The 68,913-nt window shown below is 43.6% G+C and overlaps 5 protein-coding genes and 2 non-coding genes across 8 annotated transcripts; 3 read left to right on the top strand and 4 right to left on the bottom strand.

Moving 5' to 3' along the window:
• The first annotated feature begins 1,391 nt into the window (after positions 1–1,391).
• Positions 1,392–13,002, top strand: ACAT2 (acetyl-CoA acetyltransferase 2). The gene is made up of 9 exons (XM_066611340.1): positions 1,392–1,486; positions 4,241–4,375; positions 6,525–6,706; positions 7,951–8,068; positions 8,895–9,038; positions 9,551–9,673; positions 10,232–10,386; positions 11,596–11,706; positions 12,784–13,002. Exons 1-9 carry the CDS (start codon positions 1,432–1,434, stop codon positions 12,949–12,951), a joined length of 1,191 nt encoding a protein of 396 aa, XP_066467437.1. The 5' UTR covers positions 1,392–1,431; the 3' UTR covers positions 12,952–13,002.
• A 1,031-nt stretch (positions 13,003–14,033) lies between these two features.
• Positions 14,034–26,663, bottom strand: TCP1 (t-complex 1). The gene is made up of 12 exons (XM_066611341.1): positions 26,520–26,663; positions 22,501–22,586; positions 21,465–21,593; positions 20,578–20,675; positions 20,261–20,371; positions 19,196–19,377; positions 17,616–17,742; positions 16,030–16,205; positions 15,721–15,844; positions 15,189–15,381; positions 14,714–14,877; positions 14,034–14,383 (listed from the first exon to the last, which is right to left on the bottom strand). The coding sequence occupies exons 1-12, from the start codon at positions 26,587–26,589 to the stop codon at positions 14,167–14,169; spliced, it is 1,677 nt and encodes a 558-aa protein (XP_066467438.1). The 5' UTR covers positions 26,590–26,663; the 3' UTR covers positions 14,034–14,166.
• LOC136638408 (small nucleolar RNA SNORA29) lies at positions 20,835–20,969 on the bottom strand. Its single transcript, XR_010793627.1, has one exon. It is a non-coding gene; the product is annotated as a small nucleolar RNA SNORA29 (small nucleolar RNA).
• On the bottom strand, positions 23,447–23,576 carry LOC136638409 (small nucleolar RNA SNORA29). The gene has a single exon (XR_010793628.1). It is a non-coding gene; the product is annotated as a small nucleolar RNA SNORA29 (small nucleolar RNA).
• A 921-nt stretch (positions 26,664–27,584) lies between the features above and the next one.
• MRPL18 (mitochondrial ribosomal protein L18) lies at positions 27,585–31,379 on the top strand. Its single transcript, XM_066611342.1, has 4 exons — positions 27,585–27,758; positions 28,051–28,237; positions 29,737–29,971; positions 31,164–31,379. The coding sequence occupies exons 1-4, from the start codon at positions 27,641–27,643 to the stop codon at positions 31,248–31,250; spliced, it is 627 nt and encodes a 208-aa protein (XP_066467439.1). The 5' UTR covers positions 27,585–27,640; the 3' UTR covers positions 31,251–31,379.
• Positions 31,380–34,265: 2,886 nt separating this feature from the next.
• On the top strand, positions 34,266–60,663 carry PNLDC1 (PARN like ribonuclease domain containing exonuclease 1). 2 transcript variants are annotated; one of them, XM_066611347.1, is made up of 19 exons: positions 34,266–34,386; positions 37,563–37,620; positions 37,723–37,796; positions 38,729–38,762; positions 38,900–39,023; positions 40,144–40,232; positions 41,261–41,361; positions 41,686–41,765; positions 42,284–42,421; positions 42,539–42,608; positions 43,404–43,489; positions 44,415–44,470; positions 44,793–44,857; positions 46,118–46,171; positions 47,706–47,748; positions 48,318–48,417; positions 49,854–50,029; positions 52,558–52,656; positions 60,524–60,663. In XM_066611347.1, exons 1-19 carry the CDS (start codon positions 34,311–34,313, stop codon positions 60,603–60,605), a joined length of 1,605 nt encoding a protein of 534 aa, XP_066467444.1. In that variant the 5' UTR covers positions 34,266–34,310; the 3' UTR covers positions 60,606–60,663. The 2 variants fall into 2 exon arrangements, with proteins under 2 accessions (XP_066467444.1, XP_066467445.1); XM_066611348.1 differs by lacking the exon at positions 60,524–60,663 and adding an exon at positions 53,059–53,932.
• Positions 60,664–61,942: 1,279 nt separating this feature from the next.
• LOC136647327 (proto-oncogene Mas-like) lies at positions 61,943–62,875 on the bottom strand. Its single transcript, XM_066622795.1, has one exon. It carries the CDS (start codon positions 62,873–62,875, stop codon positions 61,943–61,945), a length of 933 nt encoding a protein of 310 aa, XP_066478892.1.
• Positions 62,876–68,913: the final 6,038 nt, after the last annotated feature.

A 68,913-nucleotide genomic window follows, 5' to 3' on the forward strand; every position in this document is an offset into this window, starting at 1 on the left:
CCAGCCACTCTCTCTCAGTCTAACATACCATTTTGGACAGATTGAAATAAACAGTTCTGATAACTGATTGGTGCCTAGGGATGCAGATTTGGGTCAGATCTGGAGCACAGAGCAAGTCCAGGCAAAACCCAATCTTTTTTTTTGGGGGGGGGGAGCAAGCCTAGCCTTACAGCTTGGCATAAATCTGTCTATAGTCATCACAGGTATTATGCAAGGAAACTGTTTTTAAAAGGCTGAGGACAAAGAAAAAAAATGTCCTTTTTGTCCATGGGATGTCCTTATCCTTTGTTTTTCTGCAAACTAGCGCAAAAGCAAGCAAGCAAAGAAAAAGTCATATTCCTCCTGGTTGGTTGAGGAAATAAGGTAGGCCGGTGGTTCCTAAACATTTTCAACTGGTGGCTCCCTTGATGTACTGTGCCATTGGCCATGGCTCCCCATTAGGGCTGGGCTACAATCCTACATACAGCATAGGGTGGTGGGTTTTTTTACAAGGATTCCACCTGGAAACCAGCTAACCTGGCTGGTTTTGGCAGCACCCTGGGAAACCAAGGCTCACAGTTTGGGAACCACTGAGCTAGGCCAACACCTTGTTTGCCTCTCTTTGGGCTCCTTGATGGAACAGTGAGATCCACAGATAATGAATAACTATAATTATGCATATACTGCCGTGTTTCTCAATGTTTGTCCTCCGCTTTACACGGTCCACCCATTTGAAGTAGCACTGGAACAAACTGGTGATGACATCATCGCCAACACAGGAAGCAGTGCATCCCCTATTGGCACAGCAGCACCGAGACTGGAAAATTGGGTGGGGGGGGGTAGTTTGAGTGTAGAAAAGGATGCTGCGGAGCTGGAGCTCTGCCCACCAAGCGGAGCCTCCTCTTGCTGTTTGTTGCGTCAGGTTGCTGGTCTCGCTGCTGGGTGGCAGGGGTCCCACAAGCACCACCAGGCACCACCTCAAGTCCCACTGGAGGTAGCCGTACCATGGGTTGGGAAACACTGTACAGCAGGGAGGAGGGTCTTTGAAGCTGCCTGTAACCACATCTACTGCGCTGCTAATGCTCCTTGGGCTGGAGTGGCAGCTCTGCAGGGACTGTGCCAGGCACCACCTCTCTCTCCCCAGGCCAGCTCTGCAGGGACTGTGCCAGGCACCACCACTCCCTCCCCAGGCCAGCTCTGCAAGGACTGTGCCAGGCACCACCTCTCCCTCCCCACGCCACAGACCGGAGCTCTCCCTCTGCAGCCTCCGCAAGCCCGGCGAGCTACGCGTCCTGCGCTCCCCTGACGAAAGGGCCGGGGGAGGGAAGGCGTCGCCTGGCGCAGCCAATGAGGACGCGGGCCCCGGGCTGCCAGTGTGGGAGGCGCGAGGCGGCGGCCAGGGCTGAAGAAGGGATCGCGGCTGCAGCGTCAGGAGCGGCAGCTGGGGGCACCATGAGCGCTGGGAAGGACGGCGTCGTGTTCGTGGCCGCCGCGCGGACCCCGGTTGGTGAGTGGCAGATCGCGCACCGCTCTCCTCTCCCTGCTGCCCCGCGCGAAAGGATCGCGATCCCCAGTAATCCGTTTACCCTCCTGCTGCCTGATCCCTCTGGGGAGCTTGCCTGCCCTGCTTCCCTGCTGGAGCCTCGCCCTGCAGAGCCACCAGTGCTCAGAGGAGTTGGGATGCTCCAGGCTGTGCACACTTACCTGGGAGCAAGCCTCATCGGCTGCAGTAGGACTTCCTTCTGAGTAGATGTGCAGAGGATTGGGCTGTCAGAAGCTCCAGGCCAGTGCACGTCTACTTAGAAGTAAGTGCCATTGTAGTCAGTGGTGCTTACTTCCAGGTAAGTGTGGCTAGGCTTGCAGCCTTCGCTCCTTTCTCGGCGATGCTGAGCTGCGAGCTCCTGGCGGTGGAGAGCGGGCGGCAGAGCAAACCGAAAGAAGACATCTTCGGTGAAAGGAAGAACTGCGGAAGGCGGCGGGAGGATAGCTTTGTTGGAGCCCAATCCCATGAATGCCTACTCAGAAGCAAGTCCCATTGAATTCAGTGGGGCTTATTCCCAGGAAGGTGTGCATTGGACTGCACCGTCAAGCCATATTCTTGTGTCTGCGAGGACTGGAAGCTTCAAATGCAGCCTGAGAACGCCGCGATCTCTGTCCTTGTTCTGCAGCCAGAGTGGGGATCCCCAGCGAGGTCTTGAAAGTGCGCACCCCAGAACGATCCCACTGGTTGCAGAGAGATCGCTGCAAAATCAACGCTGTGAAGCATTTCATTCATTCATTCCACCTTTATTGGCATAAAACGCTGTGAAGCCTGTGCTTCCTCTGGGTTGTTTACTTGCTTGCACCCGAAGGCTCCTCCCTCGCCTGTGTCTTGCTGGCAGAGATTGGCTCGCTGGCGGTAGAGCCACTGTGTCGACCGGGGTTGTGATTGCCTGCAAGCGAATCTCCCTGGCGGGTCACTCTTGCTCCGATTGGACTGCGGCAGGTAGAACCATGCAAGCCCGGCCCCCTCTCTTCTTTCAGTCCGTGAACTAAACCCCTAAGAGGAGGTGGGACTGAGCAGCCAGAAGGGTGTGTGGTCTAGACCCTATTGGATGCAGCAGTTGGGTGTCACAAGTCCTATGCTTGTCTACTCAGAAGGAAAATCCCATTGTCTTCAGTGGGGCTTACTCTCAGGAAAGGGTGCATGGGCTTGCAGCCCTAGAGGGGTGCTGTGAAACCCTGCTTGTGGGAGGGTGGGTGGTTGCACCTTCTGATCTGCAAAAATTCTGCCAGCCACACACTGAGTGCCTTTGAGTTACTTGAGCCCAAAGGGAATACAGCAATGCTTCCCAGAGTTTAGCACTGGGATCCACTTTTTAAAATGTCACTGCATTGCGGCCCGAATAGCTTTACTAAACAAAAAAAGGGATCTAGGAAGAAATATTATTATTTTAACAGCATTTATATACTGCTTTTCAACAAAAAGTTCACAAAGCAGTTTACAGAGAAAAATCAAATATCTAATGGCTCACAATAACTAATTGTGGCTCCCAAAAAGGCTCACAATCTAAAAAGATGCAGAACACCAGTGGACAGCCACTAGACAATACTATTAAAAATAGTAACTTAATAATCAGTACCCTGTGCTTGCCAGGCTGCTAGAGGCCTTACATTTAGTACATGTATGTAGACATTTGCTAGACTCTACCTAGAAATGGAACTCCCCAGGGACTGTTCCCCCAAACCTTCGCAGTCATTCCAGCATACCCTGAAAGCCAAACTGGGTTGCAAGATGTGCAGTTAAGGACTTTCAGGTCAGACAGAAGGCTGACACTAGGTTCACGCTTGATGATCTGTGGCATGCCAATTACTACAGAAAATTGGAAGATGGGACATTTTAATTTGGGGATATGAAATGACCTCATACCACAGGTCAGCAGTCGCAAGAGCAGTCTCTCCATCCGGATTGCCCGAGGCTGCAATTTTCTTTAACAAACTGGGCAAGGGTACTTGCAAAGATCTTTTTTTTAATATTTCAGAAACGTTTTGCAACCCACCAAAAATGAGCTTGCAATCCTTGATGGGTCCCGACCTACAGTTTGGGAAACCCTGGAATTGAGGATTTTTTTTTTTTAGTAAGGGCAGAGTGCCTTGATTACTGCACTGTTTCTCAGCAGGATATATAGTACAGAACCAGGTGGATTATTAATTTGACTTGTTGTGTAAGGCATGTCCTTGTAAGAAGTCTGCAGGGCCAGGCGTTTTCTTTGACGTCTTCCCATAAATCATTAAAACCTCATTTTCTTTACTCATGTTTCCCTTCTGATTAGCTGTTGTTTGATTTTGTTTTCCCCAAATAGTTTTTCTAGAATATTTTTAACTTTACCAAGGAAGCATGGTAAAATTTTCCTCCCACTCTCCCTTGCCTTTTGCTTCAGGTTTTTATTTAGGGCTCTACCTGCCGGCTCACAATTTAATCTTTGGCCAGCTCCTTTCATCTGTTTTTAAATTGCAACCTGATGCTGCTTATTTGGGAGTAAGTCTCAGGTCTGCATGCACAGGATCACACTGCAAGTGACACTGTCACCACCTATATGCAAAGATTTACTGTGGAATATAACTTCAGCTGTGCTGACATTACACTATCCCATCCCATACCTTGCTTATGGGTGTCTTGCTAGGATTGGGGTTCATGTGCGTTCACTGAGGATGCATCTTTGAAAAAGAGCAGATTGATAATATGCCTGTCTTAAAAAATGTAACATTGTATTTTACCCAGGATCCTTCAATGGAGCTTTGTCTGCCTTGCATGCCCATGAACTGGCCTCTGTGGCCATTAAGGAGGTGTTGAAGAGGACCAAAATCAGTCCAGAAGAAGTGTCTGAGGTTATATTTGGACAAGTCTTAACAGCAGGTCTGTCTTCAATTAATAATTGATCTCAAATTTTGGTCTGGATCCTGTCTATGACGTCTTCTTGAGACCATGTTTGTATTGTGATGGCAAAGAATGCATTTATATGATAATTATAGTTGTTGATCTTCCATATTTGTACAGCTTATCTTCTCATCCCACATAATTAGGATTGACAGGCTGCAACCTGGAGTTCTGTGATGTAACATTTACTGTCCCTGTTGCAGGGAAAGATGAGGCAACTGTGGCTTCTCCCTCTTTTTCGTTCCCTAGCCTAGTCATCTGTTCCTTCCCCTTACCTGGTGTGGCTTGGATCCTTGGATTCTGTAATCAACAGAACTTGGATTCCCGTTGATTATAGGAGATAGTAGCTGGAGTGGAAGATAGATTAAAGAAGCAAGCAGGAGTTGCCACAGTTATCTCATTTTCAGATGCAGTGAGGATATTCAGTGTACAATATAGTTTGCTGGCAATCCTACCAAGAGGTTTAATTCATTCCAGCCGTAATATGTCCTATTTCCTGAGAACAAATCCTTGCATTTTATTTAGAAACAATTGCTAGAGATACCCATATGGCAACCTTGTTTAAGGAAGAAATGACTGTATTGTAATTCATTCAATTCTAAGCAAGGAATTCCGTAATTCAGGTGCCACCATCCCCAATAGATGACAGTATCAACTGAAATAGCATCAACTTATCTGAGGGCAGGAGGGAGGGATGAGGTGTGTACTGGCATGCACACAGGTTCCAGTGGAAGCCCTATTCTGCTGCCATGATTGGTTTGTGGTAATTTTGAGGACTGTTTACTTCTGCAACATTTAAGAACCAACACCAGCAGCTAGACCACCTGGACAGGAGTAAGGACTTCTCATCTTCCCTAGCCCTTTCTATTGCTTGGAGGTGCTGCAGAGAAGAAATGGCAGCTAGGGATGGTTATTTTAGCTGGTCCTGCTGCAGCTTTTAAAACCAGCAGCAGCCAAAAGACATTGTTATTTTCTGATGCTAATTGTGTGTGATCCACTTTGAGGACTTTGACCTGAAAGACAATTCGTACATAACTCAAAGAATTCATCCATGGGAGAAGGCACTCTCCTAAAGTATCATGGCTTAGTATCCTGAAAGTTCAAAGTCTGGACTACAAAAACCCTCAGTTTCTACCCACTTCTTACTTCTGTCCCAGCAGAACAGACACAGACCTTTCTGTGTCACAGCCATCTCCACAGGTCAGACTCGGTTGCAAGAATGCCTTTTTGTCAGTACAGCTTGTGAAAACGTCCTCAATCACCTTCATCTTTCAAGTATCCATCCTGTTCTAACCCCAACAATTGTCTATGTTGTCCTTCATACCCTGCTGTTTCCAAATACATTCAGTTCTCCTTTTCTTAATCCATAGTTCAACCTCCCTTTCACAACCTTGCCCTACCGGTTGTAACTTCAGATGTGCCTCCCTCATTTGGCATCCTTCAGTAGACAGTTTAACAGAAAGTATTTTGAAAAGGGTGAGGTGACACACTGTAGTTATGATCTTTTATAATAAGTATAATATATGCTTATAATAATTACTTATAATAATTATTGTTATAATTATAGTGGAAGTTACCTTCAGGCCCAAGTTGGGAACTTTTCTTACTTCATTGAATTATAAAACTTCATAAGAGAAAATGCACCTTCCAGCTAATCATGGGTGTTCATGCAGGGGTGGAGGTTAATGGTCAGAAAGTCCACTAACTGGTGTGACTGTGACTAATGGAACGATTCCTTAGGAATTTGCTGAAAAAAGTATCCCAAAGATATAGGTGAAATGGAGAGTACATGCCAGCATATTCTGAACATTTTTTAAAAAGGTGTTTGAAATTTATTCTAAAGGAAAGGCAGATGTAACTGAAGGCTTTCAGAGTAAAAGTGACTACTTAAATCCAAGTGCTGAAATGCAGGGTTAAGCTATGCGTAAACATTAACTTTGGAAAGTGATGTTTGACTTGGAAGGCAAAAGCTTGTTCTTCACTTTAAAAGAAATGTGGGTGTTTCAGAATGTTGCCACCATATTATGTTTCCTGTCTTTCTGTTTCTCAGGGGTGGATGGGTGATGGTAACTAGGAGGAATTTGCCCGGCATTTTTCCGCACTCCCTGAGTTTAGTATATTTCTGCAGGTACTGGCCAGAATCCTGCTCGACAAGCTAGTGTTGCTGCAGGGATTCCATATGAGGTACCGGCTTGGAGCTGCCAAATGATTTGTGGTTCAGGCCTGAAAGCAGTGTGCCTAGGGGCTCAGTCCATCCTGACTGGAGACGCCAATATTGTGGTAGCTGGTGGCATGGAAAGCATGAGCAAGGTGAGACAACTGTGTCCTTTGTTATCCAGTGAATGCCAACTGCTCCGACATACTGTCTTTTATGGACTCATGGTGACAAATAAATAAATAGCACCACAGAATTTCAAGAATGTAAGGAAATTCTTGTAATACAAAGCCTTGTTTCTTTGAGGTGGATATTCAGAGGCCAAAGGTTATTTTGTAAGATGAGAGTTAGCAGGAGCTCAGTTTCCCTAGAAGTCATGCACTCTGACCTAGAAGTGCTGCACTGTCATCTTAGGCCTGTATCCTAACCAACTTTCCAGCATTGGCATAGCTATGCCAGTGGAGCATGTGCTGCATCCTGCAGTTGGGGGGCAGTCACGGAGGCCTCCTCAGGGTAAGGGAACGTTTGTTCCTTGACCTCAGAGCTGCATTGCCCTTATGTCAGTGCTAGAAAATAGGTTAGGATTGCGCCCTTGGATGACTGGGGAATGCTGCCATTCTGCAGTGCTGAGTGATACCATAGCCTCATTCTTTTTGAAGCATATGTTCCAGGAAGAATTTCCGGGACCTTGCTCAGAGATTATCTCAGAATACTTCAGCGTATTTTGATCTGTTAAAACAAGCAACTTAATTGTATAAACTATAACCTAGCCTCCAATCTTCCTCCATGGAGGATGAGAATTTCCCATAACCTGAATTTGTTCATGGCAAACCTGATAGATAAGTAACACAATGAAGAATGGCTGGTCAGGTGAGGCCTCTTGCTGCTCCCACCCTCAATTCAGGGTCTGGCTGAATTCACGGCAGGAGGTCTGGCTCAGCTGGTAGAGCTGCCGCCTTGTATGCCTGAAGATCTGAGGCTGCCAGTTCGAAACAACCGAAGTACCCAAGAACTGATGACACGCTGATATACTGATGAGCTGACCCTCTGTGGCAGAGAGGAGTTGCCGTCAAGTGGAGCATGGGAGGCGGAGGGCCAGAGAGAGGCCAGACCGGGAAGGAATCCAGCTGGAAGGAGGAGTTCTATGAAAGACTAGAACTATTCAATTGTAAAAATCCTTACGGGGGTTTAGAACAGCCTGCCTGTGTAAACCGCCTTGGATTAAAGTCTGAGGAGAAATCTGACGACCAAAGAAAGGCAGTATATAAATACCTGTATGTATGTATGTATGTATGTATGTATGTATGTATGTATGTATAAATAAATAAATAAATAAATAAATAAATTCAAAGCAATTTCATTTTAGAATCCTAAATATGTCAAAATACTTTGCTTCCAGGTGCCACATATCATTCATATGCGCAATGGAGTAAGACTAGGGGAAACCTCATTGCAGGACAGTATACTTGTAGATGGTCTCACAGATGCTTTTTATCATTACCATATGGGCATAACTGGTAAGTCACATGAGTCTTGAAAATGGCATTGGTCAAGCAAGAAAAAATGAGCTGGGAAAGAGTATGCGTAAATGTTAGGAATTGTGGTCAATTGTCTATTATTTTCTATTAAAACAACAAAAATATTTACAGTAAAATGATTTTATGTAAACAGAAACCTATGTGATAGAATCACATGAATGTGTCAGTGCCGAATGTTGGAGGAGACACATTCCCTATAATCCCGTGGTTCTCAAGCCTTTTAGCATCAGGACCCACTTTTTAGAATGACAGTCTGTTAGGACCCACCGGAGGTGGTGTCATTAACCTGGGAGTGACGCCATGGCCAGAAGTGAAATCATCAAGCAAGGAAATTTTTAACACCCCTTATGATCAAATCAAATTAATTAAGTAAATTGACAGTTTACAATATGTGTACGTTAAAAAATTTATTTAACATAAAGAAGAACCCACCGAACCCTTCCAAAGCTGTTGCTGATCTGTTTAAAAAAAAAAAATTAATTCTCACACATCCCAAAGGCTGAATTCCTATCCACACTTACCTGGAAGTAATTTAACAATTATTGTTAAAAGCAGCGAAAAGTACAGATCTGTAACATGTCCCCAAATGCAGTCACATACCATGGTAGCATCAAGTGGAATATATTAAAAAATAAATTACACTTTAAAATGAATGGTGACCTACCTGAAATTGGCTCGCGACCCACCCACAGTTTTAGAAACACTGAAACAAGCTATTCCTTTTTCAATACCTGTTTACACATGTAATGTAACTCTTGCAACACCTTGATAGGAGTGTATAGCTGTTGCTTTTTTCCTGTTTCAGCTGAAAATGTGGCCAAACAATGGAAGGTTAGCAGAGAAGAACAGGACCAACTGGCTGTAAAATCACAACATAAGGCTGAAAATGCTCAGAATGCTGGCTATTTTGCCAAGGAGATTGTGCCTGTTGTTGTGCCTTCTCGGAAAGGTACATGTGTATAATTGTACTGTATTTGGAACTGGTGATGAATTATTATGGGTTGTATGATTCCATTTCTCTATGATCCACTCTGTGATCAGGCAGGATCAGAAAATATAGTAATTATTATATTGTAACTGCCTTGGAGACTTTGAAACAAATGTGCTTTAGAAATGCTAATGCATAAATAATCCAAAGGGAGGAGTCTACCCCCTCCCAGGCTTACATATTAGTAATTTGTGCATTAGATAAAGATCAAATGAGGGATAAAATAACCGTGTCATATGCTGAGGTCTGCTATGGAGGAGTTCCTAAACCATGTTGCTTCCTATTTCCGTGATATTTGGAAATGTCTTCTCATTATAAACATTTTGATGAACTCCGCAGTAACTAAAATGAGGACTGGAAAGAGAGACTTATACTTCAGAAGAACACATTCTATGAAGAGCCCTATTGGACCAGATTAAAGTCTCATCATGTCCAGGTTCCTGTTTCCAATGCAATTCCTCACTTTCTTGCAGGTCCTATTGAAGTTATAGCTGATGAGCATCCTCGCCCTGGTAGCAACTTAGAAACAATGGCAAAGCTAAAGCCTTTCTTTGTGACTGATGGAACGGGAACCGTGACTGCAGGAAATGCCTCAGGTTTGTTAATGGGCTGCTTAATTTGTGAAGTAAAGATACTTTGTTTCTAGTAAGATCTGAGTAGCCCCATAGGGCTGTCTGTGGCGTTGTTCGGGGTAAGGGGACTAAAATTCCCTTACTCCAAGTTACGTCCCAGGCTGCATCAAACCTGCACTGAATACAGGTCACTGAATGCAGGTCATTTAGCCTGACTTTTCCAGAACAGGATAGGATTGCACCCTAAGTGATATATATACTGTAGGAGATGAAGGTAAGGACCTTCATAAGGGATTGTCAGCTGTGGGGTAGGTAAACTGGCATCAGGCAGAGCAGAATTGTGCAAGGAATACTTTTCCCATTTCTGTTCCAGGATTCTTCTCAAGTCTTATGCTTTCCACAAAGTTTACTGTGAACCACTGTGAATCTGTTTTCTGTTTTTTGAATAGCTTTCTTCTGCAAGATTTGTACAATACTTCAGTATTTTCATAAACTTTAATATTCTGCTTTACTAGATGGTGTTTTCCACTGCTGCGTTAAATTATTTTTATAAGTCTAGAACAGGTGTTCTTGCTTATTCAGGTATAAATGATGGTGCTGCAGCTGTAGTTCTCATGACGAAAGCGGAAGCTGTGAAACGAGGTCTTACTCCTTTGGCCCAAATTGTGTCTTGGGCTCAAGCTGGTGTAGACCCTTCTGTAATGGGCATTGCACCTGTTCCAGCGATAAAGAAAGCTGTAAGTAATTTTATTAGGAACTGGCTCAGTCCCTTTTGGGGTGAAAAGTTCACCCTGAACACAAATCTTATATTATGCATGGTCATTGTATGTTGCATGGTCTCCTTGTAGAAAAAGGCTGGTTCCATTACGTGACCATGTCTTGCTGGGTAGCCAACAAGAAACTGATCAGTAGAAAACTTGGTCAGCTTTCAACAGTGTGTTTAAGCATGAAGGGCCTTTTCATGGATTCAAAGTTAAAAAGTCTTAAAGCAGTTCTTGTGTCAGTTGGCTTTGTAATGTGAACATAACACCTACATTGGCCAGGATGGAAAAGAGCAATGTATTACATTGCTGTTGCATTACAAATTAGGTTGCTCTTGTTTAACAAATGCCTCTCCTCCACATTCTCTTTTATGTGAGTAAAGTTCGAGAGAGAGGGTAGCACCAAAAAGGTAGAGGGGCAGGAAGTGGGAAGGCAATGCCTCAGACTCAGTTCCTTCAGCTGCAATGCCAAGGTTTGGTGCTCTGAATGAGCTTCCCCTCCCCTCATAATGAGCTGTGATGTGTTCTCCCTCCCTTTCTAGTTTGTGGCAAACCAGTTTACCATTGTATCCACACTGGCAAACTATGGTCTGCATTTGCTCTATGCAAACCAGGGCTTGATGGTACTTGGCAAGACAAGCACAAACCGTAGTTTGATTATTTGGATACAATGGCAAACTACAATGTAAGAAACTAGTGTAATTCCTTCCAGGGGAAGAAATTTGCAATGCATGAGAAAGAGGAAGCATGCGAGTCAAAGTTCATGCCAGGCTCATTCATATTGTGCCAAACTATAATTTGACATGCCTGAACAAAACCACAAACTGGTGCTTGTTACTATTTGACGAATACCTGTTAGGTTTATAAAATGATTTTCCTTGGGTTGGGGTGGCATTTAACTGTTACATCAGTTAAAGCAACTAAGGGTGCAGTCCTAACCAACTTTCCAGCAGCAAGGTAAGGGAACATTTTCTTACCTTGAGAAGGCCTCAGTGATTGTCATCGAACTGCAGGATGCAGCACACGCCCCATTGGCTCAGCTGTGTCAGTGCTGGAAGGTTGGTTAGGATTTGGGCCTAATTCAGGCAACTGATGCAGCAGAGTTGTCTCCAGGGCAGATCATTTTTGTAGTATCGCTCCAAGTGTAGCTTTTTACTATTTTAAATCAATTACCTTCTTTTCTAGATTGAAAAAGCAGGTTGGACAGTGGACCAAGTGGACTTGTATGAAATTAATGAAGCCTTTGCTTCACTAAGTGTAGCGATAACGAAAGAGCTAAAACTGAATCCAGACAAGGTATGTCCTGGAAACCCAGGAGCACAGCTAGTAACAACCGCATTTAGTGTGTGTGTGGGGGGGACATAATTTATAAGCATGTGTCTTGTTTCTCAGACAGTGGATGAGTATAGAAAAGTTTTGCTACATTGTAGTAACAGATCTAAAAAGCAGTCAGTTCTGAGAAGAATACATCACAATTCCTTCACAGTTGCTTGCCAAGTTGGGACGTGGGATGGGAGGATTTCAGCAAATACACCTGATTGCCTGCTGTGTGTTGTGTCAAGTGAGGATGGTGAGCAAGCAAAATATCACAGATCTGTGGAGCACTTCCTGAAAAGCTGGAAGCAGAATCTGTTGCTGCATGTGCTTCAAAATCCTCAAGGGGAGAAGCACACCTAAAATGCAAAGAGCATGCCTTTAGTAAGGCACAGCACCATACACATCCTGTGCTACCTGTATCAGCTGTGGAGTGGATTTGAATTAAGGCACCTGCATCCGTGGTATCTCCTAATTACTGGCCCTTCAAAAACCAAATCTGTAGTAGTTAAACTTCAGTCTTCAACCAGTATTACAGGGATGCTTTCATACAAAAATTCATGTTCCCCCCCCCCCAAAGAATTCAAACATTGCTAAACTATTGCATACCAATGTTTTGTGATATTCTCTTCTTTTTAGATGTGATTTACATCAAATTTTTTCCTTTAAGCCTAACTGTAGTGTCAGCCTACCTGCTATTGTAAATTAGCCTTTCTCTGCTGGGTGGGGAGTATTTTAGTGACTCAAAATAAATGAGCCAAGTGCTCAGGCTGCAAGGAGTAAGTGAATGATTAAATATCTCAGCAGTGCTAAAGGGTCCTGCTGTGCAAGCAAGCTAGGATTGTGTTCGAAAACTTGCCTTGACTTACACACTGCATCCAGAACAAAGTTGAAGAGCCACTGCAAGGTACCCTTAGAGAACTCCTGAATTAGCTTGCAAGTGATCATTGGAGCAAAGAATGTTTTAAGCTTCATCACACATCCCATATATAACCTTTCAAACATGGGAAAGTAGACTGCTAGATTTGGCATTTAAACAAGGCTTTGTTTTTGTGGCAGATTAACGTTGAAGGTGGAGCAGTTGCCCTTGGACATCCTCTGGGAGCATCTGGTTGCCGCATTCTTGTCACTCTTCTGTATGCACTAGAACGAACAGGCGGAAAACGAGGAGTTGCTGCTTTATGCATAGGAGGGGGAATGGGCATTGCTATGTGTATAGAAAGATAAGAACCTCTCCTTATTTCTGTATTAACTTGTAACATCATTTCTCTAATAAATTCAGGTTTCCTTAAGTGTTGACAGCTGTGTCTACTGTACCATCAGTCACTATATAACTATTTTAATAGTCAATTGAACAGGATCAGATTGGGTTTTTAAACAGATTCTGGCATAAGACTAAGGATGTTTGCACTTTCTCTAAATAGGACAAACATGCACACTAGACTGTTTCACTTAGGAGCTTACTTTTGGTACCAGGGAGCCTCCATTTGCTTTGCAGTGGTCAGCTAGTACTCTTACGTTATCTGCTTTGGGCCAGAACCTCTCACATATAGAAAACTCATGAAAGTGTCACAATCGGTCTCATTTCTCAATGAAGAGAAAGGTGAAGTAAAAATGCTATAAATAAATTTCACACTAGGCTTATGTTTAGCAAAAAGCAAAAGCAGCAAAGGCAGGCTATGGCAGCAACACAATGGCCAGAATCATTAGTGCTGCTGCAGGGAAGGGGGGTTTTCACCTTAGTGACTGCTGATGCCTCTTGCAGGGCTCCCCAAGCCCATGCAATAGTTAAGAACTCCACTGAAAGCCACTTCCTGTTCTTGAACAAAAACCAGATGTGGCTTTCAATCAAGTGGTTTTTTTTTTTTTTACTGTTTTGGAGGCTTGGGGAGCCCTTCAGAAATGTTTGCAGTGCTCCCTGTACCCACCAGCGCCCAGCAGTAGCTAAGATAAAGTGGGAAAACCCCCTTCCCCCCCCCCCCGCATCAGTGCAATCCTGGGGATCATGTTGCTGCCTTCCCCCCTGCCCACCCCCTTAAGGGCCAGAGCCAAGTGCTTCCCAAGCTGGTGGGTTGCAATCCACCAGTTTGGGAACCACTGTTCTAGTGCTTTTGCCCTTTTCTCATACATGGCAAAGAGACCTACCCTAAGCCTGTGAGAGTGGGGTCCTTAGCTAGCATGCACAGGGACTCAATGGGTTGTGGTGTGGAGAACTCAAGCCAAGGTGCTTATGGTTATGCCCAGCTTCATACACCTGCTGCAACTTCACCTCTGCACTTTAAAAAAATCAGAAAATTGAATACAAAATATGGCCTTCTAATCTCTTATTTTATTAATGAGTTTAGGTAGATAGGAAGGAATCCAACATCTTATTTTATTAACATACACTTGTAAATGCAGGACTAGAAATAATTTTACAGGAACAATTAAATAAAAATCCATTTAGTCCTCAAGAGCTCCAGACTGAACTGCATCTTCATAACACCCGCCTTTATCATTCTTACTTTCAGGGTGCAGCTTAATAAGGTCGTCAATTCGAAGAATAGTAATTGCAGCTTCTGTTGCAAACTTTAAGCTCTTTGTTTTGACCAAGGTAGGCTCAAATACACCAGCCTGCTTGTTGTCACGTGGCTTCCCATTGATTAAATCAAGACCAATCCTTGAAAATAGAAAGCAACATTAGACTAAACATGATTCATAATGGTCATCGAACATAAGACCAACCTTGAATCCCAACCTGCACAATACCCACCTTTCAACTATTTCATGCAAGATTTCTTACTTTGTCTTCCAATACTGTCTATGGCCATAACATGGATACCTAGTCATGGCGCAATACTGGCATTATCCACCTTAGTTACAATTAAGTAAGTAGAAGAAATTATAACTAGTACACTTCACTACACAAAGTTTCTACTTTTATGCTAGAAGAACTAAGATGTTTGATAGCAATCTGCCACCCACTCTTCTTTCTTGCATTTGCACCTACCATTTCAGATATTTGCGTTCTGGATTCACTTGAGCCTCATTGTGAAATGCCCTGAGTTTTGCAACAAGATCTATGGCATCTTGAGCAGCATTGACAGCTAGAGTATTTGGAATAACTAGGAGAGATCTTGCAAATTCTGCAATAGCAAGCTGTTCACGTGATCCCTAATTTGAAGGAAAAAAGAGATTAGATTCTATTCATGTTTCAGGTCTTTATAGCTAGTGCTGAATGACAAAAGTAGTGCATATGCAATATAAACAATGAACAGTTTGCTCAGAAACGTTATCCTACCCCAAGTGCAAGTCTGACTCCATATGAAGTATTATTCACAGCTAATTGAGAAGATTTTAAAAAATTGTATCCTACATTGTAATTATTTGGCTTCTCCCCATAACTGGCAAAGCCAAAGTAATATTAAAACCAGGCTCACGCAAAGTCTGCATTTGTCAAACACTTGTTAAAACTAGACACTTACCATGCTGGTTGCATAATTTTCTAGATAAATGGAAAGTGCTGCTTCAACTGCACCACCCCCTGGTACCACAGACTTTGACTCTAGTACTCTTCTGACAACACAAAGAGCATCATGCAAAGATCGCTCCATTTCATCACACATGAAGTCGTTTGCTCCTCGCAATATAATGGAGGCTGAAGTCCGTGCCTTGGTACTGTTTCAGAAAAAAACCACAAAAAGTGAAAGCTGATTCCCTCTGACATAATTAAATATTTTCAAAGCCAATGCTCTTTAGCCCCAATTAGGTACGTTTTTCTTGGGTGAATAGCTACTACACAGCTAGAAACAACTAGATTGTCCAGATCCACCAATAAAGAGACTTTCACAGCCTCATCAGATCATTTCAAGGACCGATAATAATCTATCCCACGCGTATAACTGCTTACACCACATACAGGCAGAGCAGCAATTAAATGGGAAACCATTTCAAAGATTTAGTAAAATGTGTGTGCGCTAGCAGTTTCTGTAAAAAAAAACTGAAAAGTTTCCTTACTTCTTGACTAAGATCAATTCATCATCACAAATTCTTTCCTGGACCACCTCTTCTGCCTGTCCCAGCATTGATGCTTCAAAGGTTTCTTCCCCTTCCAAATTTGCCAGGTTGGAACAAATCGTAGCTTAAAAACAAAACAAAATACCCAAGATATCAATATAAAAGCAACCTCTTTCCACTACACCAAACTCCTCCAAAATCATGTTTACCTTTCTAGGTCAAGGAGTGCTATACAGTGCCGTAACCACCACCCCCCCCCCAGACAAGTAAGCAGTGGAATTGGATTTTGCACAAAATTTCTGCAATTACCTCCAGAAGCCTTAGCAATGCGTTTAAGGTCCTTTTTTAGAACTCTGCGTACTGCCATGGCGCCAGCATCCACAAAGTATTTCAGGCACATATCATCTATACCACCAGTGCTCAAAACAACATTAGCACCTGTAGCCAGGATCTTCTGAATTTTCTCTTTAGTGATGTCAGACTCTCTGAAGGAGATAGCAGGCACAGATTAGTCAAACAGAAACTTACATTCAAATTCTTTTAGCGGCAAAACTATACACAGTATAGTTGCATCTTCCATTTGTGTCAGGTTCTGAATCATGCTATGACACACACAAAATAACTGGGCTCTTAGAAGCTCAGCATTCCACCTGTGAAACAAGCGGAGGCAACAGGGGAGGACTGAGTACAGGAGCAGGACATGGTGAGGGGGGAGGCGATTGAGAACAGCTGCCTTAGTTTTCTTCCAACCCCAAGTGTCAGGCTGTAGGGCTATTAGCTTAACTGTAAGTGTAACTCTTAAGTTGTGTAAAATCACATCATTTCTGGTTCCAATTTGGCAACACGCGGATTTTCCCAATTGCAGCGCTTCAGGGAACAAAACCCACACACACAAAGGTTCCACCTGTATTCATAAATAAACTTCCAGACTGCTCCAAGGATAATGGATGTGGTGGATGGAATTCACTAGGACTCCTCAGATTTTGGTCCCCAAGAATATATTTACTAGGCCTTGTTGACTTTGAGACAAGGAAGAAAACAATAATCTGATTTAGATCTCTCTGAAGCTAGTTATAAGCTAAAGAATAAAATTAAATCTACTACTGGTTTTTACAACCAATTCAAATTGAACTTTTTCCTGTAGCAAGAACAGGGATAAACAGAATGTTGTATAATTCTCTTAAAACAAGTTTTTTATAATTTTAACACATTACTATTTTGATATCTGAAAAAGATGACATTCTAACTGCCCAATCCTGAACTGCCTGGTGCGCGGGGCTGTAGTAGCACCAAAAATGGCTGCCACTGCATCCTGCATTCTCCAGGCAGCCGCCACCTCATCTTCAGAAGTGGACTTTTATCCCCTTCCCTGGGTAAACTGAGTAGCCCCGCAACTGGGCTACTCAAATCTCTGAGGACCTGAGAGTCAGCATAGAATTCAGAGCTTCTGTGTCGGGCGACCAGCCCAACGTGGAGGCTCTGAATCCAGTGGAACAAAGCTCCACTGGTCCCGCCACCCTCCCACCCCACTCCCTCCCCCTTCCTCCCACCTCCTACCCGCCTTCCCCCACCTACCCCTGCCTTGGAATGCCTCTCCCCGCCTCCCCCAACACTCCACCTACCTCTCCGCTGCTAAGTGGTCCATGTAACTGCCGAGTGGCGGAGCTCCTGTGCTCCACTGGCACTAGCCCAGCAATGGCCAGAAATGGCGGAGCACTGGTGTTAGGGCCCACAAACGTGCCTTATGGCACGTTTCCGACAGTACACGACAGTGGTGAGCTGGTGCGCACTCCATAGGACTGGGCCCCAAGTCTTGTTAACTGTGTGCATCACATATAAATGCCAGAAACTTATACATTCTGTTACGTTAGTTTAAAACAATTCACTCAGCATACCGCTGCCTAATCTGGTCCAGTTTCTCAGGGTCCGTGATAACCACCTGAACACCAAGCTTCATTTTAGTCTTTTGCAGGCTGAAGTCAAGACAGGCAATCTTTGCATTAACTATTCTCTTAGTCATGCCTAAAAAGAAAAACAAAACACCAAGATTCTTTATTCAATTTAATTCTATAATATTTGGAATATTTCAGGTGAAGAATATTAGAGCCAATATTTCTTTCAACTTAGTTACTATCCAACTTTTCAGCACCAATGCAGCCTCGAGGTAAGAGAACAAACATCCCTACCGTGAGGTGGCTTCCATGACTGCCAGAATGCAGTGAACACCTCATTGGCACAGCAATGGAAAGTTGAATAGGACTAAGCCCTAAGTTTCCTTTTTTGAAAACTTTTTTTATAAACAATAACTTTAGAGTGCAGTTAGTATTTAAGTATGCACAGTTACTGCCTTAAAAAAATACTTCAATTTTTCAGTTTACTCTTTCATTTCCCTAAGCCTTTTCTTATGAAAAATAGGTCAAAAACACAGAATGCACATGACCTTGTTTAAGCCACCATGCAAGCCATCTGATAGATTAAAACTAGAATGCAGTTACTATTCGTTTTACTCTATTCAGATAACTTGCATGGTGGCTGAAACAGGATCATGTGCATCCTGCATTTTTGACCTAATTTTCATAAGAAAAGGTTTAGGGAAATGAAAAAGTGAACTGAAAAGTAAATTGAAATATTTATTAAAGCAATTATTTCCCCTGCACCAGATTTATATGTTGTGCTACAAAAGACCAAGCATGAGGATATACTTCCATTAAAAGTGGAATGTGCTCAGTTTGTGTCAAAAATACTGGGGAGAATGGAGAGAGACCTGATAGAATTTAAGCACATTGTTAAAGGTAGCAAAAACATACTATTTCGTTGATTAAAAATGAGCAGAAAGTAATGTGTACTAATCCTAATGAAATAAACATACAATATTATAAATTATATTCCAAATTACAGTACATAAGGTGGCCAAACTTGCTTAACGTAAGAGCCACATATAATAAACTTCAGCTGTTTGAGAGTCGCAAGAGAGATGTTTGAGAGCTGCAATATTTAAGAAGCATTTACATTCTTGAGTAAATTTACTCACCATGAACATTAAATGTATGTGTTTTATTTCAGTGGGACTCTTAATTTATACCTGGTAATTATAAAGCCCAACCCCCCTTTTTTTAATATTAATTGTAATGCAAAAAGGAGCTCAGTCAATACATTTTTGAGAACCACCCGTTATGTGACCAAGAAACGCATGTGGCTCTTGAGCCATAGTCTGGCCACCGCTGGTATATAATTATGGGATGGAACCTTGGGAAAATTCTAGAAAGTTAATTCTACACCCTTTTCCAAACACATTTGCGAGAAAGCTCCCCACATCATCTATACTCAGTTTATAGTTTCAGTAGTGCAAATCAAAACATTCTATAGCCCTTAAAAAAATCTGAAGCCTCTCTGTTTACCTTTAATGCTACCATTTGTCAAAAATTAATAATCTGCAATAACTATGTTGCTTTGTTCAATAAGATTTTCACCTTACCTTGGGAGCCCACTATACAGTTCAATGCATATCCATTTACAAGAATGCTCTCTTTCTGACTGCGGCCATGTGCCTTCAAAACATTAATGCAGTTGATGGGATAATGTGCTTGCCCCTTTTGATCTGTATATTTAACTGCAAGTACTGCATCCACTACCATATTAGCAAAGAAGTCACTGTCACTACAAAAACACTGTTAAGGTAAATATAAACAGTTGTATCAAAAATCCATTTACAGCAGTGTTTCTCCACCAGTGGTACCTGTACCACCTATAGCACTTGAGGTGGTGGCCAGTGGTACTTGCGGGACTTCCAGACCGTTGCCAGCTGGCAGCAAGACCAACAATGCACTGCAACAAGCACCAGTAGGCGGCTTGGCTAAGTGGGCATAGCTCCAGTGTGCACTTCATGAACAGTTGAAAAAGCTCTCCTGCCTGCCTTGAGCCTCTTTCCTGTGTTAGTCAAGTTGCACCTGAACTCCCAATCAGAAAGTGAACAATGTCAGTTACTACCAATGGTACTTCCAATAGGTGGACCATATAAAGTGGGGGACAAATGTTGAGAAATGCTGGTTTACAGAATGCCTCACATAAAGATATTACAAATACTGAGAAAAAGACTTCACAGTAGCAGAAGCTAGTATTTTACAGATGTGAGTTATCTGGACAGTAAGCTGATGCCAATTACATTGGTTTGTATCCTGGCAGCTGCATAATGCTGCCCCCACCCTCTCTTCCCCACAGCAACCTCCTGGCCCCTCCCATAAGCTCCGCTCACCAAAGGCACTTTGTATCAGGGAATTCCTGACCGCTGCAGGTCCTGCACTGATTTGAGGGTCCTCCAAAACTAGCTTTTTGGTGAGTAGCACAATAGAAAAGAGTGCTTGCTTGCAGCCTTTATGCAAGCATATGCTAGGATACAACACATTAGGATTTAACCATTCCTTACAACTTTTCCCCATGCAAACTAAGAAAAATGGCAATTTTTCTTCAAGTGATATTGCTCAATGCTCTGTTTCCACACAATATCCTATTCCAGCTTTTCTTTTTTGCATTAAAAGGATACACTCCTATGATTTTGGAGGACATTGACGTTTTAGCTGCATTAATCAAGCAATCCCTGCCCAGCTCATCTGAGTTGATAACAAGATTCTCATTGATGTAACGAACTGCCTCCCTGTTGAATAGAAACAATTTACAAAATTATTAAAATGTTAATACTCTGAAATCCTTCCATTTATAGAAGTTAATTACATATGATTAAGCAGACCACCAATGTCCTAAGAATTTCACCTTGTTGATGAAAATGCATTACCCTCCAATTTAAAGCATCAGAAAAACAAACAAGCTGAAAAGCGAGGCTAGCTCATGCAGATTTCTTACTTGCAAGCAAGACGATATCCACTAATGACAGAAGTGGGATGAATTTTCTGTTTAACCAACTCATCTGCATTTTTCAAAAGTTCTGCGGCAATAATGACCTGTTAGGAAAAAAAGGTGCATGATCAAACACTACACAGGATGTTTTGTGAACATGGTTCAGTGTATTCAAGGTACAAGAAACAACTGCAATGCTAACACAGTTATAACGGCAGGTGCTCTTTGAATCCAAACAATTCACATGTTTAAATTTTTTATCTAGTAGCATGTGCTGCCATTTCATATAGGAAGAAGATATTATCAGTCTTCTCCTTCAGACTTTGGCAGTCATTTCTTTATCCCATAAGCATAGCCACTTATTTTGTAGGGCAAATAAATGGTAGTCAAATGGGAAGAGTTTATCTCAAGTTTCAGCAGTAACTTTGATTGATCTTTACAAGGCTACAATCCTAAACTCCATCTGAAGATAAAATCCAAAACCACCAAGTTCCTTTCATCATAACTGTTGTGGAGAGAATATATTCATAGCCACAATACACAAAAAAAGTTACACAGGACCATGCCAATTTCAAACAAAATTAGCCAATATCAAACCTAGTACTCAAACTCAAAAACCTGGTGGACTGCAGCTTCAATTTTCATTAGTCTGTTTCAATAATTTCACATGTTGATAATCCCATGTTCTGACATCACAACCATAATACGTTAAGTATATTACAGTTCTAAGACTTTCAAGACAAAAAAAATTAGTTTAACATTTGCACGCTTCTGAATCAAATGAAGAGCTTTAATGCTGTCTAGGATTTCAAACTATGTAATCATTCAGAACCACCACACTTGCCCCCACACTTTATTCTGTTGTACCTGGGACTATGTATAAATACACATACCACAGAGGTGGTCCCATCTCCTACTTCTTTGTCTTGTAGATCTGCTAGTTCACAAAGAACTTTTGCAGCAGGATGCTCTACCTCCAGCAACTTCAGAATGGTTGCACCATCATTTGTAATGGTCACGTCCTAGTTTTCCAGAAAGAAAGAGAATTATTCTTTCCATTTGACACTTATGATTATTACGAGATAAACCATTTGACTGAGAAGACTGAGGATGTCATGCAAGCAATCTGCTCACATAACTTGCAAGCATGCAAGCAACCTGCTCAATTTGTAGGATTTGACAGAAAACATTTACATAAAAAAAAATTAAAACCTTAAATCAGTTATATTTAAGACTTTGCACCTGCGCAAAGGTTCAATACTATAATAAATTACAATGCTAGGGATGAGTGAAGATTCCAAAAATTCACTTTGGATTTGACTCAGAAAAGAACCCAAGGAAACAACTGATTCGTCTAATACAAGACTCTAAAAGCAGCCTTCTTGCAAAGAAAGAGAGAAACATCTCTCCAGAGATGTCTTCATAGGCTGCCTCCTGAAAACTGGAAGGGGAGGGAGAGAAATGAGTGAGAAAGACAATCCTTCCCCAAACCCTCTGAACCACAAAGGTAGTCTCCAAAAACTTCCCCCTCTTCAGTGGGTATTTCTTCATAAAGAGAAATTGGGGGTGGGCGGGCATAGGAAAGACATCCACTTTGGGGAACTCTCTGACTCACAAAGCCAGCCTCTGAGCCTGCCCACATTTAATGTAACAATGAAATGTAGATCTATTACATTCAGTAAGAATCCAGGCAACAACCAATCTGGTCATCCTTTTTTGCTTGACTTTTAATACAAGTAAAGAATTTGGAGACTTCTAAAGTTCATCCTTCTTTGAAGGCTAAATGAAATCCCAGAATTCATTTCTGAGCCTGACTAGGGAGATCATTGAGTTTCACTAAAAGAGGCATCTGACATTTCAGCTTTATCAATGGCTACATGCAAAGTACTCAATTTCTAAAACTATCAATAACAAATAATGTTAACTTACACCAATGTCATCCACCAACATTTTATCCAAGCCAACAGGACCAAGAGAACTCTTCACAATATTAGCAATGGAAGCAGCAGCCACCACTGTTTATATGAAAACAAAAGGTACATTTTACTCACACATAGAGCCAGTAATTTTTTCCTGGAACTGTAAATCTGTACAGATGTTGAAACAAACCTAGCTACTTAACTCAAATCCTTTATAGCAGTGTTTCTCAAACTGTGGGTCGAGACCCACTAGGTGGGTCGCGAGCCATTTTTCAGGTGGGTCCCCATTCATTTCAATATTTTATTTTTAATATATTAGACTTAATGCTACCATGGTATGCAACTGCATTTGGGGAAATGTTACAGACCTGTACTTTTAACAAGCTACTATGTATATTCTTTTAACAATGACAGTCGGTGGAGTTTAATCCTTGGTAAGTGTGGGTAAGATTACAGTCTAGGATTGTTAAAAATTTTCGTGCTTGATGATGTTGCTTCCGGTCGTGCCATCACTTTTGGTGGGTCCTGACAGATTTTCATTCTAAAAAATGGGTCCTGGTGCTAAATGCGTGAGAACCACTGCTTAACAGAAATCAATAGTTATAGTTAATAAGGTCGTATGGTTGCTTAAAATTTAACTCTGATCAAGTTAATGCTTCACCCTAAGTGTTTTGTACGTGTGATGGAGTGCACAGAATGGGCATAAGTATGAATTTATGCACCTTCCTTGTATGATAAACCTCTTTCACAAAGCCACGTGATTCACGCACACCTTTTTCACAGTGGATAAACAGCACAAGCCGAGTCTATTTGTGTAGTTGCACCAGGCCAGCTCCTTACAGAGGTTCTATATGCACCCTAGGAAGGTATGTGAGCTCAAGGCTGCCTATATCACATTATAATCTACACAACAGGATGCAACAAACCAGACCAATGAATAAATGTGCTGTTTTTGCAACATTATGTTCTGCCATTTTATATAGGGTTAGGCATATCATTCTCTTTCAGACCATGGGAGGCTTTCATTTATCCCATAAGCATAACCACTTACTTAGTAGCACAAATAAGTGGTAGTAGAATAGGAATGGTTCAGTTCTAGATTCCAAATAATGCTACGAAGTTTGGGACACGTTACATGTTTGGGATAGTTACACATGCCAACTGAATTAGACGTACTATAATGGTATAATTAGATGAATTATACTTCCTACTAAGAAGTAATGCTATTCAATCTTATCAACAGCACTTATAATTTAAAAAACTGACACTGACTCTCCTACAGGAAAATGAAGTGGCAGAATAGACTGCATCACTTTAGACTGGAGGTAGGGGATCCTGGTTTTGAATTAATTTGTATTCAAAGTTGAATATGAAATTATGTGGACTTTCCATATTAACAAAAAATTCTGAAACAGAAAACTAGTGTAGGAGAAAAATTATATCCCAGATTCTTGCCAGCTGTTACAGTTTCCTATCTGCAGGGACATGTTTTCCTCTTACCCATCCGCATCTGTATAAGATCATGGTGAAAACAGCTGCACTAACTGGAGTTTTTAACTTTATGTGCCCTCATTTTGTATGCACATACAAAGGAATGAATCAGAAAAGTTAATTCCACCTGTTACATAATCATAAAAATATCACTAGTGGTATAACATAGGAGATGAACAACCATCTTTTTTTTTTTTTTTTTTTTTTTTGCAAGACTTAAGAGCAGCTGGGAGAATTTTGCTATTTTCTTACTACCAGTGAGCAATTTTGTTCAGGATTATGATTTTCCGTACACCCCAGTAACTCCTATCAGCTTTCTATTGAGATGTTTGAATGTTCCACAGGGGAACCATTATTCCCAGTGTTGGTAATTGCACAGAACAATGCACTGCCAGAGTGCAGAGTACAGGTTAATCTCATATAAGAACCTAACCAGACAAATTTCAATTTCTGAGTAGAAGTGATCAAACCCCAAATCTAAGAGATCCTTTGAAATTGGACTTATTTAACATGATAATGAAAAAAAACTTGTAGAATGTATAGTATAGTTTCCAGGATCTCAGTATAAATAAGGTTGCCACAACATCATTGGCATCATAATTTGAGAATAATGAATATATAAAACTGCTTTTATATAATCAGATCATTGGTCCTTCTAGCTCAGCTCTGTCTACACTGATTGACAGTAAGTCTTCAAAGAAGTCAGGAAAAAAAAATAAAAAATAAGCAGCAGCATAGTATAGGTATAGAATGGGAGATATCTGGTTTGGCAGTACAACCAGTGAAAGGGATCTTGATACTGCAGTGCATCACAAGTTGAGCATGAGCCAGCAGTGTGATGTAGCAGCAAAGAAGATTAAGCTATTTCTGCCCAACATTTTATATTGGACCAAATGTGTACACCTGTGGGCCAGGCAAAAATGGGTTAATGCAACTTTAAGCTGAATTAACAGAACCAAAGCTTCTAACTTGCAAGAAGTAGTGGTTCCATGTTACTGCATGCTGCACAGACCTCATCAAGAGTATTATGCCCAAATCCAGACACGAAACTTTAAGAAGGATGTGACCAAACTGAGGGAACTTGGTATGCCTGGCCTGAAGAAGAGAAGGGAGGGCATGATAGTGCCCTTCAAAAGCCTGAAGAGCTGTAATATGGAAGAGAGCAAAAATTTGTTCTCTGCTGCCCCAGAGAGTAGAACTAGAATCAAATGGGCTTAAGCTGCAAGAAAGAAGACTCCAGATGGATACCATAACAAAATTCTTTAGTTATAGCAGTTTAACGTGGAACCAATTACCAAGGGAAGTGGTGGGTTCTCCCTAGGAGGATATTTTCAAGCAGAGACATGACAGGCACTTTTTGGATATGCACCAGTGAGCATTTTCCTGCTTCAAGCCTTGAAGATACCTTCCAATTTTGTGATTCACAGTACTTTCCAGTCTATTTTGCCATTACATTTCTTGAAAAAATAGAAAAGCCAATTTGAATTCTCCATCTGTTTTATCATTAGCAGCATAGGGCTTCACACAAATTTGGCATGAATTAAAAACTAGTAAGCCAATACTGCCAATGAAACAGCATGTTTCCAGGCTGCGAGTACTGTATAAGGAAATGAGGTGGGCTCTGCCTCCACTGTCACCAGTCTCTTAGTTGACTCTCTCATGTGGCCACTGAAAGTGAGCAGTCCCATCAGATGGGGAAATGAGTGTGAATTATCTCCACTTATCTTGCCTAATTATTTTTCAGCCTTCAGCAACCACTTTGGGTCTCCCACTGCAAGAGCGCATCAAGCTCTACCGGGGGGGGGGGGGGAAGAGAAGGGCAAGGGAGTGCCCCATCAGAGGATCTGATCCAAGTAAGGGAAGTTCCACAAGCGATGGCAACAAGAAGCCATGGGAACACTCAATGTGACGCACATTCAGCCCAATCCTAAGCATGTCTACACAGACGTAGGCCACATTGTGATCACTGAGGCTTACTTGCAGCTATGTGAGGATAGGATTTGCAGCCATAGAGCCCAAGTCTATGCCTGTCTACTCAGAAGTAAGTCCCACTGTAGTCAGTGGAGCTTATTCCCATGTAAACGCAAATTGGAATGCAGCCTTAGAGCCCAATCTTATGCCTGTCTACTCAGAAATACGTCCCATTACAGTCAATGGGGCTTACTCCCAGGCAAGCGGGGACAGGACTGCAGCCTCAGAGCCCACTCCTAGGCCACTCTACTCAGAAGTAAGGCCTATTAGATTCAATGGGGCTAACTCCCAGGCAAGCGGGTCAGCATTGTCCGCCCAAGCCAGAGCGCGCCCGGAAGCCGCCCATTCCAACGAGGGCTGCGATCCTGCCCACGCTTGCCTGGGAGTCACCCCACTGAGCACAACGGGATTTCCTTCTGAGTAGACACGCCCCGCTGACTGCCAGCGCGCCCGTTCTGTGGCGGTGGCGGGCGGGCGCCCAGCCCCCACGCGCCGGGAGAGGAGGCGCGAGCCAGGCGCCCGTTAACGGCCGGGGAAGCAGGTGGGACACTCCGGGCTCCCGCCTACCGTTCTGCGTACGGACGTTGTCGCCGGTGGTGCGCTCCCCGAAAACCGCCAGAGCCCCGTCCAGCGCCATCTTGCCGAACAAAAAGACCCAACGTGCGCCGCAGCCAGGCACGCGAGAGGCTTCCGGGCAGTCCCGCCTCTCTCAAAATGGCGCTCGTCCAGAGCAGAGGAAGAGCGGCTGTGACGCACTGGGAGACCGAACCAATCCGCGGGGCCGTCACACTTCTGGGACGGAGCGGTCGCTTCAGTGGCTGCGGCCGATTGGACACGAGTGGACACGGAACACCGCCCTCCCGTTGCATAGCAACACGCGGGGCGGGCGTGGCTCAGAACGCCGTTCTAGGCGATTCTAGAAGAGCCTCTGCGCGCCTTCCTGGGAGCTCAATGGGGCTTCCTTCTGAGCGGACGCGCAGAGGCTCGGGCCGTGACTCGAGTCCCCCCGCCAAGCAGAGAAGTGTGAGGGGGTCTACTCTCCTCTGACCTCATGGGGAAGGCCTCATCCCCCAGGCCTGCCCTTGTAGCTGTGAGGGGCGCCACCACTGGGCACCGAAAGGGGGGGTTCCTCCGCACCCTGTCAAAGGGCTGCCGGAGCTGAGCAGCATCTGGGGGCAGCACGTGCGACACGCTCGCTGGCGCTCCTGGAGGGGGCCACACGCCCAGTCTCTTCAGGCGCCTGCCCTGGGCTCCAGCGGCCTCTCTTCACGTTCACGGCCTGAAGGCCCGGACGGGCCGCTTGGCCCCCGCAGAGACTGGGGCCCGGACCTCTCCACGCTTCCCTGGGAGTAAGCTCCGCTGACTCGTGGCACTTGCTTCTGAGTAGACATGCAGACGATTGGGCTGCTAGGGCCCAGTCCTAGGCGCGTCTACGCAGAAGTCAGCGCCACGACAGTCAGTGAGGCTTACTCCCAGGTAGGTGCGGAGAGGATCGTGACCTCACGTGCAACCGCCAATTAAGTCGCTCTCGGCCTAAGAGGCGGGTCTAAGAGGCGGCCAATCGCAGCAGGCTACGGTCTCTGTTGCCCTTTTGTGTGGGAGCTGCGACGCCGCCATTTTTGTCCAGGGCGGAAGCGGCGAGTTCGGGCTATGGAGCGAAGCGGAGCGGCCTGTTTCCCTGGACGAAGATGGCGCCGCCCGGAGTTCTGCAGCTGCGGGGCTCTGCCGCTGTGATGGCGCTGAGAAAGGGGGCCCTGCGGCTGGGGCCTGCAGCCAGGGGGTTCCGGGGGGCTGGTCAGGGACAAGGTGCGTGGTCCCTGGGAACTGGGGCTGGGTGTGGAGACAGGTGGTGCCTGACGTCCCCCAATGTGTAGAAGGCTTGTAGAGCCTTCTGTGCATCTTGATGTGGTCATTCATTGCACCCGCTCCTGCGACACCTACTGTCAGGCGAGTGCTGCCTGGGCTCCAGTGCAAACCACCTGATCCTTGGCGCTTGACAGCACCCCCCAGGAGCACCTTACACTGAGCTTTTCTATTGACTGGGTCATGATCTGCATCTTACATTCTGCTTACTTCAGGCTTTCTTGCTCCTCTGCAGGGACTGGACTCGGTTCTGCTGCTCCCAGTTGCGCACCGTCTGCGGAGGACGAAGTGGACACGAGGGAGAATGAGATGGTCGCCCCTGACTTCACCAACCGGAACCCGCGCAACTTGGAGCAGCTGGCTGTGGCACGGAAGGAGCGCGGCTGGAAAACCACATGGCCTAAACGAGACTCCTGGCTTCGGTGGGTTGCGAAACGAGGCACGGCCCAGTTCTGCATGCATCTGGAAGTTGATTGCAAGCATACTCCTGTTTCAGAAGCGTTCTTTTTTTCTCTTAAACTTCTGAACTGTCCTCTGGCTTCTTCTAGGAATTCTCACATTCACGTCATGCTTCCATCTGTTTTTAGGTTTATGCCTAACCCATTTCTGCCCAGCCCACAAGTTCACATACTTGATTCCTGTAGTGTATATGAAACATTGGGCAGAAATGGCTTTCATGTTGCTAATCTCATCCCACTTCATAATGTTTGCTTTGCATTCCCTGCCTCTATCAATTTGCAGTGCATTCTGTTTGATTTTTCCACCCTATCTTCTTATCCTTATATCTGAGTTCTCTGCTTCTAACTATGTAGCCCACCTTTCCATAGGCTTTCCTATAGTTACTCTGCCCTGTGCAGACACAGTCTGTATTTCTGCCCATTGGCTGCAATCTGATAGCCAAGTGCAGAGTAACTTTTCATAAGCAAATGTAAACTCCCTTCTCTCAATGCACCTTGGAACTCAGTGTGTCACTGTTGTGTTAAGCATCTTGTGTTTTGGCAAATCCATCCTTCCAATTCAAGCCTCTTTGTGACTCATCTTTGGGGTTCTGGTAGCCCACTTTAATGTTGGTTACGGTGTGCAGCTTTTCTTCTGCTTCTGTTGGGAGCAGTTATATGCAGATGGCCTGGAATGAGGAATGAGCTGTTGGTGAGATTGGAGAGGTCTTTCAGATGATGGGCCTGCCAAGACTCAGCTTGTTCACATCATAGCTATGCACTGAGCATGTGATAATTGCACTTATAATTGATCAGTAGGGAAGGGAAAGCTGCCCTTTTTATGGGGTAGCTTTAGGGAAGGGGAAACTACCCCTTTCATCCCCTAGTACAGGAGGTAACCTTTGCTTCCTTTCTTTTCTCTTCTCTGCTTTCTTCCATGCTATTTTCTTTATCTTGAACATCTGCTCTAGTTCTGAACACCAAATCACAATTTTTTCTTCTTTAGTACTCTCTAAAACTTTTTCCTTCTGCAAAGGGATTCCTAAGTTGCCACATCTTTAGTTTTTCTGTCCTTTCTGCTGCTAGCTCACCCTTTCCTTCTCCATTCTTTCTGCTTGTTTGTCAAGGACTGTACAGGTATTTCATCATGTGCATCTTAATTGGATTGTGAGCACTATGAGGCAATGACTATATTGCTTTCGTATTCTGTATTGTGCCTAGCATACTGATGGCACTAAACAAATGAAATACTAGTTGCAACAATAGCAGATACGCTTCTTTTCTTAGGTACATTGAATGACTTATGAGTTGTGGCCATCATATCTGTTGTGAAGCATTCTTAATGCATTATACTTATATTCCAAGCACACAAACTTAGAAACAAAAAAAAGAATTGTCCAAAAAAATGATCATTGGCCATAGAAGAACATTTCTAAGTAATTACTAAAATGAAATTGATATATTTTTCTTGCCTTGCACTCCAGATTGCGACTTGAACGAACACAGCGCCACGTGGAGGCCTATGTTGAGCACTGCAGTGGTCATGTTGTTGTATCTGCTTCCACCCGAGAGTGGGCCATAAAAAAGCACCTTCATAATACAGCGGGTGTGGCAGCATGTGAGAATGTGGGGCGAGTGCTTGCACAGCGCTGCCTTGAAGGAGGAATCAACTTTGTAGACTTCAGAACTGTCATTCCATGGGAAAAACATTGTGATTCGGTAAGTTTTTTTATTATGTATATATATACACACTTAACATTGACAGTATATACAAAAATACAGAGAATTGTATATATATGTTTAAGCTGGCTTTTGAATGTTCACAGATATGTCTATTTGTAATTGTCATAAACCATTTGTTCAGATGTTGGTAACGATAAAGGGTGCTCAACCAATTTTGTTATAATGGGAGGCCATTCATTTTCCTGTGTTTTAATATATACGTTTTAACTACAGTAAGGGCCCTGAGAGTCCATTTTTGCTGTCCCGTTAAGTTTCATTATAAAGGTAATTCAGAAGGACAGAAGCATCTACGAATATCAGTTGTTGCAATATAACATTAATACAATTAATAACGTTTCCCAAGAAAAATCATCTTTCTGAAGGCCGCATCCTATGCATAAATAGCATAGGTAAGAAGAAGAAAGATACGTGTTGGCAACCTTCAGTCTCGAAAGACTATGGTATCGCGCTCTGAGAATAACTAATATTCTAGACCTTGATCCAAAATACAAAATTTTGATCTATTTCAAAAAATGTTCAAGAGAACTAAATTTCATCAGCATAAGAAAAATAAATTTCTAATGTACTGTATCAAAGGCTTTCTCAGTTTCTAGTGAAAGCATAACTGCCTGATCAGACCTCTTAGTCCTCAAGGCAATCAAATCTACATCCCATCTAATATTAAGACTGGCTCAAAGCAGGTGTGGCGGCATGTGAGAAGTTGGGGTTTGCTGGGCACTGCTTTGAAGGAGGAATTAACTATGTGGGCTTCAGAGCTGTCATTCCAAGGAATAAATAACGCAATTTAGGAAACAGATTATTAATCTAAAAACTATATGTACTGCTCCTTTCATTTTTCAAATGCTCATCATAGGCCTGGCTTCATAATTGATTCCCTGCAGTACAGAAGTGTGGTATAACTCTAACATTAATTGCTTCAGCTGACAACATGCAATTGCTCTTGGTGTATGTTTCACAGGTGACACGTATCCTCTTAGTGAGGCTAAACATCAGCACTCAGACATAGTCTTAATTGAGATATGTAGTATTGTTTGAGGGGTGGGCAGAAGGGGAAATAAATTGGACAATAAGTAAAAAGAACAGTATGCTGTATTGTAAGCTGACAATGCTAATATAAATGATGAAAATGTAACTTCCGTTTTTTTCTCCCTTTTTAAAAAAAATACAGATCCAGAGATTCCAAAATGCTATGACAGAAGGTGGTGTTGAACTGAAAGAACTACGACGAGTTTATGAACAAGCTGAAAACTCATGAAGATGCTATAAAATATTGCAAAAGGACTGCAGTTCTGCTTTTGTTGTAATCATGTTTTGTTTAAAGTTACAAGACTGTTGAAGCCTTCCTTTTTCAAATGAAAGTTTAATAAACTGATAAGAAGTTTTATATTCTGAAGCAGCTGTTTTTTAAAGGTTGGCTTGCATCTAGACCTTCATGCAACTTATTAGATTCAAAAGCAATCTGATGTTTGTTCTTGCGGAATTTGATTAACTTTTTGGTTAATGGCCTTGACCTTTGAAATAGAAATTTGGCTAGGACCATCACTGCAGCATCTCCCAAGCATCATCTCTAGCAACTTTTGTGGCCCAAGTTCCACTGTTGGACAGAAGATCAGAAGAAAACGCATGGGGGGGAGGAGATAACAGGCATTCAGGTGGTATTCACCTACTTCAACTGCAGTAAAGATCACTTAAAAATTCTGCAGCAGCAGTGAATAAAAATGCCTTTGCTGCTACTGTATTTACAAGGTAGAGTCCAAAAATATTTTCTTCAATGTAAATGATTTTATCAAACTGGGCTGTTTTGAAGCAGAAGTGAAAGCATCTTATGTCCAAGGTAGTGTCCATTGCCACTTGTTCCAACGACAAAATCACTTTGATGCAATTGATCTCAGAAAATGTCAATTTAAACTCAGAATTAAATTTTGAGGCAGCTCAGGCTTCTGTTTGAATCAGAGTGCAATCCTTTGATTGTGCTATACTGAAACAAGTCCCTTGCGCCAACCCAGTACTGGTGCAAATGTGACTTGTGAGTTGGCTGGGCCAATGCAAGTCTGTGTGCCAGCCCACAGAGGCCAGATTTGACCTCCACGCTGATGTGGAGGGGTAAGTTCGCGCCAGCTTCCCTAGGCTGGTTTGGGGAGGGCGGAACTGGGGTGTTCCGGGGCAGGGGAGGATGGATGGCAGGTGGGGCCTTGGCCGGCCCGGGAGAGGGGTGGTGCCAGGATACAGCACTTAGGCCGGATCCTAACCATACTCCCAGATGGCCGGGCCTCGCTGTGGGCTGCCTGGATTTATGCCACCTCTTTAAGTGGCGCAGATCCAAATAGCCCCATTCGGGCTGCTGCATGACATGGGATAGGGGGAAGTTATTCCCTTTGCTCCTGGTTGTGCCATGCTTTTCCCCAACTCTGCTGGATGAAGTGCAGGCCAGCTGACCTGCCTGTTCCAGTGCAGGTTAGGATTGGGCTGTTAATGCAAGTGCAACTCTGCTGCTTCTATTGATTCTTGTATATGGCTATGAGGGTGACCACATATGATAGGTTCTGTCTTCATTGTTGCTGATGAAAGCTAATTGGGAGAAAATGTGTCAAAGTAAGGGCGCAATCCTAACCCCTTATTTCAGTGCTTTCCAGCATTGGCATAGTACCAATGGGACGTGCTGCATCCTGCAGTTGGGTGTCACATCCTGTCAGTTGGGAGGCCTCAAAGTCAGGGAATGTTTGTTCCCTTACTTTGGAGTTTCATTGCCCTTATGTCAGGGGTTAGGATTGCGCCCTAAAATGCATAGTAATTTGTCTCAAAGTGAAATGTATTCCTTGATTCTCTTTTTCTTTTCCCCCTGCCCAGCTGTCTAACTTATTAAAACAAATCAGTTAAACTAAAATGTTTGATTTCTAGACCTGCCAGTGAGATTAAGAACCCAATCCTATTCAACTTTCCATGCCAATGCTGCTGTGCTAAGAGGGTGTGTGCTGCAGCCTGTGAAGGCAGACAAGTTCTTGTCAGTTATTCTAGTACTTTTGTACTGAAATTTAGGGTTAGGTATAGAGGTCTGGTAATGAGCATATTTGTTTCTCAGATATAGCCAGCTCCTAACCATTTACTTGGGAGTAAGCTTCCATTGTACTGAATATTACTTGAGTGAGACATTCAAAATTATGCAGGGGGTGGATAGAAGAACGTTCTTTTCCCTCTCCCCCAACACCAGAACCAAGGGCATCCACTAAAATTGAGTGTTAGGAGAGTTAGAACAGACAAAAGAAAATATTTCTTTACCCAATGTGTAGTTAGTTGGTGGAACTCATTGCCCCAGGATCTGGTGATGACACCTGGCCTAGATGCCTTTAAAAAGGGATTGGACAAATTTCTGGAGGAAAAGTCCATCACAGGTTATAAGCCATGATGGGCATGTGCAAGCTGGTTTTAGAAGGCTACCATAGAATGCCAGGTGCAAGGAAGTGGCAGCAAGATGCAGGCTTCTTGTGTGCTACTTGAGGCATCCGGTGGACTGCTGTGAGATACAGGAAGCTGGACTAGATGCCTTTGGCCTGTTCCAGAGTGGATCTTCTTTTAATCTTATGACTTCTGAGTAAGCATGCCTAGAATTGGGTTGAAAGACTAATTCTATTGACTGGGGGGGGGGGAATGACTGCATGTAAATAAATTGAATTTGGCCCCAGCTCTCTTGTCTAGGATCTGGCCTTTAGAAACATAAACAAATCCCATTCACTTTGGTGAGGGATTATTTCTTTTTCCCACCATGTTGGCTGAGCATTGAATAAGTGTGTGACCCAAACATTCACCAGCGCTATGTTTTGCTGACTTCACGGATGCTGTGACAGCGAGACCTTCCACAGTGCAGGGATGTGTGGTGGGTGGGTGGGTGGCCAGGTGAGGCAGAGCCTCCTCACTGAAATCCTTCGAAAATTGCTGCTGGTGCTGTGTGAGGTGCCCAAGCACCCACAATCCATGCACAGCAGACATGCTTCACGCTTGGGCTGTGGGTGCTTGGATGCCTCACACAGTGGTGGCCTGCTTTTCGAAGGACTCCGGTGGGGAGGCTCTGCCTCACCTGCCAGCCCACCCACCGCACGTCCCTGCCACAGTCCAAAGGCGCCTGACGCGCAGGAGAAGGAGCCTTTCACTAGGGCCACTTGAAGGCGCAGGCGGCCCTTTAAGAGCGCCGCAGGGGCAGGGCCAGCGCCGCTGCTCTTTCCAGGCTGCGATCGCTGAGGCGGGGGCGGGGCTGCGGCGCCTCTGCAGCCCGGGGACAGCCGCAGTTCTCCCTGGGGACTGGCGGAGGGTGGGCGGCGGCATGGACGTGGGCGCCGCGGACTTCGAGGAGAAGCTGCCCTCGCTGCAAGAGCTCATCCTGGGCTGTGACTTTGTCGGTAAGGGAGGGAGAAGTGGAAGCTGCCCTTGCAGCCAAGGCCTCGCCTGAGCTCAGCCAGTGGACAGACCTGTCGTGTAGGAGGCTCAAGGCATGCCTGCGCCCCCAGGGCTTCTCAGGGCTTGTCCTCCTGGACCACTTCGCATGGTCCACCCATTCAGAGCACCACTGGCAGTAACTAGCATGGACATCATCACTGGTTGCTTCTGGGTTGGGGGGCCAGATGCAACATGACAAACAGCAGTAGGCTCAGGGTGGACAGGAGGGCTTTTTCTAGTGCAGGAAAATATGCTTTGGAGCTCTGCTGGCCAAGCTGAGCCTCCTACTGCTGTTTATTGCATCATGTTCCTGGTCTCACTGCCAAGTGTCCCGCAAGCACCACCAGACACTACCTCAAGTACCGCCGGTGGTATCTGTACCACTGGTTGAGAAACACTGGGCTTCACTGCCCCCAAGTGGGAAGCCCCCAAGCGGTGATATGAATTGAATTGATGCCACTTTGCAACCCACTGCTGTGTATACATGTGCAGAAGTCAGCCTTCCTGAATTCATTGGGCTGGTTTGCCTCTAGCCTAGGCAAACGTGTAAGATTTTAACAGCCTGGTTCAAAACATTCCCTTTCCCCTAAGGCAGTGGTTCTCACACATTTAGCACCGGGACCCACTTTTTAGAATGAGAATCTGTCAGGACCCACCGGTAGTGATGTCATGACTGGAAGTGACATCATCAAGCAGGAACATTTTTAACAATTCTAGGCTACAATCCTACCCACACTTACCCAGGAGTAAGTCCCATTTACTAGCATTGTTAAAAGCATGTACATAATAGCTTGTTAAAAATACAGGTCTGTAAACATTTTCCCAAAAGCATTCACATACTATGAGAGCACCAAGTCTAATATATTAAAAATAAAATATTGAAATGAATGGGGACCCACCTGAAATTGGCTTGCAACCCACAGTTTGAGAAACACTGCTCTAAGGGATTGTACTGTACTGTAAGGAGGGGATTGTAATATTCTGAGTCTAAGAGCCCTATCCTGTCCAGTTTTTCAGCACTGGCGCAGCTGCAATGCAACCCCGTGGTAAAGGAAAAAATGTTCTCATATGTTGAGGAGGCCTCTGTGAACTGCCTACCCACTACACAATGCAATGCATACCCCATTGGCACAGCTGCACTGGCAATTGGATAGGATTGGGCCCTAAGAGCCCAACACCATGCATGTCTACTTGGAAGTAAATCACATTGTCTTCAGTGGGACTTACTCCCAGGAAAGTGTGCATAGGGTTGCAGTCTAAGGAATTTGTGGCAAATGATGGTTCTCACAGTTCTTTCTGGAAAGTCAGGCAAATTAAACTGGTATGAAACCAATGCTTGCTTGTAATATAGATCTCACCAGTAGTGCTGGCTCCAAACATACCTTTGTGGGACTTTGGTACTGCTGAAGGAGAACGTTTGTGGCTTTAAAAGAATTCTTTGCTCAGATCCCAAGGTGTGAGTTGCATTGCCAATCACATAACTTGTAGTTGACCTGGCTTAAGGGAGCCAGCTAAGCATCTTTACCGTCCTCTCTTACTAGTATATAGTGGAACTGCAAAATTTTCTTTATTTTTAGAATGAAGAAATGCCCCCCCCCCCACTTGTGAAGTAAACACATACTGTAGAGTTAAGAGAAGTATCAAAAATAGCTTTTTGGATCTTAATAATAATTGTATTGTATTGGCAACCTTCAGTCTCGAAAGACTATGGTATCGCGCTCTGAAAGGTGGTTCTGGCACAGCGTCTAGTGTGGCTGAAAAGGCCAATCCGGGAGTGACAATCCCTTCCACACCGGGAGCAAGTGCAGTCTGTCCCTGGTCTGTCTCCCTGGCTATGGGCCTTCCTTCTTTGCCTCCTAGCCTCAGACTGTTGGCAAAGTGTCTCTTCAAACTGGGAAAGGCCATGCTGCACAGCCTGCCTCCAAGCGGGCCGCTCAGAGGCCAGGGTTTCCCACTTGTTGAGGTCCATCCCTAAGGCCTTCAGATCCCTCTTGCAGATGTCCTTGTATCGCAGCTGTGGTCTGCCTGTAATAATAATAATAATACAGATATTTATATACTGCCTTTCTTGGTCTTTATTCAAGACTTTATTCAAGGCGGTTTACATAGGCAGGCTATTTAAATCCCCATAGGGATTTTTACAATTGAAAGAAGGTTCTATCTTACAAGAACCACAACATTCAGATGTTTCTTTCTGATCTGGTTTCACATTCTGGCCTCCATCCTCCCACGCTCAGAGTAGATGGAATAACTCGGCTCAGCTTGTCAGCTGCTTCAAGGTCACACGGTGCTGGTGGCCTCGAACTGGCGACCTTGTGGATGTTATCTTCAGGCAAATGGAGGCTCTACCCTCTAGACCAGACCTCCTGCCCTCTAGACCAGACCTCCTGCCCATTGATCTTCCCATTGATCTTCTTCAATGTTGTTTAAGAGAGTTGGCACTCCAACTGGGTATGCAGGCTCTTAATACATTTGTGAAGAAACTTCTCTAGAAGGGTATAGGTCTCATTCCTTTGTACGTGAAACCTTTATGTGTATATTTTTATTAATGTGATTTTTAGAGATCAAAGCAGTTTTATTTAAAAAAAATGAGACTAACAGATACATAATATTTGCAAATGCTAAAATATCACTGAACAATTACAGAGTTGGGGAGGCCTTGCCAAATAAACACATTTTTAAATTCTTCATTAAAACTGCAAGTTTGGGAGCTGTGCAGACCTTTTTGGGAAAGGAGTTCCACATTGGGGCCACCACAGAAAATGTCCTGACTCTTGTGCCTGCCAATTGGTGGTCCAGTGAGCCGGGCTTCTGATTCAGGTCAAAAGGCCAGGCACGCTGACACAGTAGACAGTGCTGCTGGGGCTTAGTTAAACAGTGGATTAATTTCTAGTACTGAGCACTAGCTGCTTAGTCCAAATGGAAGAGCTTTGCAGCCTGATCCTAAGGTGTGCCTATTTATATAGTATCATCAGTGTACAAGGTAGTATAAACATGTATAGTATAGTATAAACTCTCCTTCTGAGAGAACAGGTCCCTGACCTGAGACGCTTACAAACTAGATAGACAAAAGGGGAGACCACAAGAAGAAGGTGAGCGAAATAGAGGCAGTGTAATATCCATTCTTTGTATCTTTCAGGTCTTGATATGGAATTCACAGGTTTGCATTCATTGTTTCCACCAGATGGAAAGATCAGGTAAGTTTCTCTAACCATGCATCAGATAATTTGTTCAAAGAAATAATTTGAAGAAGTACAGACAACATTATGGGAGTACTTGTTGCTTATTTTTCCTTTTAGCCTCTTTGATTCCCCTGCCGAGTGGTATCGGAAAGCCAGAGCAAGTGTTCAGCAGTTTACAGTGAGTCAACTTGGTGAGCTCTCATCTTTTCTTTTGTCAGACAAACTGAGGTTCTGAAATCCAGCACAGGATGGATGAACAGCAGGAGTGTGGTGGGAGGAGCTGTGGTTGCCTTGTCTCCCACTTCAGTGAGTTAAAAATCCATGTCCGGGTTGCAGGGTGGCTGCTGGAAGATAATATTGCTGTGTGGTGCCTAGGTAGTGTTCCTTATGTAGGGGTGTCCAATTTTTCTAAAACTGTTTTTGAATCTTTCTTGTTCTTAAAGTTGTTTTTCATGTTTCCTTGGCTTAATGCTGTGCACTTCCCCTTTCAAACACTGCAGAGTGCAGATTTTTTTTGGGGGGGGGGAGTAGTGGTGGCCATGAGCATGGCTCTTGCTCTTAAAAGACCTTTCAAGGAAAGGGAGTTTAAAAAGCATGCTTTCGCTTTTTTTACAAGGAGAATTTGTAGTCTTGATTCCCTTCTTCACTTTAATTCTCTAGTGTTCACACTGAATGAGAAGTTGGTGTAAACTCTTTCAGTGCAAACACTAAGGAAGTAAAGTGAAGAAGGGGTCAGGATCACAGATTCTCTTTAAAGAAAGTGACAGAAGGAAACATCTACTCCCATATTATCGGTGTGAAGGTGTTCTTTCTCCACTACAGGGATATGTCTGCTATAGGAAGTGAAACCAAGTTGAACTCTTGAATATCCCCCATTTTGAACATGGTCCAGGGAGTAGGATAGGGAAGAATGGAGTGACAGACAAACAGACAGACAGACAAATTACTCTCGGATAACCTTTGCAAAAAATGCTGGTTTTTGCTACTGCTGTTTGCTTCTGTTCATAATTACTAGTTTTTGATGCTGCTATTAACCTAGCTTAATAAGGAGTAGAGGAAACTAAGCGCTCATGACCAAGAGCATAATTTGTGGATGTTTGACTTATACTTAAATTTCTTTCAGGATTGTCAATATTTTCCAGTGAGAAGTCGAACAAGTAAGTAACGTGTTTCCCTTGCAGCTGTTGTGTTTGCTGGTTGGATACAGTGCTGATGAGAATAACTTTTGGGCCTCCTCCTTTGAAAGTCCACTTCTGTTAAAAGGTGGCCTTCTGTGTTTTGTTTCTCCTTGCAGGTACATGGCACATTCATATAACTTTTTCCTCTTCCCTACGACACTTGGTGGAATGGATTCGGAATTCTCTTTCCAAGCATCTAGCATTCAGTTCCTTTCTCACTACGGTTTTGATTACAATAGGGTATGTTTTCTGTTGCAAGAAGGCTAGAGAGAGGGCTTTTTAAATGGGCGAGAATTTGTACACAGGATTTTCAGAGGGATTTTTTTGGCTCATGCTTTGCATTTAAAGATGCAGCTATGTCAGTGGATCCCAAATTTTTTAGCACCAGGATCAACTTTTTAAAATGACACTCTATCAAGACCCACCTAGTTTGTGACTTAAAAAAGCCACCCATCTAGACTTAAACAAAAAGATCTAGAAAGAATTTATTTACAAGTATTTATTTATTTACAAAAAGTTGATCCATTTCTCTTAATTAGGCAGCTCTAATGAACTTTAATGAATGCTCTTCTTCCTTTCCCATTTTTACCTAGAAAAGAAAAAGAAAAAAAAATCAAACTTCTGTGTGTGTTTTGAATTCTTTATTAGGAGGCATCAACTAAGACACATTTATCTCCTTATATTTGCACATGCTTGCAAACTCAGGAGCTGAGCTGTTGCAGGATAATTAGCAACTTACTGATTTTTGAATAGCCTCAGGGCTTGAGACAATTAGTTATCTGATCTTGTTTACATTGGATACTCTGCTCAGTGCTTTGCAACACATCAAAAATAAGTTGCATTTGCCCAGTATCACCCCCAATGCAAACTTATTGGTTCTGGCAAAAATGACCCCATAGACCAGAGGTTCCCAAACTCTACAAGAGAGTAGGGAGGTCCCTAAGTACTTGTGGGGGACGGGACGGGACTACAGCGATGGTGCTTCCAGGATAGCGCTGCTGCTAAAAGGGGTATTTAAACATACCTGGGAGTCATTATAGCCCTCTGGAGGGTTCAGGGAACCTGCGGCCCCCTCTGCAGGCTTCCCCGCTTCCCAGAACTGCTCCCTGAAGCTATTGTGACCCAGAAAGAATGCATTTTGTGATTCTGTTGCTCAGTTGAGCAGAAGCAATAGCAATTCTCTGAATATCTTACACTTGTATTTTTTAAGTGCTTGAAATTATGACTTAGCATTGACTTACTGAAGTGCAGCCACTTAAACACTAGTGTGGGCTAAGAAGTAGAGAAAATAGAAAGGGTGACTAGTTTCTATGCAGCTTAGCATGCAGAACTATTGATGTGTAATTTTCTCCTTGTTCAGTTTCTTAAAGATGGGATTCCATACATGAATGAAACACAGGAAAAGAAACTTCAGCAGCATCTTTTATCTGGTAGCTGGACTCTCCATAGGTAAAAGCACTTCTATGCCTCTGTTTCTGTATTGGGGTGAATTTTTTTAAAAAGTTTGAAATAATCTGGATTACTTGAGATAATCTCTTTTAAAACAGGCTTCTGAGCATTTTTCTTGGTCCATCCCTGGGTGGACTATCTCTCTCATTTGACTTTTGTTCTTTCTTCTCATCTTGCATTGCCTTCTTCTCCATGGCTCAGGACAGTTTTCTTTGATTTGTTTCATGTCTTGAGCAGGCTGTTCTCATAAGTATCTTACACTTCTGTTCTAATCGCAGCTTCCCCTTCTTCTTCTGAACGTCTCATTTTGCTGATCCTGTCTTCTTCTTCCATACCAGCTCATGGCTTTTATTTCACCTTCAACATAAGAGGCTCAGTTTCTTCCACCCATCTTCCATCCTTTGCTCTGGTCTTTTTCATTTCCCCTCTACCTGGAACCCTTTGCTTGCCCCATGGCTATCAGAATTGAGACTGCAAAAGGAGCTGAAGAGCTTCCAGTGAATACGTTCTCAGTCATTTGCTATCTCTGCCTTTTTGGGAATTGATAGTCCTACTGAAGGAACTGAATAAGTACAAAAATCAGAGGGGAGTACTGTGAAGTCATTTATCTTTCAGGTAGCTATTCCAGGGACTGTAGTTAGCAGCAAAGTGCTTGCAGCAGGGACTTATGGCCTCCTAACCCATAAAGGTCTCTATTTCCTACAAGTACCAAGAGCTGGAGTGTATCCTTTGAATACCTTTAGGTTAACATATGAAGCTGTCTTGGGCCAAATGAGACAATTTCTCCATCTAGCTCAGTCTTGTCTATGCTAACCGGCAGCTGCTCTTCAGGGTTTTGGATAGGTGTCTTTCCTTGTCCTATCCAGAGATGCCAAGGATTGAACTTGGGATCATCTGTGTACACCGCAGGTGTTCTGCCACTGAACTGTCCCCCCTCCCTAGCTTCCTCTCTACTTTTTTGTACAGAGGAATGGAAGATTCTTCAGTTTGGATCATCATTTTGTATATTCTTGCTATTCTTTGTCTAGTGGTTTCAGCAAGGATAAAATGAAAAAGGTGATTGAAGAAGTGACGCTCTGGGTGGTGTCAGCAAAAGAGGACGATTCTATAGTTCTGCATGATGTACATGGTAGGAAGTGTGATTCTCAGTCACTGTTCACCTTTTAACATTCTGCCCGATAGTCCATTTGCTTGCTGCTGTTCTGCCTGTCTTCCTGTAATCTTGGTCTTTTTCCCCTGTAACTGTCTCTTCTGGCTTGTTCAGTTCCATGCATCTTTGGTTCCGTATCGTCAAAGAATGGAGGCAGTGCATACAAGGGCACTGAATTGTTCTGTTCAATGCATTGTTGAAACATTGTACAACCTTCTCAATTTGGACATCCACATGCATTTACACTGTAACTGTATGATGTACAGCTTCTCATTGCATAACCTACGTGCCTTCTCCTTGTAGGCTCCCAGTTGTTTGAAATACAGCTGATTCTAAGACAAGCTCTCAAAGATATTTGGACGATTCCTTTGGGACTTCAAGAAGTGAGTTGAGTGAAGTGGTATCTAGAGGTGGGACCAGTGTCTTGATATTTTCCTAGTTGTTAGGACTCAAATGTCTTTCCATTCAATTGCACAGACTTTGGTCTCTGAGGATTCTGCTAAATGGTAAACTTTCATGAAAGGAACCTGATTTAAGAGAAATACTAAGATTATAAATTAAAGCCTTCAGGTCACTTGAGGTAGAACAACATTGGCTGTGCTGTATTTCTTGTCTTTTTTTCTAATGCATCTTGGCAAATAAGTCCACAGTCAGTACCAGTTGCTTCCCTACACACGCTAATGTTATCCATTTGTGAAATGTGAAAAGCATTCACGCTTTAAAGAAGTAAATGTGTAATTTATCTGCATCCTTCACTGAAAATGGGAATATATGAAGCTTATGTTGTGGTGCTAGTATTAAGGCTGTGATCAAATCTCATGATTCTTTATATATGCAAGTGCTTGGGTGTATGGGCAGTGCACAAAACTTCATCCATTAGTTTGGTGCTGATGTATTCCAGGTGATGGTGAAAAAGATTAACCCACAGCGTCGCTGGCTGCTAGAAAAAACTTCTTACGACTCTTGCCAAAGTGAGCAAATTCTTCTTTCTGCAAGGGGCTTCACCAACCTCTTTCAGACACTTGTTAAAGCAAAGAAGGTAAACCCCATAGGTAGAAGGTCCTTTCTCTTTTCATCTGAATGTATTGAAAAAAATGCACACTTTAGAACTTTACACAGGCACAATGTTTTTGAATGTAATTTTTTTTCTTTCTAGCTGCTGGTGGGACACAATATGTTGTTGGATCTTCTGCATCTACATGACAAATTTTACAAACCTCTTCCTGGTAATACCATTTCCAGCGATAATCACAGTGTTTATTATGCCCTGTTCCAGCCCCTTGATTTGCCTTTCAGTTGCAGTTGGAGATCTCAACTGAAATGTTGTATTATGATCATTCAAGTTAAAAACCAAAACACCCCCCCCCCCCAAAAAAAAACCAGGATGGTGATTGGTAATTGCTCCTGAACCTTGAATCTATGTAAGGATCTAATAGATCAGGGGTGCCCAAACCCCAGCCTGGGGGCCATTTGGGGCCCTCAGGGACCCTGAATCTGGCCTATGGGGAGCCCCCGGTCTTCAGTGAGCCTCTGGGCCTCTGGAGACTTGCTGGAGCCTGCGCTGGCCCAGTGTGATTACTCTCAGCACAAGGGTCGACTGTTTGACCTCTCATGTGAGCTGCAGACCGAGGGCCCCCTCTGCTGCTTGCTGTTTTCACATCCATGAAGCAGCAGTGGCAGCAGAGGAAAGGCCGGCCTTCTGCAAGGTCTTTTATAGGCCTTGAGCTATTGCAAGACCTTCATTCATGTAAGTGCCATCTCTAATATATTCATTTATGTAAATTTTTTCAAATTTGAAATGTAAATTAATTCTTTTTTTCCCTGGCCCCCAACACCAGAGAGATGTGTCAGAGAGATGATGTGGCCATGCTGCCAAAAAGTTTGGACAACCCTGTAATAGATGCTCAGTTTCTGGAGAGGCTGATGGCAGTAGCTTTGTTGTAAACTACCAAGCGAACACTGTAGCCACACATGAACAGACACACATGCATGTCCTTTGGTTTCCTTATTTTTTTTTTCAGAAAACTATGAGGAATTTAAAAAGAACATACACTTTCTGTTTCCTGTTCTCATGGACACAAAGAATATAGCAAAATCCATCTGGAAGGTAACTTTCATTATCTCCTTATTTTCATGATTAGGCTATCTCTTGTGGACTGCCCCCACACTGCAGGGTACAGTGCACGCCCCATTGACATGGCTGCATCAGTGCAGGAAAATTGGATAGGATTTGGCCCTTAATGACTTTAGGGGAGATGATGAAGGGCACAATCCTAATCAACTTTCCATCACTGGTATAGCTGCGCCAGTGGGGTGTGGGCTGCATCCTGCAGTTGGGGGAAAGTCATGGAGGCCTCCTCAAGGTAAGGCGATGTTTGTTCCCTTAGCTTGGAGTTGCATCGCCCTTATGTCAGTGCTGGAAAGTTGGTTAGGATTGCGGCCGAAACCACTTAAATTTCCATTTGTGTATGTATAGCTGAACAATTGAAATCTTGCCTTCCAAATCGGAGCGTGTGAAAAAGGGAGGCTTTGTTTACAGGCGCTAGCTTTGATATTGTATTTGTGTGGGCTGCTTCGTGTGCTTTGGTCCCTGTATGGAGATTGTCAAAATCTCTATAGGTGCACATTCTCATTTTTAGGTAAGGATTTCAGTTGTTCAGAAAACGGACTCCCTTTCAGCAGAGCGCCCTCCTTCTGCTTCAAAAGCACTGGGGAATCCACAGATGATGGCAAAGATAAACTGCAGATTCCTCCAACAGGTTTTGATGTGCAGGAAAACCTTAGTTTAGTAAATTCTGAGTATTGTTAGTCACTTGGTAGTAGAGCTTGCAGTAATCCTTCTTTGTTTTGAGGAGCACAAGGATGGAGAGGCAAAGCCTGAAGGCTGAATGGGACAAGAAGCCCTAGGACTGGATGTGCTATGCAAAAGTGGTTGACGTCCAATGCCTGATTCTCCATTTCTACTTAATGATAATTTCACTCTTTCAAGTCCTTGGCACCTAAAAACTGCTCTTTATTTTTCTTTTAATCAGGAATATCAGTTTCCTCATGCTCTTAACCTTTTGGAGGTTTATGAAATACTCTGCAGGTGAGCCATCTGAATTTTGTTTTTATGTCTCCATTTGGCCTTAAGTTGTGTGTATTAGCTTGCCTAAAAAAACTAAAGGGAAAACAAAGTGTGCAAGCCTGCTTTGAACATGTTGGCATGGTGGCAAGTTTATAGCACATCTGTGACCATAATTTTTGTTTTTCAAATTCAAACTTGTTTTGCCTCTTCCAGTTAAAAAATTGACAGCCTAGTCTTTCTGGTTTATGATTTCAATAGAGAGGCAAACAAGGTGGATTAATGATCCTGCTTAGAAACTGATAAGAAAAAATTGAAATCTGACAAATGATAACTATCTTAACAGCAATGTGAATCCCACAAACCAGTCTGGTCCAGAGATTGTTCATGCGGATGACTGCCTTAGATACGGTACGTCTGGTTTTAGACGCAAGCTCTGGGTATGTAGCTACAGTCTGATGAATTTAAAATGTGTAGTCTTATTCAGTTTAGGTCTCCAAGACAAACTAGCTGGAGCACTTTACAGTGGGAGTGGAAATGACACAAACCTGAATAAGTTTTACAATTAATGTACAGTTATTTGCTTCCTTGCAGGACCCACTTGCATGTCTTTTGAAAGTAGTTGGCTGCATGCACTTTCAAATGCACTTTTTGACCCTAACCAAATGTATGCCCTGAAAGTAGTATAGGTTGATCCTAATCTGCAGATTTTGGATCTGCGAATTTGGCTCAGGGCGGGTCCCCTGGACCTGCGTTGAGAAAGATTCAGCCCAACATGAAGCCTCTGGAGGTGACTGGAGCTATGCTCCGGTTGCCTCCATAGGCTCTTCTGAGGCCCATAAAGCCTGTTCAATGTCTTTACAGGCCTCGGCATGGTCTTCAGTGGTCCTAGAAGGGCACTTCTGGTTTTCATTTGAAAACTGGAAGTACTCTTCTAGGACCTCTGGAGGCCTTTCTATCTCCACAGGCCTTAGAAAGGCCCCTGAAAGCATCAGAAGGTCACTTCTGGTTTCACCAAAAACCAGAAGTGGTCTTCCGATGCTTTCAGGGGCCTTTCTGAAGCCCATATAGGCTGCGTGCTGCCTCCACAGTCCTCAGAATGGCTCCGGTTGCACTCAGAGCACAGTGGTACCCAAAATATGCATGATTTGATTTCATGCAGAATTTGGTATCTGCAAAGCATCCAGGAACAGAACCCTTGCAGATAAGAAGGCACCACCTGTATTGTAGTTGTCTCCTTCATGTTCCCAGCACCCTGTAACTCAGGCCTAGACAATCTGCCAGGTCAAATTAATTTTGTTGGCATGGGATGCTTTCATGGGGATTGGGAATATATCTGCTTTTTAAAAAAGGAAATCCGGTATGTCCACATAATGTACTAAAGTGTCAAATAGTTCAGTAGTTGGGCTGTGTCAGACTTTGGAGCCTAATAACATGATCTGATGACATTACTTTCGTAAAGATTTTTGTGAATGTCTCTTGTGATGAAGCAAGCAACAAGATTGGACTGTCCTGTGGATTCTTAAGGGCCAGTTGGAAACAGCAGCATAATGTGAAAATGAACATGTGACTTTCCAGTCTTTTACTAATCTGATGACTTTGATCCGAAAGCACTTCTGTGGGCTGTCTAGAGAGGTTTTATCTCTTCTGTTTTTGTTGGAATACTTTCAGCTGCAAAGAAGTTTCCTCATGAAGCAGCCTATGATGCAGTTCTCTGCGGATCAGGTATTGGTGCAATGAATAGAGTCTAAAATATTCCTTTTCATATTTATTTTGTTAATCCAAAATCTGAGGCTCTGTATAGTTCTCTGATTTGTTAACTGGAAAAGCTTGATGCTCAGATTGGAGAACCTGTAGCATTCTTTGACTTTGCAGTTCATAACAGTGACAGACAAACCCCCAGAAAATGTGCAGACATAAAATGAGCCTTTTTAAAAATGTCCTTGAAAAAGCAACTGTGATAGATGCTTTCAGAACAAAGTCTCTTCATATAATGGACAACATGTTTGTCAGTAATCTGCAGCTTCTTCTGCAGCAAGAAAATGGTACAAGAAAAACATAGTCTCTGTGTGTGCTGTTCTGCCTTCTTAAAGGATAACATAGCAAGGTTCCATGGAACCTGGCCTCAATTTAGCACATGTATGTTTCATCTTAATAGTGATAAATAGACAGTGTGTGTGTTTTGGTCTGACCTCTAGCTGAGAAGTGGCCCAGTGTGTTCATCTCTTAAGGCTGACTCAAGTTCTTATGATTCCTCTTTGAGATTCTAGGTTTCTCTTTCTGCACTTCAGTGATTTTTATGCTAGCAGTTTGCCTTTCTTGCAGGAGAGAAGTGCTTCCAGGGTAGATGGAAGTTTGTTGGATGGGAAGATTGGTATTGATTCAGAAATGTTCTGAGGGCCTAAAGGACAGATGGCATTGACACTGTCTTATTCTTGACCTCATTCCGATTTTTGAGTATCTAGCAAAAGAGGGCGAAACTGTTTTAAAGTTTCCGTGGACCAAACTGAACATTAGATTAGGTGTGTAGTGTTAGACTTTCGTTTCTTATTTTATTTTAAAGCGTTGCAGAGGTGTGTGTGCAATCAGGATTGAGTCCATGGTGCAGTGAATATTACTGCGTTGAACCATTTTCACCCAAAGGGTGAAACTCTTTCCCTTTCCCTGAAACTGGCACCAATGATAGGTTCCCTCCTAAAAAAAGAACATAAGAACAACCCCACTGGATCAGGGCATAGGCCCATCTAGTCCAGCTTCTGGTATCTCACAGCGGCCCACCAAATGCCCCAGGGAGCACACCAGATAACAAGAGACCTCATCCTGGTGCCCTCCCCTGTATCTGGCATTCTTACATAGCCCATTTCTAAAATCAGGAGTTTGCACATACACATCGTGGCTTGTAACCCGTAATGGATTTTTCCTCCAGAAACTTGTCCAATCCCCTTTTAAAGGCGTCCAGGCCAGACGCCATCACCACATCCTGTGGCAAGGAGTTCCACAGACCAACCACCAAAGAAAAATAGCAGGGTTTTTTTGGGTGGGAGGAGAGGGGTGAGTACTCATTATGATCCCAGAGTGGATAGAAAAGGTTTAAAAAACAAAACTATCCACTCTCTGCTCCCAGTTCTATTGTGAACATGCACAGAGAGCTATTATTCAAAGTAAAATAAAAACTCAGGGCTGAACTAGGCATTTAACTTGTATTTTGGGCCTTTGTAATTCTGTTATGGGCATGACCATTAAATTTGTTTTGTTCTAGTTCTTCTGAAACTAGCCCATTTGCTCCTTTGCAGAATGTCTCCGTAAGTAATGGCTTGAAACTTTAGGTCTCTCTCTCTCTCTCTTGACTGAAGATCAAATTAATGTTATTGAAAGAATGTTACAAGTTTAGGATAGCAAGCTGAAGCAGTAAAAATTCATCATCCAAATCACATAGCAGAAGTTTCTGTATGTTTTAAATTTTCTGCGTATAGATGGCAGAAGCACAATCTGTAACCTTAACATATGAAGAGTCCTACTGGATCAGGCCAAAGGCCCATCTAGTCCAGCTTCCTATATCTCACAGTGGCCCACCCTGGCCAGGGTATGAAAACAAAGTTTTTGTTCATAGATTGAGAACTGTGGGAGTCTCTACTCTCTGACTGAAAGCTGTTGTGGCTGACTCCAGACTATTCTTAATCCAAGGATTGCAGACTTATAAATTGCAGTTGGACATAGGAGGCTAGAAACTGGTGACTGCTTTTATTATACAGGTATTTAGCTGTGCACAAATTGTTGTGATTTTTCTAGACAATAGATGGGTATTCTTAATGTCTGTTCTATCTCTCTTCCCCTTTTTTTTATAAGTTTTTTTTTCCTCTCTTCAATATAGAGAAACAGCAAGGACTTGCTCCTCTTTTTCTCAGTATCTTGACGTTTTGGCTGTATACATGAACAAGGTGAATCTTATCAGAGCTGGTGCTCAGAAAATTGTGAGTATGAAATACAAAATCATCAGCTCACACTAGATTCTGGCAAGCAAATATACAGAGGTCATCCATTTGTCATATCTCCTCAAACCACAAGGGTGGCAGGTCTGTGCACAAGACCCAGGGAGCGGCAGCTGTCTGAGATTTGCCATTTTGGAGGTGGGGTAGTTTGAAGGACTGGGGACTAGGGTGGATTTTTGAGTATGATCAACAAGACAAAGGGTGGCACTCAATGGTGGATCCTCTTCATACCATACCACCAGACTCTTGTATCTACCACATTTTTTGTCTTTCGGTAATGTCTTTGATTATACCCTGCAAATGCATTTGCTTCAGATGATGTTTCTTTTTTCATCTTGCCTGTCAAAATCCACAGGCCTTTGCACAACAGCATTTCCATCTGTGTTGAGACCAATTGTGGGAAAAAGAGGATTTCTATTTGATTCGAGCCACGTGTTAGAACACCAATTGTCTTGTTAGGTATTCAGAAGTGATGACGGGTGTTTACTGGGCAGAACAGTGTTTCTCCATAACATAAGAATATGTGCATGCTGTGAATATATATAGTCATAATTTCCTCAATAATAAGTGTTCAGTGCCATTGTGTAATAATTATAATGCTTGACCTCAATACCCACACTCTCTTTTGCCCTTGATTCATTCTTGTACATGGAAGAGCAGTCGTCTGTCAGATGCAGTGAATGGAGTCAGTTGCCATAGCTGAAGAACTTGACTATGTTTTCAGGTCTCATTTTCAACCAGATTTTTACTTAATATAATCTAAGTTTGTTGCACAGATTTTATTTTCATCCACTAAGGAAACTGTGTGTGGACACAGTCTTTTTCATAACAGAAGTTGCCTTGAACCATGTGTAGTTTGGCATGGATTTAGGGCCCAATCCTGAACCATGCGCGCTGGCCTAGCACCGGTGTGCACTGTTGCAAATGTGTCATAAGGCATACCTGTAACAATTTGCACCAGGCCAGTGCTGGAGCTGGCGCAGCGCAAGCCAGCGCTGGCTGGCAGACAGAGGACCGCTGCCCGGAGCGCCAGGTGAGTGCCGGGCAGTGGAGAGGTACATCTGGGCGGGGGAGGCGTTCCAGGGCAGGGTGAAGTTGTGGCGGGGGGAGCAGTTGGGTGGGAGGGGGCAGCAATGGGGGCAGGGGACCTGACACAGGCCTCCTCAAATCTGCATCCGTCCAATAGCAAGCACAGATTCAAGGAAACCCATTGGGGCCTCCTGGGGCTCATGGGATAAGGGAGCATAAGCTCTCTTATTCCGAGTAGCCCCCAAAATGCTTCCCAGTCCTTCAGGATGCAGCGGCAGCCATTTTGCTGCGGCGCTGGGAAGCTCAGGATTTGGCTGATAGGCAATTGTCTTTTTCTTACACCCTGCTCTCCCACTCTGTGAAGACTATACTTCATTTTTTCCCCTCAGAATTTTTCTGGTTTGGATGATACTGACAAACACCTTCCGCTCCTGTTAGTGAATGTACGAGGGTGGCCTGGGGTGAATGAAGAGCAGATCCATCGGGAGCTGAGATTCTTCTGCAGATTTGATGTGCAACGGCTGCGAGCAAACCAGTTTCTCTTGCTAACGAACCAGTTTAAGGGGTATGAGATCAAAATTTGAATTCTTCTACCCTGCTGCACTCTTTTGTATGAATGTATTCTCTCTGGCATTGATAGACCCGGGAGGTCCTTCTTCCAAGTAATCTGAATTCATGGTGACTTCAGATGTGCTTGTGCTGTTTCGTGCAGCAGCTATGTCCCTGTGCAATGCCAATTAATGTGTACTCTCTGCAAATCCAAGATTGCAAGAAATGCAAAAGTGCATAAATTCAGTACGGATGCTTTTTGAGCTTATGCCAAAAGAACTACCTGCAAAGCAATGTAGTATTCTCTGTGATTGACAGTGTTTGTGATGGACTTATTGCTCCGAATCAGGTCTCAAATAATTCACTAAAACCTGTACATGAGGCTGACTGAGGTGGGGGGGGGGTGCCCTGTATTCCCTTCTGCTGCTCTTCTTCCTCTCACCCTGGATTGGAAAAAGAAATGTGGGGGAGAAGAAAAGAAAAAGTTAGAGCAGGGGTGTCAAACATAAGGCCTGGGGTCCGGATGCAGCCCGCTAAAGCTTTTTATCTGGCTCTCAGCTGCTGAGCAGTGCTGAGGTGTTACTGCTATGAGGGCAGCCCACATGAAAATTGGGCTCTCCCATATCTTGAAATATGATCAAGATTTGCGTATTTTCTCTTCTGTCATTTGCAGCTAATGAGTTCCTAAGTGAGAAAAAGTGCTTATTTTTGGTTATGACCTGTTTAATAACATCATTTCCTGCCTAATGACATCATTTCCAGCCCTCAGCAGGTATCATGAATGCTGTTCGGCCCTCAGTATGAAATGAGTTTGACACCCCTGAGCTAGAGTGTTGATGCTTTTCCCACACCGCTTTTCTCCTCCACACTTCCTGTTGCACCCCTCATCAGTCAGTCAGTCAGTCAGTCAGTCAGTCAGTCAGTCAGTCAGTCAGTCAAAGTTTAATTGTGGTCATGACCATAGGTCATTACAATACACCCCTCATCCTTTTCCAAGCCAGCGAACAGGAGGAGCAATGGCTGGCACTTTACACGTTAAAGGGGGGAACTGGCATGCTGCCTTAGGTCCCAGGAGGTCTTGGGCCTGCCCTGATTACAACTCATGGCTATTATGAACAGAGCGGGCAGGCAGAGCAGTACAGGGTTGCTTTAGACCAGGGGTGTCCAAAGTTTTTGGCAGGAGGGCCACATCGTCTCTCTGACACTGTGTCGGGGGCCGGGGGGGGGAAGAATTAATTTACATTTAAAATTTGAATAAATTTACATAAGTTTACATAAATGAATATATTAAAGATGAACTTATATGAATGAATGAAGGTCTTGCAATAGCTCAAGGCCTATAAAAGGCCTTGCACAAAGCAAGGCTGGCCTTTCCTTTGCTGCCGCTACTGCATCACAGATGTGAAACAGCAAGCAGTGGAGGAAGCTCTCATCCCACAGCTCATGCAAAGAGGTCAAACAGTTGCCCTCACGCTGAGAGCAGTTGCGTTGGGCCACTAGGGGCTCCAACAAATCTCTGGAGGGCCAGAGGCTCATTGGAGACTGGGGGCTCCCTGAGGGCCGCATTGAGAGGCCTCGAGGGCCGCAAGTGGCCCCAGGGCCGGGGTCTGGGCACCCCTGCTTTAGACCCTGGACCTGCCTATTTTCCGGGCTTTCTTTTCCTAACAAGAAGTAGGGAAGGTTGTCTAAGCAGTTTTCTTTTCCTGATGTTGTGGGATAGTTTACGTTTTGGAAATAACGGACTCTGTTCCTTCTGAGACTTGATCACTGCAGCAGCCAACAAGGTGACATTTCCTTTTTATTTAACTGCCCTATAATGTGTGGAGTGGGGAGAGGGAAGCACTGTGGAAACGAATGCACCATATGCTTTGTGTCCCTTGCTGTGGAATGTCAAGAAGGGACTTGGAAGGAGGAGGGGAAAGCACCATGTAGCAGCTGCTCTTGGTTTTGTTTTGAATGGGAATGGAGAGGGAAAGAGGAGGTGTAAGACTGGGTGGGTGTCTATAAACAGGAAAATGTGTCTGTGGGGTGGAGAGGGCTAGGGTTGTCTCTGCTTCACAACAGGCAGCCATTATGTGGTCAGAGTATTGTGTGTAAGAATGAAAGGGCGCCCATGTTCTCAGTGTGGCAGTGGCCTGGGGTCGCAATGTATAGTCATGGATGCTCCAAAACCTTTCTGCTCCTCTTAGTTTCCATCTGGTCCCCTACCCTACACATACTCTTTTTTTCATCCCTGCTGACTTGTGTGAGTGAGGTGAATCTTTCTGGTTTTTTGTCCTTCCCTTTCAGGTATAGGTGAAGTGAGTGCAAATGTGGAGGAGAAGAAAGGGGTGAGCTAGAGCATTGATAGAGCCCACCCCCACCGGGGGAGGGGGTGTGGAGAGATGGATGGATGAGAGCAGCACATGGGTGGTGGAGAGAGATTTTAAGCAGTACTCTTTGGGGCGGGGTACCAACTGTCAAAATTTTACTGTCTGCAACTCGCCTTTGTTGTAAACATCGGGTTGTTGCCTTTTGAATAATGTATCACCCCTCTTGTTCCAGGGTCCGGGTGGTTCTGCAAGAACACAAAGCTCATCCCAACCTTCAGATTTCCCTGTACCACCACTGGAGGCATTCACCACAAGTAAACTGCTTCCTTCAGTAAGTGAAGATAGCATGAAATGTTAACTTTCCCAAACTATTAATAAAATTATATACGGCGATGCTGTTCTTCCGTGTAACAGTAGTATCCTGTTAACTGTTCTTGACAACACACTTTGAAGCATGGATCTGGTGCAGGCAGATCTTAAAGACATGAGCGCATGAAGTAATTTTATATCCATACTGGTTGGGATTGGAGAAATAGATAGAAGTGCTCTGGGAAAACTATGCTTGCTGAACAGTATGGAAGAGACATGTTCAGAAACTTGTGAAAGAGTGAATATAGAATAATAATAACTTTATTTTTACCCCGCCTTTCTCCCCGAAGGGACTCAAGAATAGAACTTAAGTTAGGGAGAACTGTGTTACATCCGTTTCAAGAAAATTCTTTTATCTTTTCAGAATTTGTGGCATTGTGGCCTCTTGGTCTCTAATCACCTTCTTGCTTGGAGGCTTTGTGAATCGTGTGGTGTAAAAGCTCATCTACCGGAAAGCTTCCTGCTGCATTGTCTGGTCACATCTCTTCCCCATAAACAACACTTACGATAGATTAAAATACTTTGCATTTTTGTACAAGTCCTTTAAACCTCTCGTTCCTAATGTGGGAAGTAGACAAGAAAGAGCAGGCAAGTTTCTCTGTTCAGATTCTGCTGAAAGATAAGAGAATTAACGACCAACCCCAGCTTTGTGCCTGTCAGTGTAGAACTGGAAGCTGTTTGTCTCTTGGGCTGACTTTCTAGTATTTGAGTTGCCTTTCCTCTTCCTGTTTTTCCCCTGTGTCTTTCAAGTACTATATGGTCTAGCAAATATCCATCTGTCCCTCTTTCCATGTGCCCCTGATGGAAAAGGGCACATGTGGAGGACAAAACAGGTGCAATGTCTAGTTATGGCCCTCTCATTCTGATAGATCTTGGAAGATAATTGGGCTGCCTGATAGATCTTGAAGGATAATTGGGCTAGGTCTCTGCTACCACCAAGACAAGGAAAAGCCAAATTGAGAGGCCACCTTGGAAATCACCCTTCTTGATCTGTAAAGGAGTTTCCAAAACCTTGGGGATCTCTACTTGTACAAAAGTCAAAATAAACAATAGTGAAGGCTGAGTGGTATGGGAGAGTGTAACAACCCGCCATTTGAGGAACTGATACCAGGGAAGCAATAAAGATCAGTACAGAGATGTTTATTAAAAGCACATTAATGTGCTATCAGAACTGTTATCTGCACTAAAAATGCCTAGTAAAGCATCATGCAATTGGTCTCTGTATAAGCTCTGTGTATTTTTACTTGCTGTATACTCATATGAGCTCTGGGATCTCCTTGTCTTCCAGATCAATTACACTTGATCTTGTAATTGCAGCCTAATTAGACTACTACATTTTGTTTTTGTTGGTTTTTTTCAGTTTGTTGGTTTTAAAATTGTTGGTCATATGCTGAGCCTATGAAAGTCAAAATGAGATAGTATTTACAGTGGAAGATTCATACTGGAGATTCTTGAAAGCAATCAGCTGCTCTTTGAGCTAGGGAGGATTCTAAGTTGGCTTTAACTCAGTTCTGCCCAGCCCACAGGTATACACATTTGATCCCTGTTGTGTATATGCAATATTGGGCAGAAATGGCTTTAACACACAGCCAGATTCTGCGGAGGGGTGGACTGGGGTTTCCAAACCTTTTGAAGGCACAAGCACCAAATTGAGACACTGGACGTAGCAACGATGATGATGGAAAAAACAAGAGTTGTTTTACAGTTAGTACATTTGTTAGTACATTTGTTAGTTGTTAGTACATTTCCTTCCTCAAAGGTCCAAGTTTGGTTATATATAATAGTAGAGAGAAAGGTATCCATCTGAAAAATGAGACCATCCACTTTCCTATATTACAGGAAAAAAAATGCCTGTTAATTTAACCTGCCTCTTCTGTGCTCTGCTACATCACCCTGACAGCCCAATTCTAACTAGTGTTGGCACCGCCAGGCCACATGGCCTGCACTATGTCCAGCACTAGTTTGGTAACATCTGGAGGTATCCTCAGGGTAAGGGGATATTTTTTCCCTTGCTCCAGCCTGCCCTACAGGGCTAACTCAGACCCATGCCAGCTCAGTTAGCTAGCAGAAGTGCAAGTAGCCCTGTGTAAGGCTGCCTGGCCTGGGAGGGAGGTTAGAATTTGGTGGAGGTGGCCTCTGCCAATCCTGCCTCCCTCCCTGCTCTGATCTGCCATCTATTCTGCCCTCCATTCAGAAGTACTCCTGCACTGCTCAGCACAACTACTTCCTCTGATGTCCCTGAGTTGGGATGCAGTGTCAGTGGGGTGGTGCACACCTCCCCCCCCCCAGTGCTGCTGACTCTCAAGTCAGTGCAAGCATGCCTTCAGCACATTTGCAACACTCTAGGCCGGTGCCGGCAGAGCGCTCCTTTAGGATTGCACTCTGAGCTGTATTGAAAGAATGGTAGTCATGACTAAGAACCATTGAAAGATGACGAAGTTGTGACTAGCTCAAGTCCCACTACTTTCAGTGGGACTAATGACTTTCTTTATCTTCCAGCCAGTATTTAGATTTCCCCTTGAAATTCTGTAGTATAAAGCACGCTGCTGAAGCTACTCTCATAATTATGAAAAATATACAGCAGGCTGCATCTTTGCCAAATATTTTGTGCAGCTGCTCTCATACAGTAATCCTGTATTAGTGAACACTTGAAAAAAATATTACTTCAAAAGGCAGGAACTTCATAAGTAAACTTAATAAAGATGACTACAAAAGTATGATCTCACAACTCAAGGTAAAATTACTGACTTTTTGTAACTGTCTTGCTGGATGCATGTGACTTAGGGCTAGAGTAAATAATATTGCAAATCATTTAAACCGAATGAAAAGGTTGTCTGTGGTGTTGCACCATTTGACACTTCTGAACAGCCTGTTCCTGTGTACATTTACTTAAAAGGAAGCCCTGTGACCAGTTGGGACTACCTTCCTTTTGTCCCTGTCTATACTCAGAAATACATGCTAAGTCTTTTCATGTATTGTCAATATTTAGCTTACTTTAGCTTATCCGTAACAAGAATGCAAGAAGTTGCTTGCCAAAGTGTGTAAGACAACCTCCTCTGTATGTAACGGAGATCATGGATATAAGGCAATCAACAATCCTAAAACAAAAGGACGGCTAAGTCTGTTAATTTCATCAGAGTGTCTTTGAATTGCTTGTACTCCTACTATGCATATTTAATACGGAACATACAACTCGCAAGAAATCACCCACCAAATGATTACACAACCTCATGGAAAGGAAAGGAAAGGTGAGATGTGTGTCAAATACTCCTTAAGACAAGCTGCTCTACTTTAACCACTCTTGCACTTATGCAATTGTTCTAATATGTAACGCCAGATTTGTATTCTTGTAGCTTAACTATCATCAGTGAATCAAATTATAAGGCAAAAATGCTCACCTTGCTGCTATAGATGTGTCCAAGATGGTGAGATTGGTAGAAGTACAGAGAGAATCAGTTGGTGGAGTAGTGTGGTTGAAACCTAGCTTCAATGACTGAGTATATTTATAAGGAATGAATTGGATCTATTGAGAGATTATCCTGATGGTGGTGAGGCACATGCTCTTGTATCTAACTGAAATCTTAAAGCATGAGCTAGCACAGAGCTAGGGGCTTTTGAATCCAACCAGATCAATGGGCTTGTTCATGCATAAGTTTTTGAGGGGTGGTGTTGTACTCTTGGGGTTCCAACATGAAGATTTTTGAGTGAGAAAAGACATGAAAATATGCCCAACCCAAGCTATTCTATGCTGTGTTTAGGTACTGTCACGGGGTGGGGCAAGTCCCTTCCCCTTTAAGATGGGCTGGGTCAGGTGTAGGGTATTAACAACTAAGGAATAAAACCTGGGGTTGGGTGCCTAGAAAGGAGAGTGCAGGGGGAAGGAAGCTTACAGCTTGATAGTGGAAGCAATACTGAGATTTGTAAGTATAGTTTTAGCCTCTTTAAGATCTTTCTTGTTTTTAAAGCTATTGTGTTGCATATGGAAATGTTTTTATGGAGCAATTGAACTCCCTTAAGTTTAATAAAAATCTTTTATGTAAAACATTTGGTGCAGTAATTGACCAGGGCATGTATGATATTGGGACCTGGCTTGGAGTAAGCAAAAAATAAATAAGCATTGCTCTTGAGGGTGGGGGAGGGGGGTTGAGTCCTGGCTGGGTTGGTGTCTCCCCTGGTCCTTCCCTACCCCAAGGGCAATGTTTGTTACAGGTACCTCTTAAGTACATCAATTTCTGGATCGGATTATAGTTGCAGATTGAAGCACCTTTTATTTGAAGCTTCATAAATAAGGCACAATAGCCAATCCTGTTTCTAAGTGCAGGGCTTATAGGGAAATATAGCATTTGTTTATTGAACTGCCTTCAAGATTGTCTATGGCCATAAAACAGTGAGTGAACCGCAGTTTTCTGCTGTGTGCAGCTCACTCACCCCTACTCATTTTGGAAAGGGGCTCTGTGCAGGCACATCTTTGCTGCCTGCCATTTTCTCAAAGGAGGAACGTAGGAAGTCCACAGGCAGTTTATTGTTTTTGTCAGTGGGTGCTCTAACATATCAACACTCTTCATGTAAAGCATTTTCCACAGTCCCAGAGTGTGGTCAATGCACATGATACATACAACCCCTTTATTAAAGCTAAGCTGGTCTCAGTCAGGCCAGTGCCTGGATGAGTGACAGCTTGGGAATTCATGCATCCAGCTTTAAGCTTCATTATTTTTTTTTTTTTTAAAGAATACAAATGTAATGAAGAAATACGATAATGTGAGTGCTTTTCAGTGCCCAGAAACTGATTGTGCGCAAAGTCAGTTGGCATCCTTCAGTCTCGGAAACCTATGGTATCGCACTCTGAATAGTGGTTCCAGAACAGTGTCCTCTCCAGTGCGCGAAGCCTGGGTAAGGTAGATATGAGGATAGACTGTTACCCATGCAGCAAATCCCCCCTCTCCACGTCGCTGGAATGGTCCAATGGAAAGGCAGAAGCCAGTATGGTTGGTTCTAGCGGCGTCGCAGGAGTTGTCAGAACGTGACTGTGTTCAGCCATGAACTGCTTCAAGGACTCCGGCTCCGGATTTTGCCTTGAGGTTGTCTCCTGAAGCCTTTTCCATAACTGGATGTAGCCACAAGGCAGTGGAGGTTTGGGATCAGAGTTTTCCTTCTCTCAGATGAGCTGCCTTCCCAGGCTAACAAGTCCCATCTACCAGGTGATTAAAGATTAATAATTAAAGATTAATTATATAATGATGACTTGGAGAAGGAAAATCAAAGTGGGCATCAGATGGGAGCAAAATAGCAGCAGTATTGCTGCAGTGCTCTGCTTGAGGGTACCTTCAATGAGCAGGTGTTCTTCTGGAGAATGAATAAGTGATCTTGATTATCATTGATAAGCCTTAGCAGTAGAAAATAGATCCTATGATATCCATTCAGCCGAGGTGCACTGCTGAATTCAACTAACACTTCTGTTATTTTCAAGATGTTCTAATAAGACTCTGGAATCATCATCATCATTCATAAGCCTTTATTGGTATTAAAAACAGTTAATAACAGTAATAGCCACTACATTGGCTCTTGTTATTATTGTTATGTTACCAAAGAGAAAATCACAACAAGGAACTAATGAGGGGAGAAAGGAAGAGAAACAAGGAAGAAATATAGGGTCAGGGAGGGAATTTTAACTTGGAAACAGCGGAAAGATAATCTGGTACAGCATTAGTGATAGCCACAGAGCTATCACTTAAAAGGACAAGTAAAGGTTCAGTAGAGAAACCAGAAAGAGAAGACAGGAAAGGGTTCAGATATGTGTCTCGAAGGGATTGGTGGGCTGGACAACGAAGTAGTATGTGAGCCACAGTATCCAGTTCTAGAGAACAAAAAGGGCATAATCTGCAATCATGTGGGATCTTGGAGAATCTGCCAGAGTGAACAGCTGAAGGGAAGATGTTAAATCTTGCGAGCATAAATGCTCTCCTCTTACTAGGGTTAATTAACTTACTAAAATAGTTAAAAGGGCGGCCAAGTGAGGGGAGAAGGCCCAAAAACTGAGGAGAACAGATAGGATTAAGAATGGAAAAGAGTTGATTGGATTCAGATTCCCAAAGTTTGGATTTAATGATTGAATGGGCCCTATGGAGGTTAATATTGGTGAGAGATTCGGGGGACAAATCCAAAGATAAAAGCTTGAGATCAATAAGTTGGAACCACATAGAGAGAGATGAGTCCTTTAATAGGTCTTTTAAAAGGGACTCAGAGTGAGTGTTTAAATGTAAGCGAAGCCAAAATTTGAAAGTAAGGGACCACGTGATGGTGGAAGGAAGGTGGATCCCTAATTCAAGCATGAGGGTGGATAATCTAATTAAATTGGGGACCCCCAAAATTTGTCTAAGGAAAGAGGCTGCGACTTTATCAGGAATTCTCTGGTTAAGCATAGTTGATTCTTCATCCATTCCCATATTAATTTAATATGTAACAAAATTTAATTTAATTTAAATTTACCACATGAATTTAATGTGGTAACAGAAGATAGCATTAATTAACCTGGAAAACATGTGCTGGCACAAATTAATTACCCCACAGGCTGCAGGTGGAGTGCTGTATATGAGGGACACTGACTAAGTGGACAGGAATCATTGACCAAGCAAGGAAGAATGGCTTCTGCAGCTGGTGCTGCATTCATTGTTATTTCTCTCAGCCTTTTTCAATAGCTGAGGGAAGCCACTTTTTAAAGTGAATAGTAGCTGGTTTTTGTGGCTGTGAGGAATGTCATGAACAAGACTCGGGCTGATTGAATGGTTATCCCTGTGTGCATATGTCGTAGGTTTGAATCCCAGTCTATTCATGTTTGCATGCAAAATAAGATGACAGCGTAATGGACAAAGGATTGTAAAATATTTTCCCTTATAAAGGGCATCTTAAGAAAACATACACATCTTGTTGTTGGCATCCTTCAGTCTCGGAAGACTATGGTGTCACGCTCTGAATGGTGGTTCTGGAACAGAGTGTCCTCTCCAGTGCGCAGAGCCTGGGTAAAGTAGGTATGGAGGATAGGCTGTTACCCATGCAGCAAATCCCCCCTCTCCACGTCGCTGAAATGGTCCAATGGAAAGGCAGAGGCCAATATGGTTGGTTCCAGCGGCGTCGCAGGAGTTGCCAGAACGTGACTGTGTTCAGCCATGAACTGCCTCAGGGACTCCGGCTCCGGATTTTGCCTCGAGGTTGACTCCTGAAGCCTTTTTCCTAACTGGATGTAGCCACAAGGCAGTGGAGGTTTGGGATTAGAGTTTTCCTTCTCTTAGATGAGCTGTCTTCCCAGGCTGACGAGTCCCATCTACCCAGTGGCTGTTTAGTCGCCTCTTACAACAAGTACAGCCAAACTGAGGGCCTATTCTTATCCCCAGCCCCCAGGGGTATAAGGGTATACACACCTTATAGTGTCATTTATTATACTATAATTCACATATACTTTGCATGATGTACAGAGAAGCAGTTGCTTGACTTAATTAATTAATTAGACCAAGTACTCCAAGTGCTCCCGACTGGTGTCTATACACTGCTGACATGGTTGACTAACGTACCTGCAGACATCCACCAACGTGTGTGCAGGGATTGTTCCAAACATCTCTGCAATTGCTTCCCTTACATGTTTGAGTGTTGTAGGTTTTCTACAATGAAGTATGTATGAATTAGAGCTCAATAAAATGTGTGTACTTTTTTTTTTTTGGAGCCACCCTGTAGTTGAAAGAAGGCAAATCATTGTCTGGGGGAATCATTGCCTACTTATTCCAGACAGGCTTCTGTGACTGTAAGCTCTTTTTTAACCAATTTCTGTCTGCCCACAGGTTTACACATTTGGTCCCTGTTACAATGTTGCACAGAAATGGCTTAACAGAGTTGTGTAAAAGTAAAGCCACACCCAAATAGCACCTGCTGCTCTGCTATCAGTCATGAAGCTTCTGAAGGCATAGGAGCCCTGCTAGGATGAGGTGACTGGCAACTCCATATGCCTCTTTTTCAGAATCTACTCTTGTCTCTGATGCTGTTTAATAAAAACGATCACTTCACAACAGGTGTTGTTACCTTGTTGGTAAGGGTTTTAAAGAAAGACATCCCTTTCTAGTTATTTTTTAAGTTAGCTGCCATCACAATGCAGCTTTAAAGGACTTTGGGCCCAGGACTACTAGGGTTCAGGCTGTGCTACGTGGGGAAGCTATTTTGCAGCCTCTGAGTTTCTTTGATCCACTGGGCTCAGTCAACTGGCCCATAGCTGCCATTATTAAAACATGAAATAGAGAAAAAATTAATCACAAATCATAGGGACATGTTTGCAGCTTACATAGTGAATACCTTTCCAACAAGTACTTACACAATCAGACCAAAAGATCCCAAAAAATGTATTATTTTGTTATGATGTTAGTCAACCCACCTAAACTGAGTGGCAGGAGAGTTAGAACAGACTAAAGAAAATATTTATTTACCCAGCATGTAATTAGTCTGTGGAACTCCTTGCCACAGGATATGGTGATGGCATCTGGCCTAGATGCGTTTAAAAGGGGATTCGTCAGATTTCTAGAAGTCCATCACAGGTTATCAGCTGTGATGTGTATGTGTATCCTCCTGGTTTTAGAAATAGGCTACCTCAGAAGGCCTAGTTCAAGGGAGTGGCAACAGGATGCAGCTATCTTGTTGTCTTGTGTGCTCCTGGACAAAACTGGTGGGGCATTGTGAGAGACAGGAAGCTGGACTAGATGGGTCTTTGGCCTGAAATAGCAGGGCTCTTATATTCTTATGTTAAATGAGTAGCAGGAAGGTAGTCCTACACAAACTGCTTCTCCCCAATTCCTTTTTCCAGCTCTCCTACCCACACTGCCTTTTCAGGAGACAAAATGGGTGTGGGAGAAGAGGACAATGAATGAGAGGTAGGGAAGTGGGTTAGGTTGGTGGGGAGGCTGTCAGGTGGAGGTGGGTTTTGTTCTGAATGCCCAGGCAGCTCTGTGTACTTGGTGAGCTGAGGTGAAGGGCAGTGGTAGAGTGCCACTCTACCTCAGCAGCCTTGGGCTGTACATGGCAAAGCAGGGGTGGGCAAGGACCCTTCAACTTCACCACAAAGCATGGTTGACCCTGAAAAAAAGTATGATATCAGAAGTAATAAATAGTAAAATAAAACCTAGGTACTATTTTTATTCTGTAGCTGGGGATGCAAGTCCATATTCTTTATACATCAAATATTTTCTGCTTGACTTCTGAGGCCCAGGATGTTATCAGGCCTTTTCTTCATTTTCTTCTGTTGTCTGTGCCACATTTCCATCTAAAGCTCTCTCAAGACACACATGGATGGGTCTCCAGGCCTTTGGTGGTCTCCAACATCCCACAAAGAGATATATAAAAGGATTGCCACTGCTGCATATGATATCACATAGGATTGAAATGGAGGTCAGTGGTAAGTCAGTTCTTTCGGTCCAGAACACTACGGCATCGAGAAGTCTGACAGCAATATCAAAGATAAGAAAATGGAAGCTCATAATGATAACTGTTATGTCAACCGTAGCTAGAGGTATTTGCAGTGCTTTTTTCTGTGTTCTCATGAAAAGGGCCACACTGGAGATGATCAGGGCGGACAAAAAAACCAGAAACTCAATAAACATTTTGACTATCACTGCAGACCAGCAACTGAGAGAAACTTCATGTTTTTCATGGCAGGCAATGAATTCCACAACTGATATCAAGCAAGAGAAGCCCCACAATATGATGCACACAATGGCCGGACTGAACTTGGACAGGTGCTGTTGACTCCAGACTGGGAAATAGACCAACAAACACCTTTCAGTGCAGAAGGCTGCTAAAATAAAGAAGGCGGCATTGTAGCTGAGAGCATAGATCATATTTAAAATAAGTGCAAAAAGTATGCTCGTGTATAGTGGTTTAAGAAAAATAAAGAAAAAAATAAAGTGGTAAATGAGGTTAAGCAAATCAGCAATAGCTATATTCAGGGCATAGATGGTGTACTTGGTCTTCTTGATGACGCAGCAGAGAAAGACGAAGATGATTCCATTCCCAAATATTCCCAACATGCACATGGGAATAGAGAGGGTGACAACAACTTTCTGCACATCATGTGCACTTGCCTTTGGGCTGATGGTTTTATTGGCTGCCATAGCAACATGGGAAGACAGGGCAGCAATGTCTGTTGTCATGATAATGTCAGCGATTCTTTGCAGCCTGCCAAAATGAAACACAGTTTTTCAGAAACAACTTGAGAATTGTCAGAAAGGTAGGATAGCTTCAAAAATGCTGCCAGTTTGGCAAGGACATTCATTTTATAACACATTTTGCATCAGCGTTAGCAGAAGGCAATGCAGACGTCAGCCCCCCATGGGTGGATGGCTACTTAGTGTTGGGTTGTGAGGGGACTTTCAGTCTTCATTTAGGACCAAACTTCACATGTAATTAATTGTTCTATGGAACTTCTTGCCACAGGATGTGGTGATGGCATATGGCCTAGATGCCTTTAAAAGGAGATTAGTCAGATTTCAGAAAAATCCATCACAGGTTGCAAGCCATGATAGCCATATGCAACCTCATGGTTTTAGAAGTAGGCCACCTCATAATGCCAGGTACAAAGGGAGTGACACCAGGATGCAGGAATTTTGTTGACTGCACCACTGAGTAGGCTGAAAACTGTTGCATAATATTCTTGGGAGTTCTAAAGTCATGGAGTTTGTCTCTGGCCCATTTGAAATGTTGAGGTAAGGGTACATATAGGGTCTTGCAGGGTACTGTGTTCAGTCAGCTTCACAGTCAACTAGGTTTACTGTACCAGGGCCCAGACTTACTGATTCTCCAGGGGGACTAATGTCATCAGCTGCTCATTCAGGAAGTAGCTTCAATTGCTACCTTCACTCAGTGGCTACATTATGGGGGTTGTCTGGTGAGGACCACATCAGGTACGAGCCTCAGTGGGGGGCAGGGTGAAATAACACTGCCCAAGCCTCTGTTCAACAATCTTTGGCCCTTCTCGTGCTCTCACTACCAATTGTGTTTTTGCTGAACACTGGTAAGAACATGAAATGATGGCACCCAGAGAAGGCTTAAGGTCCCTCAACAGAAGTGGTCTAGAGATGGACCTATCACATTAAAACAATACAATAGAGCAAAACGTCAGGGGTGATGTGACGTTATGTCACATCTGACATATGTCACATCTGACATCACATTATGTCAACTCTGAACTCTCAAAATGCAGAGCTCCACAAGGTAAGCACCACGCTCGGTGCAGTGCACTCTCGGTACACCTCTACCTCTACTGTAGTGATTCCCAGAGGGGACTGTGAGTAGCCCGCATGAATTTTCAGATGTTCAGGCCAAAAGTGAGCAGCGACCTTGCCATCAGATGGCCTGAAAGCAAGCTTATAGGGCAGATACAGAAAGGCTGAAAGGAAGTCTGGAAGCAGGCTGGCTTCACACAAACTAGGAATGGGCATCAGGAGGGAGAGAAGGAGAACCAGGTACAGGGCTGGCCCTAGATCTCCAGATGTCTGAGAGCCCAATCCTGGGCTCGGCACCAGGGCACACTGTCACAAACATGCTGTAAGGCAAGTTTGTGGGCCCTACCGCCAGGCGAGCATCAGTGGTAGCCCAGCACTGGCTGGTGCCCGGCAGACACCCAACTTCCGCTGCTCAGCGGTTGTGTGGACCACCGAGCAGTGGAGAGGTAAGCGGGGATGTGGGGGGAGGCAGGGAGGAGGTGTGGGGGGAGGCGGGGAGAGGGCAGGGGGGAGGCGTGCCGGGGGGAGGCAGGCAGAACTGGTGGAGGAAAGCTTCACCAGAACCAGAGCCTCCGGGTTGGGCTCACCACTTTACACAGAGGCTCTTGATTTACCACCATTGCGGGGCTACTCTCTTTACCCGGGAGAAAGGGGATGAAAGTCTCCTTCCCCTAAGGAGCCGGTGGTGGCAGCTTCCCAAAGCATGCAGGATGCTGCGGCAGCCATTTTTGGTGCTGCCACAGCTTCGCACCCTGAGCAGCTCAGGATTGGGCTGTGAGTCATGCTAAATGCTGCCCTCCTTTACTGTTGATGTGCCTGTCTCCATTCTCCAATGTTCTAGCTCAGCTTTCCCCTCCCCTCCACATTTATTCCTCTCTGTCCATCTTCCTTCTCAAATTTAGAGAGAGGAAGGAGGAGCAGCAGAGGCAAGAAGGTGAACAGAGAAGAGTGCCCCTCACCACCAATCTGCTGCCTGATGCGACAGCTTCAGTTTGCCTCATGGATGGGCTGGCCCTGACTATAGGTTACCCATACTGAAGGATTGCTGCAGGTCTTTAGCACAATCCTAGGCATGTCTACTCAGCATTTGACTGATAGAACTAGATGTCCTACCTAGGAATTTTTAAGTCAGACTAGGGCCCTGCCTATAGGATTCAGCTATCCCATATCAGCCTAATTGATACTCAAACAATGGCAAGAGATGAATCCAGCAGCCTTACTTCCAGAGAAAAGACTTCAGAAACACATGGCACATATAAAAGATATATGCTAATGCAACACAGAAATCGTAGAGTTTTGTGTTAGCTTTTAAATCAAATTGACACTACATGCTGAAAGATTGAACAGAGAATACTAACATGGTTGGGTGGTCCAATTTTCTTTTCAAGCTTCTTCAATCATGCTTCAGCACAAAGGGGTTTAATCCTGTGAAAGCATGACCAGCTGCACTATGTGTGCCCTCGGCAACAAGAGAATGAGAACGCGAGACTCTTATGACATCACATCAACTGTCAACTGTAGTGTGATGGAGGTCACAGTGGCATCATTCTAGATGGATTTTAGTCTGGCTTTGGGTTTGGGTTTGGCATGGAGCTTGCCTGTAGCAACCTGGTAGACCATATCAAAAGTTTGGGAAGCAGAACTGTCCCTATGCACATAACAATTGCTCTGCACAAAAAGGAATAAGCTCAATGCTTCTAAATTAATCAATCAATAAACCTCATTAATTTTTTTTTTTTGGAGGGGGGGCAGAATCCATCCAAATATTTTCAACCAGTATGCCACAGCACAATGGTGTGCTATGGGAGTTTAGGGAAGGGTCATTTATTAGTAGGACCATTAGGGGGTGTGAGCCCCCATGGCAGTGTCATGTGCTGCGTCAATTGTCAACAAACTGATGGTGTGCCTTGACAATTTTAGTGCCTTGTCAGTGTGCCATGAGATGAAAAAGGTTGAAAATGGCTGATCTATTATGCTATGCATTAGGACAGAGGTGTCCAAAGCTTTTGGCAGGAGGGCCACATCATCTCTCTGACACTGTGTCAGGGGCCAGGGAAAAAAAGAATTAATTTACATTTAAAATTTGAAAAAGTTTACATAAGTTTGCATAAATGAATATAAAGATGAACTTATATGAATGAATGAAGGTCTTGAAATAGCTCAAGGCCTATAAAAGGCCTTGCACAAAGCAAGGCTGGCCTTTCCTTTGCTGCAGCTACTGCATCACAGACGTGAAACAGCAAGCAGTGGAGGAAGCCCTCATGCCACAGCTCATGCGAGAGGTCAAACAGTCGCCCTCATGCTGAGAGCAGTTGCATCGGGCCAGTACGGGCTCCAACCAATCTCCAGAGGACCAGAGGCTCATTGGAGACTGGGGGCTCCCTGAGGACTGCATTGAGAGGCCTCGAGGGCTGCAAGTGGCCCCAGGGCCGGGGTTTGGGCACCCCTGCATTAGGATATAGTACGTTAGTGTTTCAACAGGCATTTGATCCTGCACAAGTAGGAACTGTTAAATTTGGCCTGAGGAGTTAGCAGTGACCAAACATGATGACAGCCACAAATTGTTACTGGTATAACAATCAAGTAGGAAAAATATCAAAAAGTGACAGCATCTATTCACAAGAGGTCTCCTCCCACTTTTTATTCCCATTGTCCTGATTGCCCGCTTTATTACCATGATCAGAAAGCTTGTTTCTCTGTGCCTTATCTGTATTTTGACTGCAGGTATCTGCCTCCCATTCAGTTAGATATAGCCGTAGCCACAGCCCAAAGTGGCACCCTAATTTTCTACCCATTTTTTCCCCTGTGCCCTCCTCCTCATTGGCCACCTAACCATCTAAAGCAGGCTGGGCAAAGAGGGGAAGGGAAGAGAGCAAAGGGAAGAGGAGTGCCACACTGCCCTTCTTATCTTTACCAATGTGGTCTGCTGGTTTAATTTGTTCTCAGCAAGTGAAAAGATAAGAGTACGGGGTGAAGTGGCCACTTGGGCCTTGGGCAGGAAGCAGGTGGTGGGCAGACACAGGGCACCCCTCCTTAGTTCACCATCTCCTCCAGCTACTCTTTAAAGCAGTTGCTTCAGTCTGCCTCATGACTGGACCAGCCCCTGGCCACAGCAAACTTTGCTCTATGATTGGCAGGCATGAGATAGTTGGTAGCAGGGACTACCATCATCAGCTGCTATCATCAGCTTTTTCTCTAAACCAGGAGAAGGGAATGGCACTCCCAGGGCTGCTGGGAACTGGCATTGGGCCTGGGGCAAGATGCATGATTCCCCCCCCCCCTTTCCTGAATCTTCCTGCAAACCTGTTACTACATTTTAAAAACACATTTTTAATTGATAGTTTTAACTTAGCATGAGCAAGAGGGAAACTTTCAGTGCAATTCTGTGCAGGTCTACTCAGAAGCAAGCACCACTGAGTTCAATGGGTCTTACTCCAAGGTATATGTGTATAGGATTGCAGCCTAAATCAGAATATGATAATTTCTTTACTTTGAGTAGTGCTGCTTCTAATAATGCAGGGGCATCCATGGACCGGCTTTAACTATCGTCCCTCGTTACTATGTGGTGATTTTGAAACAAAGCCCAAGTGAAATAAACTTGCTTGGTCTTTTTTGATTTTTCTTCCCACCCCCTTGTTTTTCTTTTATGGGTTGCAGACTTATATTTGTACTACATGCAGTTAATTTCACCTTCAAACAATGCCAAAACACATGTGGACCTGATCCAATGTCATGCATTCTAGACCCACACTAAACTAGAAGAAGGGGTGGAGCTGACTATTTGGGTTTAGGAATTCTGTAAACTGAACTGGGTGACCTACTGCCTCCTAGTAGCTCTGGTCTGAATGTGTCAGTTTCACTTTGCCATGTTTAAATTGTATTAATACATGTTGGTACTTATGGAGAAGGCCTGGGCTGCATTTCACCACTTTCAATGCACTTCTATTCCCCCCATACGTTCTGGGATATCTGTAGCTTGTTAAGGAATCTGTTAGAGCAGTGTTTCTCAAACTGTGGGTCAGAACCACTAGGTGGGTCACGAGCCAATTTCAAGTGGGCTCCCACTCATTTCAATATTTTATTTTTAATAAATTAGACTTGATGCTATCATGATATGTGACTGCATTGGGGAAATGTTACAGATCTGTCATTTTAACAGGCTACTTTGTACAGGTCCAACCTTGTTATACATGGATTTTTTATACACGGATTTGACTCAACTCGAATGGGCCCTGCAAATGAGAAGGAATGTGCTGACCCCTGGAGAAGGGGAAAAAAGTACCCCTTTAAAATCACAGTTTAAAAAACTGTTTTTTACTGTTGCAGAGAGACAGTCATACAAGTGATTACAGGTATAACCTAAGTATCCACAGTTTTTTCTATCTCAAAGCTGATGAGAAGGGCCCTTTAAATTAAAGGAAAACAGTTATTTAATAATGCCAGAGAGGGCAGCCTGCTGACAATCCATTCTTTCCCCCTTGCTGGGACTCCTGGTGAAGGGGGGGATTGCTGCCTCCTAGTGAAGCCTAAGCTACTGGAGAGACACTGATTGCCTCTGTGTGCATTACAAAGGTCAGCAAGGCTGTTTTTAAATCACCAGAGCAAAGGGACTTTGTTTTTTAAATTGATTTGCTATAGTGCAATTTTTACCATCCACATGAGTGCTTGGAAGGAACCCTTGCAAATAATGAGATTCAACCTGTATATGTTTTCAACAATGATAGTAAATAGGGCTTACTCCTAGGTAAGTGTGGGTAGGATTGCAACCAAGGATTTTCAAAAACTTCCTGCATAATGACGTAACTTCCAGTGGGTCCTGAGAGATTCTTATTCTAAAAAGTGGGTCCCAGTGCTAAAAACTTGAGAACCACTGCGTTAGAGCTACCCTTAACAAACAGCAATCTCCAGAGTTCATTGGGGTAATAGAAGTGGATTAAGCTGTAGTGGAAACCAGCCCTGGATAGGCT

The sequence above is a fragment of the Tiliqua scincoides genome, chromosome 1, assembly GCF_035046505.1.
Source record: "Tiliqua scincoides isolate rTilSci1 chromosome 1, rTilSci1.hap2, whole genome shotgun sequence".
Lineage (NCBI taxonomy): Eukaryota > Metazoa > Chordata > Lepidosauria > Squamata > Scincidae > Tiliqua > Tiliqua scincoides.

Excerpts from the sequence above, each read along its gene's own strand:
- MRPL18 (XM_066611342.1), top strand. The coding sequence starts at position 27,641 with ATGGCGCCGCCCGGAGTTCTGCAGCTGCGGGGCTCTGCCGCTGTGATG. Across the intron at positions 27,759-28,050 it reads GGGGGCTGGTCAGGGACAAG|GGACTGGACTCGGTTCTGCT; the intron begins GTGCGTGGTCCC and ends GCTCCTCTGCAG. Across the intron at positions 28,238-29,736 it reads AAACGAGACTCCTGGCTTCG|ATTGCGACTTGAACGAACAC; the intron begins GTGGGTTGCGAA and ends CTTGCACTCCAG.
- TCP1 (XM_066611341.1), bottom strand. The coding sequence starts at position 26,589 with ATGGCGCTGGACGGGGCTCTGGCGGTTTTCGGGGAGCGCACCACCGGC. Across the intron at positions 16,206-17,615 it reads CTGGACCAGATTAGGCAGCG|AGAGTCTGACATCACTAAAG; the intron begins GTATGCTGAGTG and ends TATCTCCTTCAG. Across the intron at positions 14,384-14,713 it reads GAACGCAAATATCTGAAATG|GATTGGTCTTGATTTAATCA; the intron begins GTAGGTGCAAAT and ends TCTATTTTCAAG.
- ACAT2 (XM_066611340.1), top strand. The coding sequence starts at position 1,432 with ATGAGCGCTGGGAAGGACGGCGTCGTGTTCGTGGCCGCCGCGCGGACC. Across the intron at positions 1,487-4,240 it reads CGCCGCGCGGACCCCGGTTG|GATCCTTCAATGGAGCTTTG; the intron begins GTGAGTGGCAGA and ends TATTTTACCCAG. Across the intron at positions 10,387-11,595 it reads TTCCAGCGATAAAGAAAGCT|ATTGAAAAAGCAGGTTGGAC; the intron begins GTAAGTAATTTT and ends CTTCTTTTCTAG.
- LOC136647327 (XM_066622795.1), bottom strand. The coding sequence starts at position 62,875 with ATGACAACAGACATTGCTGCCCTGTCTTCCCATGTTGCTATGGCAGCC.
- PNLDC1 (XM_066611347.1), top strand. The coding sequence starts at position 34,311 with ATGGACGTGGGCGCCGCGGACTTCGAGGAGAAGCTGCCCTCGCTGCAA. Across the intron at positions 41,766-42,283 it reads TTCCTTTGGGACTTCAAGAA|GTGATGGTGAAAAAGATTAA; the intron begins GTGAGTTGAGTG and ends GATGTATTCCAG. Across the intron at positions 46,172-47,705 it reads TGCAGTTCTCTGCGGATCAG|TTCTTCTGAAACTAGCCCAT; the intron begins GTATTGGTGCAA and ends GTTTTGTTCTAG.